A 72,089-nucleotide genomic window follows, 5' to 3' on the forward strand; every position below is an offset into this window, starting at 1 on the left:
TTTGCTTCACGTATTGTTTCTGACAGTGCAAATTAGAAAGTTTTAAGCAATTTCCTCCCCCCCCCATCCCCAGGGAGCATCAATTTGACCTACATCAGATGAAAACTCAGAAATGAGAGAAATAATTTGACCTTACGGAAAGAAGATGGCCGCATTTGACTTTGCAACTTGGCACTTACTTGTCATTTATTTATTTGCCACATCAGCATTCTGCAGCTTTCCCCCAAAATGGCTCCTACCAGAGGTTGTTGGGGGCTACCATTCCCATCACCTCATGCCATTTATTAATTTGATTTATATTCTATCCTTCCCCCTGAAGGAGCCCAAGGCAGCAGACACAGCAATGATAAAACATCAACAGAGGGGTGCAAATCTACTAGCCATGAAAGCTATGCTCTACATCCACAGTCAGAGACAGTTGTCTCCTGAATACCAGTCACTGGAAACCACAGCAGGGACAAATGCTTTGTTGCTCAGGTCCTGCGTGTCGGTTTCACAAAGGCAACTGGTTGGCTGTTGTAAGAACAGGGTGGTGAATGAGATGGACCATTGGCATGATCCAGCAGGCTCTTCACACTGAGAGCCAGTGTGGTGTAGTGGTTGAGAGCGGTAGTCTTGTAATCTGGGGAACCGGGTTCGCGTCTCCGCTCCTCCACATGCAGCTGCTGGGTGACCTTGGGCCAGTCACACTTCCTTGAAGTCTCTCAGCCCCACTCACCTCACAGAGTATTTGTTGTGGGGGAGGAAGGGAAAGTAGAATGTTAGCCGCTTTGAGACTCCTTAAAGGGAGTGAAAGGCGGGATATCAAATCCAAACGCCGCTTCTTCTTCTTCTTCTTCTTCTTCTTCTTCTTCTTCTTCTTCTTCTGTTTACGTTTTCACATTAATGGTCCAATGTTGGGTTTTCTTGGCATGGAATGCCACCACACACCTTGACCCTCACCCACTTTAATAGATAGCTTGCTCACCACAGTAACAGCAGGGGTAAAAGGAAATCTATCCAGAATGGACATGCCGAGTTAATGCGTGGCATTAAATGAAACCCGTTGCTCAAAAGACAGGCTTGCCTCGCATGACGCCAGAGAACTTCTCGAAAGTCGCTTGCTTTTGAGACGACCTAATAAGACTAAGTAGCCTGCAGCAGGAGCATCTGTGGATGCTGAAAGGCCTCATCAGGGAGGCTGGACAGCAGAGAATTGCTGCAATCCATCTTTGTAATGAAAAACGAAATGCAGCACCCTTTCTGGACCGAGCTCTGTTAAACATGCTGTGCTAGGAGCTCGTGAAAGATTGCAGTGGTGGAAAGGCAGAGATAATACACAGAAGCCAGATATGAAAGGGGCTAAAGACGAACCCAGTGATTGATACCTCAACACACTTGAGTCTTTGGAGAAGACAGCACTGTTAATAGTTGAATCTGAAGATTGGTTCACATATGTCTCAGGGCACTGAAATGCCAGAGCTACCCCTCAGGTCTACTCATTTACTGTGTTGTAGAACATTTCCAGAAACCCACAAGACGGTTATTTTCCATTTTGTATGCAAAAGCGTTTCATATGGACAGCAGCTTGGGATCACCAAGACTGACCTCCAGTGGAATATGAGGTTGAGACCTGCAACATATTCCTCAATACAATTGGTGGCATTGTTTAAAGATCAGTCAGCCATCTGGGCTGCTCAACCTTCAGAAGCACGATGTGGCAACGAGACTGGGGGACGAGTGTTTCCTCAAAAGGGAAATTTCTCAAGCCAAGAGGAATTTAAGGGCCAAAAGTATGTGTGATGCAGGAGATACATGCCCCCTGCCAATTTTGATCAGGAAAATGGCCTGTAGATAAAAAGTTGCACACACATTCACACAGCCCTGCTGCCCAATTCCGGTGTTCCAACAAAATTCAGAGTGCCCTGCTATGCAGCACAGAGACAAAAGCAACACGCCAGTAAGATAGGGCTGGGGTGTGCTGGCCTGGGACTCAGGCTCGGAACCAGAGGAGACTCAGTCTGCACCGGATCCTTTGCCTCAGGCATCATCTGAACCAAGTCTGGGGCCAGATCCTGAAGAGACCCAGTCTGCACAGGTTCCCCTGCAACAAACATCAGCTGGGCCAAGTCAGGAGCCTGAGCCTGCCCTGGTTCCAGATGCGGGGATTACCTTGTTGCCTTCCTGGGCCATCACTTACAGCTGCTCCACTACCAGTTTGGTCAGGGGAGGCTGAGGTGGCCCCTGGATCTAGTAACCCACCGATGTCTCCCGAGCTGCAGAGACTAAGGTGTGAGAGAAGGAGAGACCTGAGTACTTGCAGGAGGAGTGCTCGCCTTCAGGTGAAACAGGGAGGTGAGTTGCTGGGGACCAGCAGGACCGGCCGCTACCCCGACAAAAATAAAAGGCTGTAGGACACCCCCCCCCAGGTTGCAGGAGCAACATTGCTGTATGCTAGATTCTGCCTGAGATCCTGTACCTGTCCTTGCCTGGTTTCCTGCCTCATGTCCTGCCTTGGCCCTGTCGGACTGACTCCAAGCGGAACCGTCGGATCCTGGACCAGTCCTGGACTGCGTTTCATGGGTTACCCCTGGGTCCAGCACATGGGGAGGCTCCAGGTACTGTTAGATTCCAACTCCTAAGTATGTAAGCAGAGCCCTGCTGGATCAGGCCAAGGACTCATCCCAACCATCACTCTGTTTTCACAGCAGCCAGCCAGATACCCACAGGAAACCCAGAAACAGAACCTGAACACAACATCAACCATATGTCAGGAGTGCTCTGATGGTGTTTCCTGCTTGGCAGGGGGTTGGACTCGATGGCCCTTGTGGTCTCTTCCAACTCTATGATTCTATGATTCTATGACATCAGTCTCCCCACTTGTGAAAACCAGCAGGGGTGCCAACTTGAAGAAAATAAAGGGGGGTGCGCAGACAAGGACAGTGATACGGGAGAGAGGTTGGGGCAGGGAGGAAGAAGGGACAGAAATGAAAGTTGAAAGAAAATGGTGAAGCTCTGGACAATGTCCCTCTCCCCCACCCTCCTCCTCCCGTTTCTTAGGGCATGTATCATGTGGTTGAAATTGCGAGTCTGGGAGGGATTTAACTTGAGAGGAGCCTGCAGCTGGGACTGCAAAGGGAGCTTCTCTTCTGGTTGGAAGAACGTGTGGCAGACTGTGCAACACAGAGACTTAGCAGAAGCAGCTGCAGAACACAACTCTCAAATTCCTCTTCTTGTTTCGAACGTTGAGGTGCTGCGATTTCCTCTGCTCACTCTGCCCACCCCTCCACCCCCACACATATACCCCTTCAAGGTTTTTGTTCTCCCCCCCCCCCTTCTCCATCTCTCCTCCTGTGATGTGCTTGTGTGTGTTAAAGAGCAAGGTAGCAGCTGTCTTATAACAGAGCAGAATGTAGCCAGCTCCAAAAGCAGAACTAAGGAAACTTCCCATTTTGCATTTGAATATTTTCTTTATTTTACTCTCTCTCCCGACCCAAAAAGCATAATACAGCTGTGGAACTATTGAGTGTTCTGCATTTCTTTATTCATTTATTATTATTTATTTCTATCCATTGTTTCGGGGAGGGGAGAAGCCTAATCCCCACCCATGCTGCCTTAAAGCCATTGCTTCAAGTTACTGAAAACTTAACACATGATCAAGGTGTTGTTGTTTCTCCACATTCACAATTTAACTTGAGCTTGCCTTTTCTATTTTCCTGATATGCTTAATAGAGAACAATGCATTGCTGTCTACCAGCATAATGCAGAGTAGCTACATCGTTGCAGTTCTCTGCGTACATCTGTTCCGAATAGACGTTAAGCGACGTTTCCTGGGATTTATCCTTTTCACTTCCTTCCTCCATTCCGGCAAACCCAAACATTGTAATACAACCTTGCTCCATATTTCACCGAGCAATACTGAAATATGCTCCCAGTATTGCGGAACCATCTGGGCTGTTGGGATTGCAACGGCTAATTACAAATCTTTGGGATATTTAACATTTTGGCAGCCTGTTTCCTTCCCAAGGGCACTCGATGTTGGACTGAGCACTTATGAAAGGTGAGGCTGTAGGCTCCAAGAATGACTACATCTGTACATCTCGTCCTTCCTCCAAGAGACTCAGGGTGTGCCATCCATAGGGATAAAGTCCAGTTTATCCCGAGAACCCTGTAAAGTAGGTTAGATTAACTGAATGACCCAAGGTCACCCAGTGAGCTTCATGGGCAAGCAGGAATTTCAATTAAAGCTGGGCTGCTCTCCCGCTCCCTGTGAAATCAGGAATAGATTTTCTGCTGCTTTCTTGTGAGGGTTGTGGGGAGATAAAAAGTTCCCAGTTGGTTGGGGGAAGGAGACATCCCATACTTCACTTTTGTGTTATGGTGGCTGAGGGTTTTATATTCCCCATCAAAAGCGTGCCACATCCCATTGCCCCCAAGGCAACCAGGAAGCATTGCAAGGTGCTCTGTTTCCTGCCAACCACATGGTTCTGAGTGGCACACGGCTTTAAATAAAAAAGAGAAAGAAATCAGGGGGATTTATTTTCCTCTTGCAAGTGGTCAAAAAAGAGCTGGCTGGATTTGTTAGCCCAGTTCTGATTTGAACAGAAGCCACCCAAACCAATTCCATAATTCTCCAATGGTCCAACGCATCAATCAGGGCTCACCATTGATGTCGTATTTACTGCAAGCGATATGAAAGATGGAAGGAAGATAGGGGGTGCAAGACGCTTCCTTACCATGGTTGGATTATTACCTTGTGAAGACTGGATTAGCAGTGCCCTGGAAAAGGCTGCATTCCCCCTACAGAGGCAAGTGAAGAGTTTGGGTGTGTTTCTTGATCCAGCTCTGTCGCTGGAGGCCCAAGAAGAAGAAGTTTGGATTTGATATCCCGCTTTATCACTACCCGAAGGAGTCTCAAAGCGGCTAACATTCTCCTTTCCCTTCCTCCCCCACAACAAACACTCTGTGAGGTAAGTGGGGCTGAGAGACTTCAGAGAAGTGTGACTGGCCCAAGGTCACCCAGCAGCTGCAGGTGGAGGAGCGAGGACGCAAACCCGGTTCACCAGATTTGGAGTCTACCGCTCTTAACCACTACACCACACAGGCTCTGGAAGCCTCAGTGACTAGAAGCACCTTCTACCTGCTGCGATTGGTGCAACGGCTACAGCCATTCCTAGACCAAGAGAGCCTAACCGCAATTCAGGCACTGGTGACTTTAAGATTAGATAACTGCAACACACGGTGTGTGGGGCTTTCCCTCCACAGGATCTAGAAACTGTGGTTAGTGCTGAGTGCTGCTGCACTGTTGATGACAGCAGTGAGACCTTGTTAGCATGTAACACCTTTGCTCAGTTTCCACTGGTTGTCCATTTGCCAAGTTCAAGGTTATATTAGCATAGAAAGCCCTTAACAGCCTGAGACTCATTGACATGCAGGATCGCCTTAAACCACATATACCCTGCCAACCACCGGAGTCTCCAGAACTAGCAGTGCTACAGGTTCCTCATAAATCAATCTTTTAGTGTGGCAGCACCTACGGTTTGGAACTCTCTGTGTATTGATATCAGGCAGGCACTTTCACTATACTCTTTTTTGGTACCTGCTTAAAGCATTTTTGTTTAGGCAAGCTTACCTAGACATGGAGAAGTTACATGTGTTTTATCGCTTTTTAGCTTCTCTAAATTTCAATCATATTTTGAATGCTTCTACGTACTCGATTTAAGTGTTTGTAGGTAATTGTAATGTTTCATTTTGTATTTTTGTAAACCACTCATAGTTTCTCTTATGATCAAGTGGTACATAAATTTTGCTCCATAAAAATGCTATCTGCTACACTGATTTACCTACACTGAACAAATACAAGATGAAAAACAGGTGATACGGACTTCCCACTTTTATTCCGTGCAGCTGCTGAATGTTATTTTAAATGAAGACATTTTTCTAATGTACCTCTTGTATTTTGATTTCTGTTTGTAATATCCTACCATGTTTGTTGTTATCTTGATTTCTGTTTGCACATTTTTTGTATGTGTGTGTGTAAACTGCTTAGGAGATTTTGCCAAAATGTTAATCACTGTATGCTTTATCCAAATAACGCAACTTCTAAGGCTAGACCTGAAGACCCAGTAGATTTGGATGGGGCTCCCTCTTGTGGACAAGAATCTGGGTATTCTTCAAAGTGTTCCTATATTTCCAACTGATTTTGTTTTTATTTTAATTGTGTTGCCAATATATGATTTATTGCTCAGTCATTGTAAAATGCAGACCACACACGTGGTGAAATCCTTCAGCGTATATTCCTATTTAGTGAAGGAGGCTGTGAAAATACAAGCCTCTTTGGGTTTGAGATCAGACTCTACAGAAGAGGAAAGCTTACCTCCGAACCTTCAGAAAAAGTGACAATTTTTAAAGCAGTACCGTAGACATATACAGGTTTTAAAGCAGCATTTATTTTTCCAATTTGAAACATTAGGCTTTGTGGTAGTCAGCCACCATATGCCAGCTTTTCGCTGTAACATCAAGGCAATTCTTGTTAAGAATTCTTGTTAAGAATCATGAGAGGTCCAAACATTCAGCAAACATTAACCTGTTGAGAACATTCACAAACCAAGCAACTTTAAAATCTACCATTTAATAAATTAACAAGAAACAAATATTGTGATTATGCTACATTTAGTACACAATGCAAAAATAGAAATTATCTGCCCTAGCACAAAAAGGGAGAGAAATCTTTGGAGTAGATGCAGCCAATCAGTCATGACCTTACATCTTCATTGCTTATGGTCAAAGCCCATCAAGAAGGAAATGCTATAAGGAACATCTTTATCTGCACTTTTGAATTTGGTCTGAATTGAGTTCCAGCTGACAAAAAACCCTGTCTCTGTCTCCACAATCACTTTCCTTACTTTGCACCCATGTCTAGCTGGTGAACCTCATAGCTCTACCATATCCTGCAAGCCTGAAATTTGCCACCATAGATTAGCAGTCAGTACAAGCATTACGTGTCTCAAGGACAGTTCACGGTGATTTCTCTGGTCACCAATAAAGTTGCAATTGGACTCATGCAAAGTTATTGTTTGTATGAGCTATTTTCTCTTTGCAGGACACATATTTAACTTGACCCATATGGAGGTTGTGATTCCCACAAATGGTGCATGGCTGAAAGCTTGGCAACTTCAAGTGCTCTCAAACTGACTTGTGCAAATTGGCTCTTAGGATCGTGAGGGTGGGGATAAACATTCTCCCTTGATTTTTCATCCATATTACTTTTACAGATTCTTTCCCATTTCCATTTACCAAAAGAGGCAGACAAGCTTAGAAGAGAAGCTCAAAGAGGCGAGGCAAGTTGTAGGGTTATCAAACCTTCGAACAGTGACAAGCACCATCGACATATTTGCTACACTGCCATTAGCAGAGGTAGTTTAAAATAAGGCACTTCATAAGGAAGCCAGCTAGCAGCTGGCATTTTATTAAAAACAGATATATGAATTAAGACTTTAGAAGAGGAGGAGTGAAACCTTTCATTTCCTGGAAGGAGACATTTAAATCCATTGAGTCCCTTATTCCATCACCTCAAATAAAGTACGAAAGAGGCAAAAGGATCTTTCAGTTCACAGCACTTCATAACAGCCAGATACACCAGGCACTTCTGAAAAGAAATGGACTTTATAGCTTTAGAAACAGTTGAAAACAGCAGTTTTCTGAGGTCTCTGTTGCACATTTCTTAAAATGAGGCTAAACAGTCACAATTCCCACCAATGAAACGACAAGGACTCTGCTCCAGTTCCATTTATACTTTGTAAAAGAAAAGGGGGTGAGGGGACAGAGGGAGACTTTCAGAAACTAATTCTCTCTGCCAAGAGAGAAAACTGAATTCTGAGAAAACCCTAATTAGGATGACACAAACGCATTTCAACTTTAGAAGAAAGTTGAATTCGTTCCCCAAAGCTGCAGGGGAAACGAAACAAAAATTTCGTACCAATGTCAATTACAAAATGACAAAGGGGTTGAAACTGGCTCAAGTTAAAAGGAGTCAAGAATTGGCTTGTTGAAATATGACGGGCGTCTCAGTTGGCCTGAACATGAAAGTTGTCGAATTGTGTAAATTGATAAGTGTGAGTCCCAATAGCTGCCCATCCATTTCCAGGATCCGTTATGGTGACGTTCGCCCAGAGAGGATTGCCATTTAACATGCCAGATGCATTGGTGCCCTGTCAAAAGTAAGGGGAGAACATTAATGTACAGGGTCTGATGTGGATTTCAGTAAACTGGTCAAGAACGAGGGCTGCAAAGCTATCTGAAAACTGCTTTGCAAGGTGAGTTGAAGTGAAAGACATCCAAGTGTGTTTCCCAATGCCCATTCAGTTTTAGTTAAGCTGAGGCATTTGCTCCCACAATCAGTAGTGACGGTCACCAACTTGGATGGCTTGAGAAAGAGGACCAGACAAATTCATTGAGGATATGGCTATCAATGGCTACTACCCATGGTGGATATGTTCTGCCTTTCATTGTTTTTGCTGCAAGAGACTAGCGTGGCTGCACCTCTGGAAAATCCTATGTACTGATAGCAAAGCAGGTTTTCCAAGTGTGGATCCTTATATAGCCAAAACACTATCATCTACATACAAGATGAGAGATGCCCCAGGGTACACTAAGGTTTCTGCGGAGGGAGCGGGGGTGGAGGAAAACAGTCCAGGGAAGACAAAGCCTGCTTAGTGGCTATGGAATGGAATACCCTGAAAAGAGGTTTGGCTGGCTGAAACCCTGAACTAAAACACTCCACACTGCAGCATTTTCATTGTAGGTTCCACCTGTTATGACGGACAAGTGGTATTAGCAGGTCATCAATATTCATCAGGGCTAATACTTCTCATAGCAAATTAAATCATAGCTATTTTAGGCTTATAAGCTATTTTAGGTTTATAGCTATTTTAGAACCCTAAAGAGTTTAAATGCCACCCCTTGCTATCAGTCAAAATGAATCTTATTTTATGCTCCAGCTTCGGTGCTTACCGTAAGAATCAGAGTGAGGGTGTGCCATGCCTTGGCTCGCACACCAGACAGTCCTTTCATCAAGACTTCTTCCCCACCTGCATGAAGAAAAAGAAGAAGAAAAAGCTGCTTCAGAACCTTTTCTTTATTTGGGACATGCCCTAAAATCATACATTACAGTGGTACCTTTAGTTACGAACTTAATTCGTTCCAGAGGTCCGTTCTTAACCTGAAACTGTTCTTATTCTGAAGCACCACTTTCGCTAATGGGGCCTCTTGCTGCTGCTGCGCCGCCGGTACACGATTTCCGTTCTCATCCCGGGCCAAAGTTCTCAACTCGAGGTAACTCTTCCAGGTTAGGGGAGTTTGTAACCTGAAACGTTTGTAACCTAAGGTGTTTGTAACTCGAAGTACCACTGTATTGGAACTCTATTGCAAATAAAATTGGAAGCATGACAACAAATGATTTTCCTTTAGGCCCAGTGCTTATTCTGTCCTGTTATATTAGATATAATAGTCTACCTGAAGATTAAGTAATTATTGTTCATTACTCGAAACGGTAGCTCATTTAGATTGCTGTTAAATGGGAAGGAGGGGAGATTAATTCTCCTTCTTCCATCAGGGAATGGCTATCGACTGCATGGGACAAAGTGATGAATTGTCACCCTCGGGAGGTTGTGGACTCTCCTTCCTTGGAGGTTTCCAATCAGAAGTTGGATGGTTCTGTCATGGATGCTTTAGCTGATATTCCTGCATTGCAGGGGGTTGGACTAGATGACCCTTGGGGTCCCTTCCAGCTCTAAAACTCTTAAGATTGCATGACTAATTTAGTAAGCAGTGGGAAAACAGAATTCAATGTTTTTAGCATATTGCCACAGCGTTTGCAATCACAAGAACTCCTGGCCATTACACAAAAATGGCTCTTCCTTAGAGCAGCTACATTATTTGCCATTCCGAACAGGCACACTATTTGAGGGCCTATGCATATGCCTCAGAGGCCTTCCAGATTTCAAACCTCTAGAGCCTAGATCTAAGATTGTGGTGTTTGCTTGTTTGTTTTTAAAAAACCAACACCTTTGTACAAAGGCCTTGTAGGCCATGGACTCTAAAGTCATCCATTTGATCAAGCAAAAGGTGACTTGATATTTTACTCACAGCAGCGCACCCAACAGACTGTCACAGCGTGGTGGCCTGAAATTTGCGTCGACACTGTGCCCTTTCCTCTGCCATGCATAAAGCACCAGCCATCAGTTGCTTCAGGTGTCTTTAAGGACATATTTTTGCCCAGGTGCTCCCTAACCCCTAAGGCTACACCTTATTTATTACTGAATTTCTGTTTTTTACCCACTTTTATAATGCTATTCCACTGTTTTTTTTTATTTTTGCATATGTTTTTACTGTTTGAAGGTTGGTATTTTTGTATATTGTTTGAGAGATTCAGCAGGTTTATAAATGTTTTAAAGCAATAATAATAATAATATTTGTTCAAGGATCAGCAATTTCACACCTGAGTTCTTAAGAAAAAAATGGGAGGCAGATGCCTTTCTGACCTGGTGATTTTACCAGATTGGACCCTGTTCTTACCAAGTTCCTGGTTTGTTTGTTTTTTGATAGTGTGTTATTATTATTTTTGTCTGTTTCGTATGTCTGTTTTGTATAGGGATTTTTTTCAAAAAATATTAAACCACTTAGAAACACTTTCAATATTCTAAAGCAGCTGGCCCTCCTTCTACACTTGAGCATATAACACTGCAAATAAGAACCATTCAGAACAGTTTTTGGTTGAAAAAGTTTCGCTTTGATTGCTCTGTGCCAATTATAATTATTATCTGATAAGCTAGCAAGGCACCTTGGTTTGAAATCAAAATCAAATGAGGGGTGGGGGAGGACACCCAACAGAAAACAGCAATTACAAGTAAGGGAACTATTGCATAATGGATTTGCCGTGCAAGCCTCAAACCCTTAGAAATGCCATTCTGCATTACCTACTGCTGCAACTATTTAATTAAGCATGCAAAATCCATTTTAAAGGATACTCACCGAGATCACCTGTAACTCGGTATGTACCGTCAGGAAATACCCAGAAGAAAATGCCTTTAGCAGCTTTGGTGTATATCCCACCTTTGTCCACTCTTCCTGCAATGAATGCACCTCCATCATTTGATTCTATGTAAATGTCGCAAGTTATCGTTAGGTTTACCCTGCAAAAAGACAAATGCAGTTCTCAGCGCTGGAAAAGTGTCAGTTTTGGCATTAGTCTTCCAAAAACAAGAAAAATTCCAACCACTTCTAAGTGTAAACATATTTAAGGACATGTATGCACAAATCTCTGTCAGGGAAAAAGGCAGAGTATCAATAAATAAACATATTGTAATAATTATAATACAGTTCTTCCTGGACTTGTTTTGTGTTTAGACACTGCAGCTGGTGGGAGAGGTGGAATCTGGATTAGTACTGTGGCACAACAGAGGTTGACTAGCCCTGCCCCCCGCACACACACACACACACACACACACAATCATTTTCCAAGAGCTGCATAGATGCAACTGCTTAAGGTGAACAGCAACCACACCCAAGGAGGCACCCAGTACAACTGTCCATTCCTCTGCTATACCAGCTGTGCCATCCCTGCCAGAAGCGATATGCACCATTGTGTTTCTTTGCTAGCCTGGTATAACTCCATGGGAGCAGGAGCAGCAAAACGACTGTGCAGAGCCAGTGTGGTGTAGTGGTTAAGAGCAGTGGACTTGTAATCTGGTGAACCGGGTTCAATTCCCTGCTCCTCCACATGCAGCTGCTGGGTGACCTTGGGCTAGTCACACTTCTCTGAAGTCTCTCAGCCTCACTCACCTCACAGAGTGTTTGTTGTGGGGGAGGAAGGGAAAGGAGAATGTTAGCCGCTTTGAGACTCCCTAGGGTAGTGATAAAGCAGGATATCAAATCCAAACTCTAAATAACAGAATCCCAGGGAGTGGAGGAAGAAGATAGGAAAGGAACAGAGGCACCTAGCCAACTGCTTTTTGTTTTTATAGGTAAGCCACCCTCAAATGGAGTTGTAGCCAGTGCTTTTCCCCCCGTGGAAAAATAGGTGCTGGTACTCACCACAAAGCTGCTACAATAAGTGCCACACTTTTTCACCAAGGGGGGGTGCCAGTACTGCATACCCCTGAGTACCCCCTGAAAAAGACCTGTTGTATCCAATTACAGTATTATGCGAGCAAAATGATTTTCACTTGTAAAACTGAACACCCACTTCCTCTACTCCTCCTCACCTACTAAATCTATTCCAGAGGGTTAGGGAAACCCAAGAGCAATTTTTTTTAGGGTGGGGGGCAAACGGGGAGGAAAGAGAACGGTAAGTTCTGTTGTGTGAGCAGTAGTTATTCCAATCGTGCAGTGACGTCACTGAACACAACCCAGCATCTTTATTATAGAGCAAAAAACCAAATTGATAAGAAAAACTAAACTGCAGGGACTGCAGCACGTTTATAACCGCAGAGCTCCAATACTTAAGAGATAAAAAGAGTAGCAAGTAATACTCAGAACCATAGTTGATTCACAATCCTGTAACACTCCGATTTCCAAACACACAATCTAAGGCAGTTTTCTTTTTACGTTCAACCATGCATGCTCATACAATCACTCTCTGCAACACCTTGATTTCCATCAGCTTCTTTTCACGTAGTTATGCTAAGACAACAGCAGGTGGCAGCCTTGAATCACATTAAATACTGTACGTCGCCATGCAGCACCTGGTTTATGCAACCACAAAAACCCAGCAAAGAAAGACATTTTGTAATTCATGGATGAGGGTGCCCTTTTGCATTCACTGATGTTCAAATCTGCATACCGCAGCTAACAAAATCAGTGCAATTACTGGATTCCACTGCAACTTTGCACCAAGCTGGAAATTCAGCGGGTTGCACTGCATTTAATTACATACCATTTATAGTTGCCAATAATGCTGATAGGATGCTCTGATTCGGTAACCCAGGTTATGGGCCTCTGCGTCACCACCTGTCGGAGGGTGAAGACGTGCTCCCCAGGATCAGAAGCGTTTACAAAGTACTCAAACACCCCAGTTTGATCGGCAAAGTTTGGGGCCTCACTGAAAGGCGGGTTGCCTGTTGGGAGAACAGAAAGCTCGTTATTTCACTCGCCTGCACTACGAAAGAAGAAGTGACAGCTTCTCTCAGCACCACTGCAACACCAGGGACGCAGCAGGCAGAACCTGACACAGAGCTGACATCCCCCCAATTTGGTAACAAACTGAGTGTTTCATTAGAGTCATCCAAGTTGAAGAGGACACCTGAAAGCCTCTCAGGAATTGAAGCCCATGGAGGATCCTCAATCCTAACCTGCAAGCCGTTCCGGCACTGGATGCAAATCTCAACACAGATGGCTGTTTTTGGCCTTGCAGCTAGGGAAAATTCTACAGCCTGGGAGCCACATCCTTTTTCTGGTCTACCTTCCAAGGGTCACTTGGCAGCGGCATGCGGGGCCACACATGGAAACGTTACCTTTGCAAAGTAGGCTACCATCTACACACACTCACACTTTCCTCTCCATCCTCAACCCTGTCAAGCAAGAGGCTTTATCAGACACATCACAGCCAGGCAGAAATGCTCAGGGTCCGAATAGAGCCAGGGAGGTGTGTGTCTGTGGAGAATCGAGAGGGCCAGACAGAGGAGCCAGGGCTGTGGGTTGCAATTTTCCCCCAGACCTGAGGTTCTAACACCCCGCCTTTGGGGATCAGAAGTCTTTCCTGAAGCTGAAGCGCCACAAAAAGAAACCTGAATGTCCACTGAGTATACAGTATGCTGGATACTCCCCTGGTCAAACATTTGTTTTAAAGCAGGCTTCTAATCACATATGCTTGAGAATTAATACTACTGATAAGGATCCTGTCCTAGCCCAGGGCCACCAGATAATGTCCTATCTCATCTCCAAAACCCAAAAAAAATGACTTCCAAGTGTTACTTACGGATATTGAAATCATCCTTGTAATCGGAAGGAAATGGCTGGGATGCAGGAGGATCCGGGAAAGGCTTCTCAAAGCCTGCTGTCAAGGTTGTCAAAGTATAGACCTCATCCAGACCCAGATTTAGTGTCAACACGCCTTCGGAAACCTGCGTGGAGAAAGGGTGCACAAGAAACTTTGGAAAAGCGACTTGAAATTTATAGCATGTTATTCTTTGAAAGAGAACTATTTGAAAATGATTCATAGATGGCATTTAACTCCAAGTAGGCTGGCCAAGATGGGACGCAGGTGGCACAGTGGGTTAAACAACAGAGCCTGGGGCTTGCTGATCAGAAGGTCGGCGGTTCGCATCCCCGCGACGGGGTGAGCTCCCATTGCTTAGTCCCAGCTCCTGCCAACCTAGCAGTTCGAAAGCACGTCAAAGTGCAAGTAGATAAATAGGTACCGCTCCAGCAGGAAGGTAAATGGTGTTTCCGTGATGCTCTGGTTCACCAGAAGTGGCTTAGTCATGCTGGCCACATGACCCGGAAGCTGTACACCGGCTCCCTCGGCCAATAAAACGAGATGAGTGCCACAACCCCAGAGTTGGTCACAACTGGACCTAATGGTCAGGGCTCCCTTTACCTTTACCTAAGCTGGCCAAGATTTACAAGACAGAATCAGATAGGTACTGGAAGTGTAAAGAGGTGAAGGGAACATTCTTTCACATGTGGTAGACATGTAAAAAGGTAAAAGAATTTTGGGAAAATATTTATATTGAACTGAAAAAAATGTTTAAAATTACTTTCCCCCGCCAATTGGTGTTAAAGAAAGACAGAACTTTCTTTATGTATGCTACAACAGCAGCAAGAATACTCATCGCGAAGTATTGGAAGACACAAGAACCACCCACGCTGGAAGAATGGCAGATGAAGGTGATAGACTATATGGAATTAGCGGAAATGACCGGCAGAATCCGAGACCAGGGAGGAGAGCTGGTGGAAGAAGATTGGAAGAAATTTAAAGACTATTTACAGAAATATTGCAAAATTAGTGAATGTTAGAATGATATTGGATTGAGGTTAAGGGGGTTTTAGCAATAATGTTATGAAAGACTATGCAAAAATGGAATGTTAACAGGTGGAAAGTTAAAGCTAAAATATATTAAGATCAAGATTAAGATAAAGGTAAAGAGGGAAAGGATTTGCTGAATAAATAAATTGAATTGGAATACAAAGAGGGGAGGTGTGGGGAGGTCCGAGAAACAAGCAAATGCAAGATATGTTATGAAAGACTGAACTGTTTTTAATTGCTTTTTACTTTTTGTATTTGTATTTTTTTCTTTTTTCTTTTTGTGAAAATCTTAATAAAATATTATTATTTAAAAATAAAAATTACTTCCCCCCCCCCAAAAAAAGAGTCCTTTCTGCTGGGGATAACCCAGACTGAAATCCTCAGGTATCAGAAAAGGTTATTTATGTATGCAACAACTGCGGCCCACGTTTTTTGTTAGCTCCAAAATGGAAAGTGAGCGAGGTCCCATCTAAAGGGGATTGGCAACTTAAGTTGACAGAATATGCACAGCTTGCAGATTTGGCATATAGAATAAGAGAGCAAGAACATCATACATTAAAAGAAGATTGGAAAATGTTTATTGAGTATATGGAAAATAACTGTGTACAGCTCAAAATGCCAGCAAAGTAATATTGATGGACGTAATAGTGGAAAACCGATCGGAATGGTTATTGTAAAATATGCAGGGATGTAAGATAGGCAAAATGAATCATGGAAAGAGAAGAAGTCACTGGATGAAAATTTAATAAAAATGAGAGAGAGAGAGAGAGAGAGAGAGAGAGAGAGAGAGAGAGAGAGAGATGATGCACAAGTGGCTGACTAGAGGCAGGAAAGACAGGTGAAATCTTTCATCTTGGGTACAAGCCTAGGACCGGCGAGGTAACAAAATGGTCCTGCTTCAGATTATCACTACCAGGTTGACTAAGCTTTAGCCACAACCTCTGGATGTGACATTTTACTGCAACAATACAAGGCATTATAGGTAAGTACGGTGAGGCATTACATTTCAGGCCTGGGACAGTAGTGAGTTTATGCAGTAAACAGAATCAATATTTAGCATGTTGAGGACTCATCAGGCCTTTATTTATAGGCCTGGAGAAAAGATCACAAGCAACGTGGTTTTGTTTTCTTCTTGAAGACTGCAGTATTTTGCTATAAATTAATCAATTAATTTTATAAGATTTATATACCGCTTGATGGTAATAAAGCCTCAAAGCGGTTTACAAAAGAATAAAACAATAAAATTATTGGGGGGGGGCAGTTGAAAACAACCATTTAAAACATTAAAAAAAAAAAATACAGTCATTGATAAAAGACATGTCAACATTCTACATGTCTGGATAGGCAAGAATCAGTGCCAGTTCAGCAGATCAAAGCAATCGAGCTGACATTTATGGGGTAAGGTGATCTCGTAAATAAATTAAGGCACACTTACATTTATGGGTCCAAGAGACTGGAACAATGTGGAGTTGGGAGAATTAAATTCAAGTTTAGAATACCACATGTGAAGAGATTTCAGCTTGCTCTGAGGAAGGGGGAGAAAACTTTCATGAGTCTTCTTATAAACCCTGTAGGTTTCTGAATGTGTTGGAAAGTGCAATATACAAAGGTGACACTGGATGGCAACAGTGAGCTATGCCAAATTCAATGTATTTTTCAAAACATTTTTTTAAAAAAAGCATTTTCACAATGGATTTTATACGTGTGTAGCTTCCAGCTTAATCAGGAATGGGGTAAATGTGGCCCTCCAGATTTTGTTGAACTACAACTCTAATCATCCAAATCACTGGCCATGCTGGATTAGGTTTATGGGAGCTACAGTCAAAGAGGTTCCCAATGCCAGAGCAAAGTAGAAGTCTTCCTCCTGGCAGATGTAAGGCCCGCATAAAGATCATGGGCTGGTGTCAATAACCAAACACAATGGATCTAGAATACCTAGCTGCCTACTGTTTTAATATTAATTTATTCATATACAACTGCTGTGTGGGCAACTCAATAGGAATGCATAGATTGTAAGTCTGTGGCGGCAAAGTCCCCCCTTTTTAAAACAATTTTTTATTAAACGTCTCAAGATAATTTAACAATAAAATATATACAAACAATATCATATATTAAAAACAATTTCAAATCTGGTATGAGTCAAATCTCTGCTGAAAAAGAAAGGTCTTCAGCTGCTGCCAAAAAGGCAATAGAGACAGCAGCTGTCCAACATTCAGTGGAAGGGTAGGTGCCATAACACACACAAAAAAAATTCATCATACAGAACAGACCTACTAATGAGTGGTCCAAAGCTGTGATCGGCTGAGTATAAAATAAGTAGGATTATTTATATATGGTGTCTAGCTACACAGACACTTCAAAATAACAAATATGTATCACACAAACAATTATTCCAAGATTCTGTTTTCTTCATATGTCCTACTGCACGTATATTGCACATTAGTGGCAGCACAAAGAAGTGAGAGGCAGCAAATTAAGTGTATGACATTTACTTACAAAGGATCCTTTGAGATGGAAAGTTGCTTTCTGTGGTGACACAAAGTAGGGATATAGTGGTGGCCTGATGCACTTGGAGTGGTCGTGAGTCTGAAAATGAACAGCAAGGAACTCACATCAACCACCATCTCAACTCAAGACAATGTATTATCTGAAACTAATACTCAAAAGAATCACATAGTCATACCTCGGGTTAAAGTTGCTTCAGGTTGAGCGTTTTCAGGTTACGCTTCGCCACTCGCGCATGCACAGACGCTCAGAATGACGTCACGCGCATGCGCAGAAGCAGCGAATCGCGACCCACGCAGACGCAGAGACGCGGGTTGCATTCTGCTCTGGATGTAAACGGGACTCCAGAATGGATCCTGTTCGCATCCAGAGGTACCACTGTATCAACAATACAGTGTTACCTCCATGTGTTGCTTAGGAGCTATGTGCTGACTCTGGCTGAATTCCAGGTCCTGAACGGGGCCAATTTGGGTCTACCCAAAATTGAGCCAAAATGGGTTAAGGCAACCCTGGGGCTGTTAAAAGGGGAGCAATAGGGAGGTCAAAGGGGGACAGGAAGTTGCCTGCATGTGTCTTCTTCTCCCCACCCCATCCCACATTCCAACCCCAAGCTTAATTAAGGTTTTAAACCCCAATTAAAGACTGTGCAAGGACCCCAATTCAGTCCAGGACCTGAATCCACATCAAATCAACCCTGGATCAGAACAGGACTACTCTGAAGGACCAGACTGGGAACTGTGCACAGTTTGTTGCCCACAGCAACAAAGTGCTAAGTTGTGTTTCTTTCTTTTTTTGGAGTGGGGGTTGATCCTAGGAATTAGGCTAACATTCATCGATGCCCTAAGTCAATCGGGAAGCTCCTTGCATGCAACTTCCATTGAGAAGTCTCAAACCTTGGCACAAACATGACCTAACTTTGCATTGCTAGCAACTGAAGCAGGTCATAGATCACACTGAACAAACTCCATTCAAGATCATGCAATAACAAGCCAGCAGCAGCTGCAGAAAAATAAACTTTTGTAAGCACCTTGTTTTGTGGTCCTCACATTCCTTGTTAAGTGCCATGAACCTCAATAGTGCTATGACTGTCATCCTTTGAACGACTGTGTCACCAGTGTTCAAAGCACTTCAGGTATGTCATTCCAGGAACCCTTACAACAGGGATGGGAGAAAGAAATAGGCCCTCCCAGTGCGGTTGAACCACAACCCCCATCAGCCCCCCCCCCCACCATCATGGATGATGGCCAGGGATGATGGGAGTTGTGGTTCAACAACATCTGGAGGGCTGCAGGTTCACCAATTTTACCTTGCCTTTGTTGAGCGCAGTGAAGGGTTAACCTTCTGTGCCTCGGAGCTGAGGGGAAGGGCTTACCAGGAACGTAAGCCAGGATGTGACGTGAGCAGCCTAAATCGCTGTCTGTGTTCAGTGGGAACCGAAAGCAGTTAGTTGAACTGCGCAGCTCCGGACAAAGGGAGCAGAGAAAATGCAGTTGCATTCAGATGGGTTCTGATCTGTGTAAATATGTGTTTTTCGGAACAATAAAGAACTTAAACAGAAGCTGACGCCTCGGAATTCTTCCCTTATCACACGCACGCTGCACAATTCTGCTGATGATTTTACGACCTACAGAGGCCCGCACAGAGGGAGTGTGCTGGACGCCATAAACCAATAAATCTGTCCGAATAGATTTATTGGAAAGAGGTCGAGTTTAATTACACAACAGCCTTTCCACAATTCTATAAAATAGGTCACTACAAACGGCTCCTGTAATGCAGGCGTGGGGGCAGAGATTATGAGACAGAAGGTTATATAAGGCCAGCTTCTGAATTCATAGAGGAGGTGAGATTTATAGATGGCCCTTCCCAATCACAGTTCCATCTAACGGACCATGGCAGACCAGCATACAGCACAGGTACCTTTAAAACACCATTGTTTTAAATAGCTGGAATACAGTTCTGAGCTAGGTAGACATTGGCAGAGTGCGTTAAGAGAGCATTACCATGGTTTCAATGATGATTGTGAGATTGCCTTGCCTATCAGTCAGAGCCACGTAGCTGCCACCTTTTTCCAGATGCCCATCGGCTTGCAGGTAGTACCAGCCTGGTTGTGTGAAATGGGTAGTGTGTGCTGTGTCAAAACAGAAAAGGAGAGAAGAAAGTTGTTGTTTTTTTCTTTCGATTGATAACTTTACTACAGTTTTATCTTTTTTGTAAACTGCATTGAGGGTTTTTGCTTTTACAGAACTGAAATCAGTGGGGGGAAAAGAAAATAATGAAAAAAGTAGACAGTCCCCCACCCCCTCAAAACATCCCCCAATTCCAAAACTAAGATAAAAAACAGGAGGGTCAGAGGCCCAAGGAAGGTACCATAGATGTATCTGAGGGCACTGTGGTGCTCATGGACACCATATTGTGGACTCCAGCTCTACACACACAGGTTGATGCAGAGAGGTGAGGACTGGCCCTAACATTAGGCAGAGTGATGCAGCCATCTCTGGCAGCCAATTTAGGGTGACATGAAATCGTTGCAGGAAATATCTGTGTATTTTTTGTTGATTTTTTTACAAGACAGGAGAGGAACTTGCAGTATTTTCTGCCCCAGATACCAAAATAACTTTGTTGGCCTTGGGTTCTATGTACTTTAGGGATAGAAAATGCATCATTTGCTGCTGCACCACAGAAAGCAAAATGTCTAGAGCTGGCCCTATGTACATATATATATATATATATACATACACAAACACACACAGAGAGAATTTGCTTAGTTCTTCCCCCCTGGGGGAAACATGGAATCTTACTAAAATTTGCAATCCTAACTCCACTTACCTGGGAGTAAACCTTGTTAAATTAAATAGGGCTTCTGAGCCACAGTTAGGGCTACTCTGTAAATACATGTGCATGTATGTGTGTATAGCATGAATACGTGGCATTTTTTATCATGCTGATCGTGCCTTGAGCTGGCCCTTATTGCGCCCAAACAAGTTAATTTCCAAATACGCCACAACCTTTCCCTTCCAGCTCTTAGTTAACTTGCCAAGAACATCACAATAAATTTGAAAAATTGCATCACAGAGCAGCAATTCAAAATACATTTGCAGTGCAATCCCATGCATATCTATGCAGAAGTTAGCCCTGCTGGGTTAAATAGTTTGTAGGCCCAATGAAGTGTGCTGCAGCCTTAATAACTTAGAAAAGCCACAATTGAAAAACATACATCTCATTTCAAAAAGCTCTGTCTAAAAAAATACCTGTTATCCATATGGGGGGGTTCACAGTGTAATGCCCGCTCCATGGTTCCTGCGCTGTCATTAAACCACACCGGCCGAAGGGTAAATCTTCATAGTAACTAGCCACCAAATTCCAAGCAATAGTGCTGTGTGATATAGAGATAAAGAAGACAGGAATTAATAAAGAGAATCATGTAAAGAATTGGTCTAGCATGCTATGGTTAGACCAATAAATATACCGGGAATATATCTGTCTATGAGAAAGGGCTGTAGCTCAACGTATGTCATCAGTATATTGCTGACAACGTACAGTGGTGCCTCGCAAGATGAAAAGAATTCGTTCCGTGAGTCTCTTCGTCTAGCAGTTTTTTCGTCTTGCGAAGCAAGCCCATTAGCGGATTAGCAGATTAGCGGATTAGCGCTATTAGCGGCTATTAGCGGCTATTAAAGCCTTAAGGGATTAGCGGATTAGCTGCTAAAAGGCTATTAGCAGCTTAGTGCCTTAGAAAAAGGGGGTGGGGAGCAGAAAAAAAACCCCAGGAATCGCAAGACATTTTCGTCTTGCGAAGCAAGCCCATAGCAAATTCGTCCTGCGAAGCACCTCCAAAACAGAAAACCCTTTCGTCTAGCGGGTTTTCCATCTTGCGAGCCATTCGTCTTGCGGGGCACCACTGTACTCCAAAATTCCAGGTTACTTGTTAAACAGCAAGGAGGATCAAATTGAACCCCCACAGTGAAGACTCTACAAGGCCGAACAGCACTCCCCAAGCATCACCCTCTGGAAATGACCATCCAAGCAGGACCCGACCAACTGCAAAGTGGGTGCCACCCACCCCCAACTCAGACAGCCGCTCCAGAAGGATACTATGGTTGATGGAACTGAAAGCCGCTGAGAGACTGAGGAGAATTAACAGGGACATATTTCCCCTCCGTCTTTCTCCCAACAAGAGGTCATCATGCAGATCATCAACAACAACTGGAGGTAACATGTGAAGAGGGAAATTAAGACTTATCTGGGCCACAATATCAAGTGTTTGAGCCTACTTCTTCTGTTGTGGATAAAAGTGAACCAGACTGTCAAGAAATACAAGTTTCAAGTCCACGGGGATTTCATTAGCTGAAAAATGCAAACCTGGCAACCAGCATTTCCAATTACTGGTAATTAGACAAGGTTTTATTCTACCTTGCTAGATAGATAGAGACAGACAGGCAGACACACACACACACACACACACATCTATAATTCTTTGAAAGTCAAGACGTACGATGTCATTTTCCCATTCACAAAATTTTGGTTCAGGATTCGAGCCCAGCAACCTGCCCCCACTTCATCATTGAAAGTGCTATAGTCTTCTGAAGCCCAGAGTTTCTTCTTTGTGTGCAACGCACTAGACACCGTTTTCGTTCCTGGGTAATGAGCCCTGGATATTGAAAAACAAAAAGCAAGGACAAAGTGCATTTTAACTCAAAGCAAGGACTCTAAATACACTTGATTGCAGTAAGTTTAAACTCTAGAAAACTGTAGTTTCTTTTCTTTCTTTCTTTTGCAGTAGTTCTTCTTATCAGTCCTTTCCTCCATGGAGGAGAGATTAGGATCCAAACACCTCTAGAATACATTTAACAAATCACTGATCACCCAGTGAAACTGGGTGTCTTTTTCCTGTGTGTTTGCATCTGCCATCTCTTAACCTGCTGCCTTGCAGACATTGTGAAATCCAGCTCCTATCTGTGCCATTTAGAATGCCCAACAGTCAGGGGTGATGGAAACTGCAGTCCATGATGTCTGTAAGGCACAGGGTTGGTGAAGGCCAGGCTGCATCATCCATTTGGATGCAATGCACAGTTAAGTCCATGACCCGGAAGAACAAAATACTTGAACCTGAAAGTGTCAGGGATTTATTAATTTCTGCCAAAGACTGCCATTTAACTATTCTGAATACTGAATTTTAAACTGCTGTAACCAGCTCTGGGACCTGCTGGTGAAGGGTGGCTAATAGACTGAATAATAATAATTTACATCTCAAAACTTGAAAGGGAAAAAAATAAATACTTAGCATCTACATAGCACTCTGGACACTCAAAAGAGCTTTGTATACTTTCTCATCCATCTTTGCAAAAACCCTGCAAAATAAGTCATTATCACTGTCTCCATTCTCTCTCTCTCGGCCTCTGGTGGGCTCACAGCAGAGGCAGAATTTAAACTGCATGGGTTTACTAACTCTCAGCCACCATTCTTGACCCAAAGTCAAAGATATTAAGGACTATAGTGCCACATAGCAGGGATTGGGGTTCTTGTTTCTCAAAACAGGAACCCTGCTTCACTCTGGGCATGCCAAGTTGATTTTGAAACATGGAAGTACTGAAACATGCAGCTACCCCTAAGAACTTTCTATCTTCTGAAATCTTGAACTAGAGTTATATTATCATTTTAACCTAAATCACACCAATTTACCTCCCACAACACACACAAACGATTCAGATCTTAAATGAATATAGTCCATCTCCACAATCACCAGTTTCAAAAAGATACACAAGGCAAATTTTACTCACTGAAGAGCTAATGTCACCACATGGATTGGTCAGGCTGATCAAATCAGATCTACATGGCAACCATTCACTCTACCAAAAGGGAACAACCAGAACTAAGGAGACCTACCCCTATGAATTACAGTCAATTGCATGAAAGTAGAGCCTGACAGGTCTCCCTACTGTCCAAAGAAAACAGCTTTGGGAGGATGTGATTTTGAGCAAAGACTTTCTTCACCAGAGTACCAAATGTATATCTAGACTTACAAGCATATTTGGAATCTTGGAAGGAGGGGGAACAGCTTGGGGAAGTGGGTGGCATGATTTGAAGAAATGAGGCACTTCTCTGCTCAAATTCTCCTCTCCCCTTTTCCCAGAGCAAAGGAAAAAGGAGAGGGTTGTCATGTTCCAATTACATCAACATGTGTGTATAGTTCAGTATCCCTGAAAGTATCCTATGGAGGTCAGTCCATCAGTCCATCAGAGGTCAGTCCATCTTTGCAACAATGGGTCATCCTCCCAGATCCATGTGTATGGCAGGGGTAGCCAACATGCTGCCCTGCAGATGCTATTGAGACTACAGCTCCCATGAGCCATGACCACCGCCAAGTTGGCTGAGGCTGGTGAGAGTTGCATTCCAACATCTGATGGGCACAATGCATGCTCCCCTTGGCATACAGGATTGCTGCTAAAGAGGCACGTGGCCAAAATTTTGTAACTGCTATGCTGATATTCCAGAAAGTTTTTCCAAAGTTGCTGTTTCCCATTATTTGCCAGAATTTTTCAGAAGGGATTATGGGTGGAAAAAATCAGCTTTGAAGAGATGTCCTACCCAATGATATTGACTGCTTCACGTAGCTCAGAGTCAACCAGCATGTAAAAGGAAATTGGCTCCCAGAGGTTATCGCTGGCTACGATCCTCACCCGCTGCAGCTCTTGTTTATCCAAAGTGTATCTTAAAAGCTTGGAAAATAAAGAGATGAAAAGGTAGTATTCCCACACACAGCGTTTTCCAAAAATCAAGGCTGCCGTGCTTCTTTTGGTACACAGCAGGCATATTATGTGCTTCACTCTGGTGAAGGCTAGAGTATTAAACAGGAATTGAAAGTCTGCTCTCAGATTTGATCTTGGGAAGCCAGAGAAAGGACCCTGCTCTCATTCACATCCATTGATAGACATAATCAACAAAGTCAACCGTCTCTCTGTGCAATAGCCCTGACACAGGATATGAGCAGCTTCCAAAGTGTAAGCTTGAATGTGTGTGCCAATGTTACTTTAAGCTGGGTTTTAAGAAGAATCAGCAAGCAGTGGGAGAAGGCACAAATTACAGCTTTATTATTCTGCGCCAAGATTTTATCACCTGTACCTCACCTCACTGAGAGACATCTGCACATATGGTAGAGTTTCAAAAACTGCAGACAAGAACTTCACCAAAGATGGATTGAATTGGTATAAACAGACTGTAAAATATCACTATTAAACAAAGCTCACGGGAGACCTTTATGTACAGCCCAGGTGACCAACATGGTAAAGGTAAAGGACCCCTGGATGGTTAAGTCCAGTCAAAGGTGACTATGAGGTGGCTATGGGGTATTCCCCTTCAGGCCAAGGGAGCCGGCGTTTGTTCACAGACAGCTTTCCGAGTCATGTGGCCAGCATGACTAAACCGCTTCTGGTGCAACGGAACAGTGATGGAAGCCAGAGTGCATGGGAACGCTGTTTACCTTCCCGCTGCAGCGGTACCTACTAGTAGCCACAGCTACTGGTGTGCTTTTGAACTGCTAGGTTGGCAGAAGCTGTGACAGAGCAATGGGAGCTCACCCCATCGCGGGGATTTGAACCGCTGATCAGCAAGCCCAAGAGGCTCAGTGACTAACTACGACATCCCGTGAACACATGCAAGGGGAAACAAAGTGGCAATGTTATTCTGCTGCAGCAAAGACACTGATACCTCTTTCAAAAGATTTGCAGCTTAAAACAACAACACCACCTGCAATAGACCCATAAACCTCATTGAAACAAAAGGTCTTCAAAAATAACTTAGCTGTTATACAAAAGAGCTACTATGGTTGCTGGCATCTGTCTGTCTTGAAAAGACAATGGAGTGCACCTCCAGGAGTGAAGTCAACCGCTGCATTAGCAGAACCAAAGTGACTTCCTGGGATGCAAGCCTGGGCAGTGTGCATGCAGTGCACCTGGGCTACCCATATCGGTCTCACTGATATGGTCCAAAGGAAAGCAGAGTTGAGGGAAGGAGGCATACAAGGCACCTTCCAACCATCTTAAGAGCATTCATCGTTATCTAGTTCCTTCCACAAATACAACTAGTTTTCTGCAAAAGTAGGATTAGTACATATTTGGATGGCACCTCATAGAAGTTCCTAAATATTAGATTACTCCCAATATTGTAAATGGAACCAACCTCCAGTTGGACCAAGACAAAGAATTCAAATTCATACCTAACTTTGTCAGGGGTCAATACATTTTGGCTGGCCTTACCAGCGGAGCTAAGCATTTGTTGTTGGCAGGACCCCACTCCTCCAAAGGACAGGGTCCAACAGCTTCTCTGAAATGCGGCACATGGTCAGAAGTCAGAACGAAATCTGCTCCTCTGAACTTTTTTGTTTGGAGTAAGGGGGAGAAGTGGGAACATGAAAACAAGTTCCACTTCCAAAAGTTTAGAGCTGGGGTTATGCAAAGTATTGCTCTTCCTCTGCACCTCGCTGGTACTCTAACCAAGCAACTACCAAAGGGTGCAGAGGCTGGGCAAGCCAGGACACCTCCATCTCTTCCTTCCAAATTGGGAAGAAACTTTATTTTTATTTCTTGCAAGCAGTAAAGTTTTGGAGTAGAGAAAAGATCAGTAGGGATGTCTCCTGGACACACAGGGCCAATTCAACACCTACTGCACACACAAACGTTTATGCTAAAAGTGACTATCACAAGCAGAATTTCTACAATTCAAGTTGCTAACCTCCTGAACAAACTCTATGGAGCCCAGCCAGAGCCCTCTATGCTTAAGCCAGTTACTGCAATGGCTTTGGGGACAAAAGCAAATTCTCTCCCGACTAAAGCCCAAACTCATTTTCAATTCTCATTCATTCATTCACAACTCATTCATTCACTCCATGGTGAACTTGCGGCAAGACACAGACTTGGCTCCCAAGGCAACATCACTGCGGTGGCAAACAGAGGACATTTCTATTTTCAAACACCACTAACGTTCCACTAGGTTGTCTCTCTGAACAGCAACAGAAGAATCTGAAGGGAGGGGGAAAGGCTCAGTGGCTAGAGCACCCGATGGTCCCAGGATGAATCCTCAGCATCTCCAGGTAAGGCTAGGAGGGAAGATGCCTGAAACTGTGCAGAGCTGCTGTCAGTCAGCATAGACAACACTCAGCTAGATGGACCAATGGTCTGACTCATTATAAGGCAGCTTCCTACACTATGTAAATAACAGGGAAGTCAAGAATGTATTTTTTCAACCAGCTTGCCCACTGTCATATACTTATGTTACGGCTTAACCATCCCCCCGCCCCTTGCTCCTCATCACAATCCAGATCACGGCTCCCCACTGACGCCTTTTGTAAAGGAAAGATACTGGGAGTTTTCAGAGTTTGTCTCAATGTAAAACAAAACGCAGGTGGAGTTTACTGAGCCAGACCGTGAAACTACAGGCAAGACACTAAAATCAGGTGCATTTAAGAATCCTGATTTCCTCGTACAATTAACAGCAAAGGTCCTAGGAGTAGGCATGTCATTTTTAAAAATGGTTATAGTATCAGTTTACCTATCGTGAACAAGCTTCAATATGCAACCTGTTCAATAACAAGGTTAGGAGGACTTTGCATGAGACTAGTTTTTGGAAGCCTATCTGCATAGCTACGAGGTTACTCTGAGGCCTAAGTGAGCATTTTCAGAAAAGCAAGACATGATCCATGGCAATCTTTTCCACCACCCAGTAGCAGGCTGAGGGTTGAGGCTGCGCTGCTCACCTGACCTCCCTCCAGCTGAGTTGCTGTTGCATACTGGAATGGAGAGGCAGAGGAAAGATCATTGAATTGCAAACATGTGAGCAACAGCACTAGCCTGGTTCCGCCACCACATTTGCACCACACCAACCTCAACACCACAACTCCCCTTCTTCTCCCTTTAGGCAGCTGTGACTCAGCTAGAACAAAGTCAGGTGAGCAGCATCATTCCACACACAGTGCCTGCCACTAATCACATCCTAGTATAAGCCTTGAGGTGCTCTTGCCTATGATACCTGACTACTATTTTTCAATCAGAAAAGTTATTCCATGGCAAGTTATCATTTTGAAAATCCTTAAGTTCTTCTGAGGGCTGACTGTGTGTGTGTACCTAACTAGATTATTAATCCTATTGAATGAATCCACAATTGGGTCAAATGAGACTACCAGCTGAATTGCTTTTAAATTAGTCAGCAGAGAGTTAATTGTTGCTGTGGCAATTTAGTAACATTAGACAACTCTGCAGAACAGGTAATATGAAAACCAATGGCCCTGATTAGTGCCCCAAATTTGTTGTGAACCTCCCTGAGATCTACAGATGAAGGATGGTATATTTAATATTATTATTATTATTATTACCCTCATCATCTTCAAAATTCAGGTGCATGAAGACACCATTAGGAGGAGCCAGCCTCTTCCGAACTACTATAAATATCCCCTAATTAAAATAACTCTTTTGTTTGGCTAAAAGGGGTAGCTTTTGCTTACTGGTTAATTAGCCTTCACAAAACAGATTTATGATCCAGCCCTATGTAGCCTCACTTAGTTCAATGATGCTTGCCCCCTAGTGAGTGCGTTCAGAATAGTGCTTGCCCCCTACTTAAGGGGTACATCAGAAGAGGAACTTTTATTTGTCTAATTTCCTCCCAAGAGATATACATGGCTTTTAAAAATGCAAAAGTAAGAGCTGCCGCAAAATATTGTTGTGTATTCCAGCCAGTATTCCATGGGTACAGAGCATGCTCAGTGGTCACTGTGCAGGGGTGGGGGGGGGGCAGGGAGGCAGGGGCGATCGCGGCTGTGCCAATCACACACACACCCCAGCCGGGCCGCAATGCCCTGGGCACAATTGCCCTACCCCCGGGTGCACAGCATGTGCGCTGCTCTGGGTGCCCGAGCAGCTAGCTCCGCCACTGCCACTGTGCTGCTTTGTGGGGTTATCCCCCGCATATTCCTTAAGGTTCTTGCTTACTACTTCGGCAGATTATAGTGTTCCTCCACAAACCTGCTGATACCTCCCTCTTAAGCGTGGGTTGGGTTGTTTAGGCTACCTAACAATTGTGTTCATACCCGAATATCAGAAACAGAGGGAATGATGGCGCTTCCATAAGCTTATTTTACAAACGTAGCAAATATCACAAACCCAAGGGCGACAGTGTCTGAACATGTGTCGATATACTGGGCGATCCTTTTTTAAAACGAGGATTTCCATGTTGGAAAGGAATCTTAAGCGTAGACTGTCACTAGTAATGTCCAAATGGCCATAAATTTTCTGTATATGACATGAATTTGAATATTAAACAGGTGTTGTCTTTTTCAGCACCTACTGAAGACCTTCCTCTTTCAAAATGCCTTTGAGTTCAGCTTTGAATGGGAGTTCTTTAAAGGTGTTTTTAAAGTGTTTCACGGCATGTTGTTTGCTAGGTTCCTAGGTTTCTTCAGGAGGAAGGGCTGGGTACAAATTTGATTAATAAATAAATGTAGGAAATGGATACCCTGCTCCTCCTCCCATAGAGCATCTAGAAGAATTTCACAGCTAAGAAATATGGAACACATATGGAACAAGGGAAAGTCACACATTAAAAGGACATCTACAAACGAAATTAAAAATCAGGAAATCTGCAAAAGAGAGTAACAATACAGCAACAATACAGTAAAGCAGTAAAATATTACTGCTTTAAATATTAAAACCATGTTGAAAGTGAAGTTTTCAGCTCAGAGAAAAGAAAGGTCAGAGAGGGAGCCTGAAGGATTTCTACAATGAGAGTATTCCAAAACCACACTACCACCACTGAAAAGACTGTAGAAGATATATAAAAAAGGATGCAGACACCAAAATAAGCAGCAGCAGAGAGACACTAGACAGGTTGCACTAAATGCACAACGTCAAGCACAGGAGCAGAGGTGGCAAAAGGGGCAGCATAGCCCCATGCAGTAAGGACTTTATGCTCAAGTATGAGATGCAGAAATGGCCAAGCTTGGATCTCAGTTCATATGGAACTGTGATCAAAGGCACAAAGGAATCACCATCACCAGATAGGTGGGGTATAAATAATAAAATTATTATTATTTTTACCCAAGGCTTCCACACTTACCCTACTATCTCAACCGAGTCATTAAGATAGGGATCGACTAGCATTTCATTTGCAATGTCCCATTCACCATCCGCAGCAATGATGCCAACCTTCCTTAAACCCACTCTGTCCATGGTTTTGCGGAGTACCTTGATAACAGATAGCATTACTTGACAGATGACACAGCTTTCATCAATGGAGAGAGTGTGACATTATCTTAACAGATCAAATTAAAGTGTGAGGGCTGTGAAATGATGGAAGAGCTGGGCTTCTACACACACAGTTAATCTGCCCGAGTGTCACAGCTCCCAAATGGAATCCTGAATACCCTTACCTAAGAGCTTTCTCTCTTCCTGGCCCCTTTCTGATATGTACATGAAATGTACTTTCAACATTTATTGTGCTCCAAAGCTCCCAGTTCCCCAAGTTATTCATGTATTACCGGTTCTTAATCCTGGAACCTGTTGTTAAAACAAGGGCTGCAACTTGAAGGGAGTGCCTTGGCAGGTGTACAGATTCACTTTTTTAGCCACCTACCAGGCACAGCTAACTCCCGTACATCTAGTGACACACCTGTCACCTCCAACACACTGTTCTGGATGTTCTCCCAAGCCAATTTCAGGACATGCACAGAGAGCAGGGAAACCCCATTGAACAAATAGACAGGACTCATTTGTTGAATCTCACCCATTAAGGCACCTCATCATCCAATTTAAATAATGTAAGAATTCTAAAATAAAATAACTGAATTGTTAATGACCGAGAAAGCAGAAACGCTGGAGATTTGAAAATCCTTGGCAGCTCTCCATTCTTATCATTAAACAGGCATGACACGCTGAACTCAGAAGTGAATTAAGTGTTTGAGAACTCCATCCTACATTCACTTAGCAGCCAGCTTAATAATAATAATAATAATAATAATAATAATAATAATAATAATAATAATTTATTATTTATACCCCGCCCATCTGGCTGGGTTACCCCAGCTACTCTGGGCGGCTTCCAAAATAATATTAAAATACTGTGATACATCAAACATTAAAAGCTTCTCTAAACAGGACTGCCTTCAGATGTCTTCTAAAAGTCTGGTAGTTGTTGTTCTCTTTGACATCTGGTGGGAGGGCGTTCCACAGGGAGGGCACCACTACCAAGAAGGCCCTCTGCCTGGTTCCCTGTAACTTGGCTTCTCGCAGTGAGGGAACCGCCAGAAGGCCCTCGGTGCTGGACCTCAGTGTCCGGGTAGAACGATGGGGGTGGAGACGCTCCTTCAGGTATACTGGACCGAGGCCGTTTAGGGCTTTAAAGGTCAGCACCAACACTTTGAATTGTGCTCGGAAACCATGTTTTAAAACAGGGGTGCGAAACCTCCAACCCACAGACCTGATTAGGTCCACCAGGTCTCCCCATTTGGCCACATCTACCTGCCCCACAGATGAAAGGAAACACCTTGCTCAGCTGAAATAGGTTTGCAGGGGCTGCCAATAAGTGGTGTCTGCAAAACCATCTACAAAGCGCTCCGTCATGGGGTCTTGCAGAATGCTTTGCAATAGACTTCACAAGACCAGACAATCAGTCAATTGTCAGGTCTTGAGTAGTGCTTTGAAAGGTACTTCGTGGGCTGTGAATTTGCCTGCATTGTATGATTCCAAATGGTGCAGAGTGGAAGGGGTAACTGACATCATTGTGATGTCAGGTGACTGAGAGGTGAGCAGCCCCCCCCCCACCTGCCAAATTTGGTCTTCACAAGGGGAGGGGAGGGAGAAGATGATCTGGCCTGAATCAGTAAAAAAATCCATTTTTAAATCCCTATTATTTCCTTCATTGTTAATCTTGCAATCTCCCCTTTTTATGCAATGCAGAAGTCATTCATACAACATAAACCACTCTACACATACAGAAAAGATGATAATCTTCAAGAAATATTTCTGTCTCATACAGATAAGACTTCTCATGAATTATGTCCATTATCCTACATTTAATAAAGCAGACTAATAATACTGCCACATCTTAGTAACTGACTGTAATTGAACTTTAACTAAAGTGCATCCCATGAATGTTTTTAAAAAGAGGGTAAGTTGATAACATCAGAAAGAGAAAACATTTTTCATTGCTATAAGACTGTCATCCTATATACTTCCCAGGGAATAAGCTCCACTGAAGTCAATGGAACTTATTTTTGAGTAGACATGGGGTTGTCTTGGAGGGCACTATGTCGGATATAAAACAAGGATGGGCAGCCAGTGGCCCTCCAGATACTCTTGGACTCCAGCTCCCATCAGCCCCAGCTAGCACGGGCATTGGGTCATGGTCAGAACTGATGGGATTTATAGTCCACAATGTCTGGAGAGTAAGTGGTTCCTCCCACCATTCAGTTCTTGGCCTATTAGTGCTGCTGACAAACCTTACTTCACAGAACTGGAGGAATATTCACTAAAAGATACATCTGTAGCAGTGAGACAAGTTAGCTTAAGAGACACATCTGTAAATGACAAATTAAACCATGCTAGTTTTCCTAGCGCAGTTGAGGTCGGGCATGTGTGCATTCAGTGACTTACAGCTTTCACTGCAGTCCCTTTCTACCAGATATCCACACAAAATATACACTTTTAACATATCCTTTCTACATTATAACAGTAGTAGCATTTCATGTCTTCAAAAATGGGGTTCATTTAAATTTGTCGTGCATAGCAAGACACTCTTAGTCAATAAACACTATGCATTGTATGCAATGGCTGAGCAAGTAGAAGGTTTAAACCATGGTTTCATGGCTTGTTTCCACGAAACCATGGCTTGTTTCCCAGTTCAGGGGGAATGGGAGACTATGGTTAACTGAAGACTATGGTTAACAATAATATCAGCCAGACACTGAAGAAAAAATAAAACCAACACTGAGAATCTAGAGACCCTCTAGTCCAGTGTTCCCCAAGAGGACATCCTCTCGATGTATTGGAGTACAATTCCCATCAGCTCCAATCAACATGACCCGCAGCCAGGGATTATGGGAATTGTAGTCCAAAGCATTTGAGAGGCATCAGCTGGGCACGTTTGGATTGCAGCTATTTTCTATGCATCTTTATCCATTAAAACTGCCTTAGGAAGCTTTGCCACTCATTAGCAACAGAACAAAAACAAAAAAGGCTAGAACTGTAGGTAAGCTGATAAAGGTAAGCTTCAGTGCAGACATTCTGCCCTCTTCTGCGCACATAGACGCACACACAGACACACCAGCTGTGCTGTTCTGATGTGTCCAAGCAAAATTGGGAGAGGATGCATAGGGAGAGATCCTGTTGCTAGAAGTTCGATGTTATACATGCTAAGAATGCATTATTTAAAAAATGGATGTCAATTGATCAGTTGACCTACCTTGATATATTTGCTGCTAAAAGACCGTTCATTCCAGATCTAAAAATACCAAAATAAAAAAAACAGAAGTGATACAAAGGTAAGAGAAGACACACTCAAATCCAATTCCTGGCATGCCCTGCCTGAGCTTGCTGACCTTAAGCGTGAAGGGCAAAAGGCGCTACACATGAACCAGGTTAAGGTTTTGCTCCCAGTACTTATGAAGCCTCTGGTTTCTCTAGGTATGATATACTGCAGAAGAAATTGTCCAGACTTAAGGATCTGCACTGGAAGCTACGCTCTCTGTCCTGGCCCAACATGTGGTAATAATGCACACAGATACGAAAGGCAGGCAGTGGTGGATGGCCTAAAGGAAGATCTGCAATCTCTACTAGTAAATCTCCGGGTGATTAAAAGTAGATGAGCAACAAATTCTGACTACCAACTGTTCAACAACAACAACAACAGAAATGAGGAAAGCAGGAGGAGGACTGAAAATTGGGGTGGGGTGGAGGGAAGGAACATAAGTTCAATGTAGTTCTGGTAGTAAAAACAAATGCCTGGGGCTCAGAATTGTTTAATTGCAGCACCTTCTCCAAGTGTTACAGGTAGGAAAAAGGATGGGTGTGTTTGTGTATAAATGTGTACACAAAGGAAATGTATGTCTTTTGTACCAGGCTCTGACTGGTGGATCTTGAGGTTCTAGGACAAAAAAACAAGGCAAATCCCATAAGCCTAAAGTGTGCACACCAATGTTTCCTAATCATTACAGTATTTTAATAATTGAGGGGAGGGGTGTGAAGTAACCCAGTGGATTTTTTTCAGGAAAATGGTCGAAGCAGAATTGTATTAGATGACTTTGGAATCTCTAACATGAATCATGTTCAAAAGTATTTAAAGAGGAATTCCTTTACTAACCCCGATGTAGTCAATGTCCAAATCATGAAATCTTTTAGCGCCTATAATCCAGGACACAATATAATAAGCAGTGACATCCGGATAATCATAGGGCCAGTTCTCACCCCTCCCAACCCATCCTGGAAAAGCCCAGGGCAACCCTGTAAAGAGAAGGGGAAAAACAAGCATAAAATTAATACAACGGAAAAGCTTAGCACACAGCCCCTATTCTCAAAATAGGACCGTTCAAACATCAACCTATCCTGCAGGAGAGGCATTGTGGGTGTGCTCACACTACAGAACAATCCACACATTTCTTTGCTCTTGATACCAGTGAGGCACCACTCAGTTCTGGTTTTTAGAAATTATACAGAAAGCTTCCTACTTCTTTGGCCATGGGAGTATAATACCTACCATCTTGAAGAGGCACTTCCCCCCTAAATTTTCAATTTCAGAGCTTGCTGTCATTATTTATTATTTTACAGTGGTACCTCGTGTTAAGTACTTAATTCGTTGCAGAGGTCTGTTCTTAACTTGAAACTGTTCTTAACCTAAAGCACCACTTTAGCTAATGGGGCCTCCTGCTGTTGCTGCGCCGCCGGAGCACAATTTCTGTTCTCATCCTGAAGCAAAGTTCTTAACACGAGGTACTATTTCTGGGTTAGTGGAGTCTGTAACCTGAAGCGTATGTAACCTGAAACGTCTGTAACCAGAGGTACCACTGTATTTCCTTTATGAATAGCTCCCCATGAACCACCCCCAAGCAATTAACGATCGATGACTGCATTAATAAAAACATTCAAAACAGAGAAAGATTGGGACAAAGATCTCTGAAGGAGCATCTCCACCCCCAACGTTCAGCCCAGACACAGAGGTCCAGCGCCGAGGGCCTTCTGGCAGTTCCCTCATTCAAGAAGTGATGTTACAGGGAACCAGGCAGAGGGTCTTCTCAGTAGTGGCGCCCGCTCTGTGGAACGCCCTCCCAGAAGATGTCAAGGAAATAAGCAACTATCCAACTTTTCAAAGGCAGCCCTGTTCAGGGAAGTTTTTAATGTTTGAAGTTTTATTCTGTATTTAATGTTCTGTCGAAAGCTGCCCAGAGTGGCTGGGGAAACCCAGCCAGATGCGTGGGGTAGAAATTAATAATAATAATAATTTTTGTTATTATTATCATCATCATCATCTCCACTTAGAATGCTTGCAGGAAAAGGGAGGTCTTCAACAGGTGCCAAAAAGACAGCAGCGTCTGCTTGATATATAGCTGGTGGGAGTTCCAAAGGGTAGATGCCTCCAAACAAAAGGCATTAGTCCAGCATTGTACAGCAGGCGCTGCAACAGTCCAACAGCTTGACCTCACCCCCAAAAGGCGCACTCCTCCATTGTCTCACAAAGCCCACGGATGCAAACAACAGTACAAAATGGGTGTAAAGGGGTGAAATTATCGGCTAGGTATCCGTGTCCCAATCTATGTAAGGCTTTGTACACCAGTACCAGCCCCCTGAGTTTAGCCTGCTGTCTGGCTGGCAACCAAGGAGATTAAAAAGCAAGTTACATTTATGGGGATGCTAATGCCAAGCCCAGTCTAACAATCATGGCTAGAAGCAGGTAGGGATCCCGTTTGCATCCAGAGGTACCACTGTATCTGCACTATTGTTAATAACTATTGGCTCTTAGGGCATGTCCACATGAGAGATGAGGTAGAGGGGAGAAGAGAAGCACACATGCCCAGGTAACTAACCAAACCATGGTTTGGCGATCAGGCAGCAGTAAACATCAATTTTCTTTCGTTGGTACGTTTTGATTCAGTATTTCCATGGTACCCCACAAATATAACTATAAATTCTCTTTTCATTCTCTCCAGAAATGTGTGCCGACAAACAATACCCCCTGCTACTGGGCCTTCCCTCTCTTCCTCCGGCAAAGCTGTGGGCTTAAGTGCCTGCAGAGAAACGGTGCAACCAACAAACACTCAAAGGCTCAGCCAGTCCAAACTGCACTCTTTTTGCTATCAGGCCCTCCTTTACTGTATGCCACAGAACAGTGCTTTTCACCCAGTGGTACACCTCATGGAGTTATCAGAAGGAACAATTACAGTCAGGTGACCAGCACTGCTTCGGGCTGGTCCTGGGCTTCCTTCATATTCTGAGTGTGCACATTCTCAGAACCAATGTATTTTCCATGAAACATCTACAGAGTGGGAAAAACAAATCAAGCACTCAGGAAATGACATGTTGATTGTGTGGGCAAAGAAATGCCAAAACAGGAAGGTGAGGCAGCATGCCGTTGCAACGGGCATTCCTAAAAGAGGAAGATACTGCAATGCATGGGAAATATGTGTTGCCTAACTCTGTCATGGGAAGGCATTTATGACATTATGAGTAGAAGGCTATCAAAAGAGGCAAACAACAGCTCCAGGCATCTAGTCTTCCTCATTTGTTGTCAGCCTTCCAGGTTATGCTGATTTTCTTTGGGACACCCTACAAGAATTTATTCAATAAGGTTTCCTTATCAATTGCAATGGTAATTTTGGTATCAAAGCATGTGGTATATTGGAGTTTTTATATGAAAATCATAATGTTCTCTTAACCCTATGCTTCCATCACAATACATCCCCAAATCTTCCGTTTCAAATTTAAGAGCATTTTATTATACGTTTATATAACAGAAATGATCTGGAAATGGTGCAGGGGATTCAAACTACAAAATCCCTTAAGTGTGTGTTAATCATGGGGTGCTGACCGAAACCAAATTTTTAGTGAAGGGGGTATTTGGGGAGAAGCAAAATGTTTACAGTTTAATCATTATGTAAAAGGCTTCTTTCTTTTTTAAAGGAATTAATAAATAAAGCCTGACAGGTCAAAATCGCTCCATCTGCCCACCAACTCATTCCTTTATAAGCAGTAACAACAGCAGAGGATGCCTTCTTTTCTCTCCACCCCCCCCCCCCCCGCCACCACCTACGGTTTTTTTCTTGGTAGCAGCTCATAGCTAGTGAGTAAAGAGAATAACCACCAGCCTGGGTTTGAATGACATGCAAAGCCAAACACTAGCTAACTTCAGGACAGCATAGGCCTGAAAAGCATCATCTCCCCTCTGAGAGCTTGCAAATTCATATGGTCCTGGTAAGCCACAGTTTGGGCTTGCAAAGTTGTGCAAACCCAGCCTCTCTCACACACACAACACACACACTCCAAGCTGAGTAAATCAATATTATTTAAAGCATGCTGCACGTTACATTGGAACAGAATGGTTTAAAATGAATCACAAAGGTACTCTCAAATTACAGGGTAAGAAGGACAAAACGTCACACCTTACAGGTCTGCAGGTCTTACCAATCAATTTAATATTAGGGTTTCTCTTTTTAGCTTCTTTCATCAGCCACCATTCATAGCCCCGGAAATAATTTTCATCATCTTCATAGTGCATGTGGGATGGTTCAGTTCCATCTACAGAAGGAAAACAAAATTGTAGCTCAGCAATGTGTTACACATCCTTTGCTGCATCAATCTAATACATTTCTCAACACGTGTAAACTGTATGTATATCATGAAACTGGACATGCAATGTTATTCTTACACCAATTTTAGCACCCTAGATAGCATCAAGGGAAGAAGGAGATTAACAACGAATGCAGTTCTCTGTACTTATACACCTACATTGAGAAACCTGATCTTCTATAGACATTCCAATGCCTATCCTGTAATCACAGGTTGTAAGAACTTACTGAGTGGAAAGCTATACTTTAAGTCAGGTTACTCTGGGGCTTATCTGCTGGAGAATCACAAGCACATGAAACAGGATGGCAAAAAATACTAAAATCTGAAATGTAGATGAAATGTGGTGCCCAGATGGCGCCATGTTATGTTGCGGGGTTCTTCATAAATCATAGAAACAATTTTTGATAAAGTCCAAAGATATAATAAGCTGACGTTTGGCATTCACCCACTCATGACTCTGCATTGAAATAATGCTAATGAAAAACAATGCTAATTAAATGTTCTAAGTATAAATCAGCCGTACCATCCAGCTTATGCAGTGCTTTGCCAGCCCAGAATATGCATGCCTCATTTACAAGGCGAACTGGAATATGGAACAATAATAACACCATTCTAACTATCCAGTATCCCTGCCAAGAAAACTCCATGGACAAAAACAACAACTATTCTTAATAGCTACATCTGTCAACCTCAATATCCTCCAGCTACATATATAGCAATAATAATATTATTAAGACCATATCTATGCCACCTAATATATAAAATACCTCTGAGCAGTATACAGCAAATAAAAAAACCAAAATATGCAATAAAACCATAAATACAACTCAATAAAACACTGATCTTTGTTGATACCAGTACAGTAACTGGGAGGTGAAGGTATCCCTTTCTTTTAACACACCTCCCCACACAACACCTCTCAGCTTCCCACCTCTTCTCTAGGAACAAACAAATAAACTCACAGGTCACCTCAGCATCTCCCATCACAATGAAGGTCCCCTGAACATGCTGATCTCACCCTTGTCTCTCATTGTAGGTGTGGGTCACCTTTGGCCCTCTAGATGCTGCTGAACTACAATTCCCACCACCCCTGGCCATTGGCCATGCTTCCAGAGGCTGATAGGCATTGTGGTTTAACAACCCATTTAATAGCACCTTGATAAGCTTACGTGGAAATAAGTGCTAATGAAATCAATGGATTTACGGCAAAGTAAAGATGCTTATAGCAAGAGGACATCCCATTTTCAGGAGATATTCGCAAACTTAATATGGAACCCACTACACAACAGTTCCCTCTACCCTGCAAAAACAAAAAGGCATACACACAACAATCTTAATAATCTGAATGATAATAATAATAATGTGCCACCCATCTGACTGGGTCGCCCCAGCCACTAGGGGTGGCTCCTAACAAAATATTAAAAATGCAATAAAGCATCAACCATTAAAAATTTCCCTGCCTTCAGATGTCTTCTAAAAGTCAAATAGTTATTTATCTGTTTGACATCTGATGGGAGGGTGTTCCAAAGGGTGGGCGCCACTACCAAGAGGGCCCTCTGCCTGCTTGTTCATGTGAATCCACACACTCTCACACACCCCAAACAAACAGGTACACAGATCAGCTGGGGGGGTACTACACACACCCTGCTTATCAAATTATCAACATAACTCTGGGGAAGGGCAATTATATCCCCATCAAGGGGCTTGAGAAAAATCTCCACTATTGAGTATTTTGTTCCAACCATAACAGAATCAGTTTTCCAGTACCTAGTAAAGAGGCACAATCAGTATATCATGCAAAGCTCGTGGTGAGCAACTTGGTTGACAATGTTTAGAACTAACTAACCCATAATTACAGCATTATTACAATGCTTTGTGGTTAAATCTCTTTCCTCAACAGCTCATACCTGTGGACTGTGCATCTCCGCCAATCTCTACTTTGAGGATTTGTAAAGCAGCAGCAAAATTTGGCTTCAGGGGAAAAAGAAGAGGAAGCAGTGTTAACATTTATGCTATTCATGGATCACAGTGCATCATGTAAATAGGAAATAATTTGCAGTCAAGACTATGGTACTGACTTATCACCTACTATGATGCTCAACAATCATTATCTCTTTGATTGAAAACAGAGATTGTGTTTGCACATGATATGCCAAAACAGTGGCTGTGCAAGCATACACTGCACATAAATCAGGCTTCAGAGCCTTTGAGACGCTGGCAGTCAATATCCCACAGAGGACCAGTTCTGCAGTGCTAATGGAACTAGTCGCCCAGCAACACCAGCACTAGGGAAAGGGATTTTAATGCATCTTTACAAAGCAGCTTGGTACAGAAGCCTATTATTCCTTCACCTTTCATCAGCCTTTCCCCTGTCTGTGTGCTGCAAAAATGAGCCCTGTGGCTCTTCTGCAATTGTTTTACAGGGACACGTACAGTTGTATCCCAGTAAGAGAAAAGAACATGGCAGTGATATTGGCTGTATGTACTGTACCTTCCTACAATTAAGTGGAACGGGAAACAGACTATGAAACACACAGTACTTTCTCCAGGCTGAAAGGAACCCGACAACGCTACCCTGAGCCCTTGCCAGGATCATTGCATTGCTTATTAACAAAAGCAGAAGAATACTTTTGTTGCTCATTTTATCTCATTCCATCTTTCTTTATATTTATGTATATATTTTCTATTGTTATGCAAAATTTTGCATATTGCAAGGAAGTTTCTTCTGCAAGGTCAATTATTTTGCAGCTTATTAGATTCCCTCAAAGAACAGTAATCCCAATTACAAAAAATAATTGCCTTCAATATGTTAAAAAAAAATATTCACAGAAGCACAAACATAGAATCGTAGAACGGTAGAGTTGAAAGGAATCTCAAGGGTCCTGTAGTCCAATCCCCTGCAACGCTGCTTCATGCTTTGCAGGGCTGAGACCTGGCTCCAGTTAAATCCTGTTAGCCCTCAAAGAAGCCAGCCAGCACCAGTAATGGATCAATAAGCAAAAAAATAATAATAGCCATATCCCATGGATTTGAAACTTGCCGGCTGTCTTCACATAGTAAACAGTGTCACGTAGTAACTCCAAAAAGGTCTTAACCTCTTGGAAGAGATTCAAATGCCAGAGTCTGATCACTATGCTCTGAAAGCCAAAATTGACTTCCCGCTCCTCCCCTGCTCAGGTGGCGAACCTATATGGGCTCGTCCGCGAAAACTGATGGATCCTGATAGATTCCGACAAGCCTTGCGGGACCCTGCTCCTCCTGGCGACTCATTAGATGACCTTGCTGAGGACTGGAATAAGCGGCTCTTGGCAGCCATTGATGAGATCGCGCCTAAGCGCCCTCTGTGACCCCGTCGAAACCGGGCCCCTTGGTTTACTGAGGAGCTCCGGAAAATGAAGCGGGATCTCAGACGGCTAGAGCGAGTATGGCAACGGACTCATAACGGAGCCTCAAGAACATCTTATAGGACGCTTATGAAAGCCTATGAGATGGCTATGAAAGCTGCTAAGAAATCTTACTTTGCAGCTTCCATTGCATCCACTAGCTCTCGCCCGGCACAACTTTTTAGAATAATTAGATCAATAACATCCTTAGGAGGACAACCAAATTTAAGCACAAATTCGACCCACAGCTGTGAGGCATTTGCGAGCTTTTTTGCGGAGAAAGTCCTGTTGCTGTGCCGTGACCTCCCTGCCAATTTAGATACAGTGACTGAACTGGAGGCCCCTCGACTGACTTCAGGTCCAGTGTTGGACCATTTTGATTGAATACTCCCTGCTGATGTGGATATATTCCTCCAAGTTGGTAGGCCCACCACCTGCCTCCTTGATCTGTGCCCATCTTGGCTGATTAGGGAATGTCCAGATGTTGCGCGGACCCCCCTGGTTGAAATTATCAATTTGTCCCTTGACACGGGGACATTCCCAGGGGAACTGAAGGAAGCAGTGGTGTGTCCACTCTTAAAGAAAACTTCATTAGATCCCTTAGACCTATCCAATTACCGCCTAGTATTATCAATTCCAATAAACACGACAGTAAGCGGCGGGGGGGGGGGAGTGAGAATAAGAAAAACATCCTAGCTCAAATTCTTACATCTTATTTGCCAGATGTATAAAGCAAACATCAAGCATACACCATGGCAAAAAAAATGCAAGTTGATATTAATGCACTGATAAGGTTTGGGTCATGATATCAAGCACTGCATACAGGTTTTATAAAAATATAAGTACAGTAAAGAATACCTGTCAGCACATTAACAGATGGAGCAGCTCCTGAAGGCAGTCCAGAATGTAGCTGCCAGAGCACTAAGTGCCACGTCAATTATGAAACATCCTTCCTCACAAGTATGGCTGAGATCCGCCTTACTTTCTTTTTAGTGCCAACTAAAGACATTTGTTCCAACGACTTGGAGAGGTTGAGAAAGTCAGTTGACACCCAGGACAGAAACACCTATATGGAATTTCGATGATGCATTTTATGTGCTCTGGTTTGACTATTTTTATGTGATGTTTTATAATGCAACACACCCTAGGATAGCTAACAAGGCTGGACGGCTAAAACATTTCTTAAAAGAAATAAAAAAGGTCAAAAAGAGGTTGATTCAATGACTGCCCTATGTCAAAGTCTACAAGAACAGCAATGTCGCACTTACCTTAAAAAGATAATCCAAAATCTGAGAGCGATAAGGTTCTGGGTAATTCACCAAAAGCCGGGAAGTAGCCTAGAAGAGAAAAAAAGAAAAATTCTGGAGTTACTGTTTATATCTCTATACTGTAAAATGTAAAAATCATACGCTCCATAATCTGACAGGTGATTGTTGCACACACACACACTTGGGCTTGCACCCCGAACCGGAAGCCAGTTTCACCAACCCCCTAAGTACACCTCTGTTAATTAATTATTAAATTTATATACCGCCCATCACCCGAGGATCACAAAGCGGTTCATAATATAAAACCATAAACCAAAAATGTGTAATATAGCAACGGACTGGAACAATAACCCTCCCGAATAAACATCAGGAAGAACTTCCTGACCAGAAGAGCTGTTGGACTGCGGAACCGTCTCCCTCCTTGCACGGAGGGTGTTTTTGTTTGAATTAGCTTTTATTGGAGGGTGGGGTTGTGTTACAAAGCAAACAGATACACAGGGAACGGTTTTAAGCAGAGATTGGGTGGGCCAGCTGCCCTGGATGCTTTATAGCTGAGATTCCTGCACTGCAAGGGGCAGCCCTGCTTAGGGAAGCTTTTAATGTTTAATAGATTGTATTGTATTTGTATTTTATTAATAATATTGTATTTTAATACAGTGGTACCTCGGGTTAAATACTTAATTCATTCCGGAGGTCCGTACTTAACCTGAAACTGTTTTTAACCTGAAGCACCACTTTAGCTAATGGGGCCTCCTGCTGCTGCCGTGCCGCCAGAGCACAATTTCTGTTCTCATCCTGAAGCAAAGTTCTTAACCTGAAGCACTATTTCTGGGTTAGCGGAGTCTGTAACCTGAAGCGTATGTAACCCGAGGTACCACTATATTCTGTAGGAAGCCGTCCAGAGTGGCTGGGGAAACCCAGCCAGCTGGACGGGGTATACCTAAATAATGATAAAATTATTATTATTATTATTATTATATTGTGCTGGATGACCCTTGGGGGTCCCTTCCAACTCTGCAGTTCTATGTTGTTGTTTAGTCGTTCAGTCGTGTCCGACTCTTCGTGACCCCATGGACCAGAGCACGCCAGGCACTCCTGTCTTCCACTGCCACCCGCAGTTTGGTCAGATTCATGTTTGTAGCTTCGAGAACACTGTCTAACCATCTCGTCCTCTGTCGTCCTCTTCTCCTTGTGCCCTCCATCTTTCCCAACATCAGGGTCTTTTCCAGTGAGTCTTCTCTTCTCATGAGGTGGCCAAAGTATTGGAGCCTCAGCTTCACGATATGTCCTTCCAGTGAGCACTCAGGGCTGATTTCCTTAAGAATGGATGCATTTGATCTTCTTGCAGTCCATGGGACTCTCAAGAGTTTCCTCCAGCACCATAATTCAAAAGCGTCAATTCTTCGGCGCTCAGCCTTCTTTATGGTCCAGCTCTCACTTCCATACATCACTACTGGGAAATCCATAGCTTTAACTATACGGACCTTTGTTGGCAAGGTGATGTCTCTACTTTTTAAAATGCTGTCTAGGTTTGTCATTGCTTTCCTCCCAAGAAGCAGGCGTCTCTTAATTTCGAGGGATCTGCAGTTCTATACGATCCCTCAACACACACACACACACAAGCATTTCCCGCGCGTGGACCCTCATGAACCGGGGTGAGGCGCCTACAGACACCTCCCCACCTACCCCCGGGCGGCCGCCCAACCTACCCCGCCTCCGCTGAGGGCGCCGATGCCGTCGAACTCCGAGGCGAGCCCCAGCGCGTCGTCCAGCCGGTAAACGCCGCTGGCCGAGGCCAGGCTGCAGCCCAGCAGCGCGAAGCCCCACAGCCGCCAGGTCATCCTCGCACGCTGCGCTGAGCCGGGGACAGGGCGGAACGGGACGAGCCTCACCGGGTGAATGTATGAATGAGGCTGCCGCGCTTCCAGCCTCGGCACGAAGGAGCAGCCGCGTCGCCTCAGCGCTGCTCTGCCGCCTCCCGGCTCCTGTCATAAATCCTGTCAGCCACGGCGCGAGGCCTCCACTCCCCCACACCCGAGCACGGTCACGTGGCGCGAGGTCACCTGACTTCGGCTGCGTCGCCGTTAATGTAGTTCTGCGGAAAGGGAAGGGAGGCTTTTCGCGCATACCGCGGAATCCCATTCTCGGCCGCCGCGGCTGCCCCCCGTCACCTCCGATGACGTTCCCGCCGCGTCATTGCAGTCACGTGACGAGGACTGTCTCGTCGATGCTGGGTGGCTTTTGAAGTTTTTTTTTGGGGGGGGGGTTGCTGCAAGGAGGAGGCTTGAGCGCTGTAGGCTCTTTTTTGGCTGCCTAGCAGCCCACGGAGTTTTATCTTTGCTTACCCTCGTGTAGTGTTCGCCCTTCCTCAAAGAAGCTGTCAGCTTCCACCTACCTCGCAGGGTTGTTGTGAGGACGAGATGGGGAGTTGGGGCAGTGAATTCTAAAATTGTGGAGTTGCAAGGGGCCCTAGTCCCTGCAATGCCGGGATCTCAACACGTGACGCCCCTCATCCCGTTTGAAACTACATCAGTGTAAATGGCAATAAAATGAATGACTGAAATGCAAATAAGAAGCTCTGGGTTCTTTTCTTTTCTGCACGCGCGCACACACCTACCACCACTGGCCTCCAGTCTTCTCCCAACAATTCTGTGAGGTGGGATTGGGATAACTGAGAAAGGACTTGAGCTTCGTGGCCTGTGTGATTTCAGGTCAGGTCTCCCTAGCCCTAGTCCTGGTAACGTTAAAAGAAGGCTTGAGTTCAGTGGGGCTTGCTCTCTAAGGAAGTGTGCATAGGATTATAGCTTGATCCTGTGCACATTTACTTGGAAGTAAGCCTGTTTTCTCTTTTAGGGAGATGATGGGAATCCCCCCTCTCAAAAAATATTAGTGTGAACAAGTGTATACTACTGTTCTAAAGGTCTCAACCCCTCCCACTGGTCTATAAACTGGGAAAACCAAAGAATTTTAGTTTTACCTTCAGAAAGTGTCAGGAAATATAAAATATGTATACTATATAGATAAAATAAGTATATATACTGTAATATAACTGCAAGTATGTGGCAATCATTTTTAATGATTTCTTTGCAATGTTACACACATTTTATTTACCATGCAAACTAAATCATGTGAATTTAACCCAAATATATTTTGAATTCCCAAGTCATGTTACAACCTCTTAGTACCCCACATGTTCAGAATTTGAGAATTGAAAAATTCAACACACCCACCAAGCATCTTGCACTAGAGATCCCCAAAACATGGAGCCAGCACAGAAAAGTAGAACCATATTCATTGTGAGCTTAAACATCAAGATTTGGTTAATCTGATGCAACCTGGTTTCTTCTCATTAGCTATGTGAGTACACAAACACGTACTCCATAAGCCAACCAGGTTTCTCCATGGCGTGGGAATTTGCAACAATCTTAATGTACTATATTCACATTATTTATTTGTTATGGTATAAATGTATTGACTCTGCTCTGAGTTCACCACTACAGTGTTTGTTGATTCATTCATTGTTTTGTATTCAGGCAAAAATCAATTCAAACATAACAGATCAAGGCTTGATGGTTTGTTTTTGTTTTATTTTTATGCAATGCTTCTGCTAATTGATGTACATTCCAGCTGTTGAATGTTGAAGCCTAAGCTCATTATTTTAAATTACAGGTGTGTACAGTCAGCTAAGTGTCATTGTGATACTACATATATAGTATAAATACTTAGGATTGCACACAGTCATGAATCATGGAGTCATGAATCATACGTGGCTTGCAACGTATATGCCAATCAAAAGTTGAGTATCTCTTGGGAAAGTGAGACTGGGAACTATTGTGTTTGAATCATCGCAGGGTGATCAATTTATTGGTATGCATTACTCTGTGAATTTTGCACAAGAAGAAGAAGAGTTTGGATTTGCTATCCCGCCTTTCACTCCCCTTCAGGAGTCTCAAAGCGGCTAACAATCTCCTTTCCCTTCCTCCCCCACAACAAACACTCTGTGAGGTGAGTGGGGCTGAGAGACTTCAGAGAAGGGTGACTGGCCCAAGGTCACCCAGCAGCTGCATGTGGAGGAGCAGAGACGCGAACCCGGTTCCCCAGATTACGAGACTACCGCTCTTAACCACTACACCACACTGGCTCTCTGGGATAGCCAACATGGTGTTCTCCAGAAGATCGGAAATTTGATTCAGTTTGCATTTTAATGTGAATCTACCTAATTTGTACTTTCCAAAATGTGCAAACTGAAACCGAGCCATCCTTCAAGATTCACACTTCTCTGAATTTTGCAGTGCAGTTTTCCAGCCAAGTAATATGCACAAAAATGAATAAGCAAATGTAAAGAGTGCATAAAAATGCATATATTTCTGAAAATTGGCAAGGGGAGTGGAATAGCTCTTGGAAAGGGCCATAGCTCAGTGGCAGAGCATCTGCCTTTCATGTAGAAGATCCCAGGTTCAATCCCTGGTGTCTCCAGGTAGGGCTGGAAGAGATCCATTCCTGTAACCCTGGAGATCCGTTGGCAGTCAGTGTAGACAATAGTGAGCTAGATGTAGCAATGGGTCTGAGTCTGTATACAGCAGCTTCCTATGTCCCTATGAAAGTAACATAGAAAAATGCATCCAAGTAAGAAAAATATAAACATCAGAGAAGATATGCTTTGTGAAAACATGTGTATTAGGCCAACACACATAGAAAATGCGTAAATTAGGAGAGAGAGAAAGACCCTGAATTGGGTGTGGAAATGTGGAGAGCTAAGCTTAAGAGGAGAAAAATGAGAAATAGAGAGAAACCAAAATTGAGAGCTTTGGCCATCTCCCTGCCCTGCACTTTGTTCTGTTCTTTCGTCCCTCCTAGTCTCTGTCTCCAAGCCTGTCTTTGTAAGATTGGTAATCCTTTTTGGTCTCCATCCCAGTATCAATACTTTTGCCCAGAGGCTGTGCTCGCTTTTCAATGCTTTTCCTTATCCTCATTAGACAGATTCATTGATTAGACAGATAAAGGTATTGACTAATGTACAAATCAAGCTTCCGCTTTTACCAAGGCAAATGGGTCGATGAGTTTACCTGAAGTCATACATTGACAATGTGTCAAAACTGGGTAGATAATTGCTTCTAATCTACTACAGCAAATGGTTTATGCCTTGTATCTTGCAAATCAAGGATGAGTCAGGCAAGCCTAAGTAGCAGAATCATGGAATGAGTTCAGTGGAATCTAAGGGTCATCTAGTCCAACCCCCTGCAATGCAGGAATCTCAACTAAAGCATTCGTATCAGATGACCATCCAACCTCTGCTTTAAAACCTCCAATAAAGGAAAAATTGGGAGGGGTGCAGCAAATGGAACAGAAACCCTCCCCTGCAATATCCTGTGCCACTGAAAGACCTTTTTGATTCAGAGTTTCATTTCTCATTTCCAAAGCCAGATGTAATGGAAAATATGGTAAATTACAGCTTCTGCTTTCATGCAACATGAAATGTTGGGAGGAATTTGAAATGAGACACTTCTGCCCAAATCCACAAACCAAGATGCTGTTAAAGAGGCAGAAGATGCAATTATCTTAATCAGATTGTCAACTCAAAGTTTCTTTCCTTGTGCAAGGAAACTATCTCCCTCTCTCTTTCTTCCTATGCACCCCCTAAATTTGCCCTCCAGAGCACATTTGGAGATGGTGTGGGGCAGAGGAGAGGAGGGAAATTCCCTTGCACTATCACAAAAAAATGTAGGTGAATGCCACCTATTGATTCTAATGGTATTAAACACACCCAGGTCTGTCTTGGATTGTGGTCAAGGAGGATATGTTCATTTGTCAGCAAGCTATGAAATAATCTCTTCTGAGAAACAGATTTGCTTTGTGAAAACATGTGAAACTCAACAGATTTGTTAAAAAATTGAGAGTTAACTTATTGTCAAGTGAAAATCAGTGGCAATAAAGGAGCTTCATATATGTATATAAATCTATGATAAATCTCATTGCAGAGCCTAAGCTGTGCAATGTTTACCCCCTAAGTAAGTGAAACCTAGAATATTGTTGAGGTGTCATTTTGGACTCACAGCTATCTATGGAGGCACAGGTCAATTCTGTATCCAGGGCAGCTGTCTACCAGCTCCATCTGGTACGCAGGCTGAGAGCATACCTTCCCGCAGACTATCTCACCAGAGTGGTGCATGCTCTAGTTATCTCCCGCTTGGACTACTGCAATGCGCTCTATGTGGGGCTACCTTTGAAGGTGACCCGGAAACTACAACTAATCCAGAATGCGGCAGCTAGACTGGTGACTGGGGGTAGCTGCCAAGACCACATAACACTGGTCTTGAAAGACCGACATTGGCTCCCAGTACGTTTCCGAGCGCAATTCTAAGTGTTGCTGTTGACCTTTAAAGCTCTAAACGGCCTCGGCCTAGTATATCTGAAGGAGGGTCTCCATCCCCATCGTTCTGCCCGGACACTGACGTCCAGCGCCGAGCCCTTTCTGGCGGTTCCCTCACTGCGAGAAGCAAAGCTACAGGGAACCAGGCAGAAAGCCTTCTCAGTAGTGGCACCCGCCCTGTGGAACGCCCTCCCATCAGATGTCAAAGACATAAACAACTACCTGACATTTAGAAGACATCTGAAGGCAGCCCTGTTCAGGGAAGTTTTTAATGTGTGACATTTTAATGTATTTTTAATCTTTGTTGGAAGCCGCCCAGAGTGGCTGGGAAACCCAGCCAGATGGGCGGAGTACAAATAATAAATTATTCTTATTATTATATTACACATCGCAGTCTTCAAGGAGTGACTCCAGGAGTACCTGTGCTTTCCCAGGGTTTGGTTTCCTTGGAATGATGATCAGTGGAAACTGTGGTGTCTTTACTTCCCCATTAGGCTTCCAAGGAAGCACAAACACATGTCTCTGTTTCTCCAGATTACAGCATCAGTCCAAACTCTCTCACACAGAGATATCCCCTTGGTCTCTTATGGTTTTCCTAAGATGACGGAGGTGAGGAAATATGTGTCCTCTTCCTGGACAGGACCATCACTTAGTTGTCACTATGGCAACGTAACTCACTCTTTGAGATGTTGGTGAGAGCACCTAAGAGAGAGACTGCTCTGGCTGGTTCAGCAGATTTTCTCTTGCAGATTTTTATCTCTCACAGAGAACATCACAGGCCTTGAAGAGACCCCCCACAAATATCATCCAGACTGACTCTCCAACCCTATAGTAATCCTTTTAGTGTTCCCTCTTCGGTAAGGTAAAGACTTGGTGAGTCTCATGGCCCCTTTCCCTGTACAAATAGTATTAGTGTGAAAAGATTTACCGTATTTTTCGCCCTATAGGATGCACTTTTTCCCCTCCAAAAATGAAGTGGAAATGTGTGCGTCCTATGGGGCGAATGCAGGCTTCGCGGACCTCTCCGTAAGCAGCGGGAGCGCTCCCGCTGCTGGCGGAGAGTTGCCTGCATGCTGAAGCCTGCGCGCGCTGAGCTCAGCGCGTCCAGGCTTCGCGGACCTCTCCGTAAGCAGCGGGAGCGCTCCCGCTGCTGGCGGAGAGTTGCCTGCATGCTGAAGCCTGCGCGCGCTGAGCTCAGCGCGTCCAGGCTTCGCGGACCTCTCCGCAAGCAGCGGGAGCCAGCACTGGGCTCCCACGGCTTGCAGAGAGCTGCCTGTTTGGGGGCTGGGGTCGGGGGAAGCTCGGGCTTCCCCAACCCCGCGCCTGGGGGGGGGGAAATAATTTTTTCCCTTTATTTCCCCCCCAAAAAACTAGGTGCGCCTTATGGGACAGTGCGTCCTATAGGGCGAAAAATACGGTAAGCTCCAGATCATGTGGGAAGAAAAGAAACCATGGTTTCCTCCCATCACCACCAGCAACTGCAAAGTTGTTTCCTCTTTTTCCTAACCTCTCAAAGCAGATTCTAGTAATTTCCTGTCTCTGCATGAGAAATGGTTCTCATCAGAGCACATTGTCTTCTGAGGGGGGTGAAGTGTCTAAAGTAACAAAAACAAAGCAGCAGAGCAGGTCACAACTGAAGTAAGGTAAGTCCTAATTCTTACAAAATACTAGCAGAGTCTCTTATATTGGTACGAAATATGGTCTGCTGAGTGGTTTTGACTAGAAATACAGGTTTCAGGGTAGGTATAAAGGCTGAAACTACGAGATCTGTTTGAGATCATCAAACAGCAGTGCCAGCTTGGACCTTTGACAGTGCGTGCCCAGGACTGTGGATGTCATGCAGCGTTCATGGCCCTGGCACTGAAATTTATGGGTGCCCGGAACTTTCATGGGGATTTTGTGGGTGTTTGGGCACCCAGCGCCCCAGGGATTTGGCATCTATGTCATCAAACAAAGGGTGACACAAGAGGTTCCCTCTTGACAGACAACGACATAAACTGTTTTACAATACATTGACCTGTAACTTCTAAAAACTATATACAAACAAAGAAACAGATCAGTAATGTTTTTCTGGCCCAGGCTTTGGAGCATTGTATGGATAGATTGGCCGGCGGCCGGCAGTGAATGCAACACAAGGTGCACCCTTGGCTTTCTTTTCTCCCCCCCCCCCCATGCCCTGTGTTGATGTGGGTGGGTGAACACCTGCTCCACGGTCCTTTTTACAATCAAGAAGTATATAGATTTTATAAAATAAAAAATAAATAAATTGTTGGATCCCTCCACTAAACTGTTTCGGAAGCCAGTGGAGGGCAGCTAGCATCTAAGGGGGTGATTAATAAAGAACAGATTTGTAAAAGGTTGCGGCCATGTGATCCAATTGTCCAAATGCCAGTGTGGTGTAGTGGTTAAGAGCGGTAGTCTCATAATCTGGGGAACCGGGTTCGCTTCCCCGCTCTTCCACATGCAGCTGCTGGGTGACCTTGGGCCAGTCACACTTCTCTGAAGTCTCTCAGCCCCACTCACCTCACAGGGTGTTTGTTGTGGGGGAGGAAGGGAAAGGAGAATGTTAGCCGCTTTGAGACTCCTTCGGGTAGTGATAAAGCGGGATATGAAATACAAACTCTTCTTTTTCTTTTCCCCCTCTTTCTGGAATCTGTCCCTGGTAAATCTCCGTCCTCTCTTTCAGAAAACTCCTTTGTCCTTAGTGTGTGCATGCAAGCGTCCTTTCACACACAAGTGCAACAAGAGTTCATCAGGTCTCCATCGTCCCCCTTATCTCTGAGTGCATGCAAATACCACTGCATTGGCAGAGAGATAGAGAGAGCGCTTCTATAGATAGGAAATGTTGCTGAATGTTCTCTGAGTTCCAAGTATTCTGCAATGGACTGATGGCCATCAACACGGACAGCTTTCAAAGAAGATAGCTCAGTCAGTAGAGCATGAGACTCTTAATCTCATGCAATGTGCAGTAGAGGGGGATAAATTAAAACACCATGGGAAATGGGGTGGGAAGTCAAGCAAAGACAAAATTGTTATTTATTGAAGTATATATGTTAATTGTTTGAAAATTCAATTAAAAATTGTTATAAAAAGAGACCCTTAATCTCAGCGTTGTGGGTTTGAGCCCCACGTTGGACAAAAAATTCCTGCATTGCAGGGGGTTGGACTAGATGACCCTTATGGTCCTTTCCACCTCTACAATTCTGAGTACATGAGTTTATGGATTTGACAAATTCATGGAGGATAAGGCTATCATTGATGGGCATATTCATCCTCCTTCGAATACCAGCTGATGGGAATGACAAGTGAGTAAAGTCTTGTTGCACTCAGGCCCTGCTTTCAGGGCTCCCATAAGCATTGGATTTGCCACTGTGAGAAAAGGATGTTGAACTTGATGGGCCATTGGCCTGAACAAGGAGGCTCTCCTTGTGTACTTTGGCAAACGTACCCCTATTCTGAGCTCAGTTTTATGACTGAAGTCTTAAACACACTTAGTGGGATTTTCTTCTAAGTACACCTGTTTAGAATCCAGTGGCATAGCACAGGGGTGGTTGCCCCAGGTGCAAAATTGTTAAGGGCACAAAAATTTCAACACCTGGCAGTGGCGTAGCGTGGGTTGTTAGCACCCGGGGCAAGGCAAGTAATTTGCGCCCCCTAACCCGTGGATTTGCGCCCCCTAACCCTAACCCCCAGATGTTGCGCCCGGTGTGGCCGGCCTCCCCTGCACCCCCCACGCTACGCCACTGACACCTGGTGCCACCTCAATACAGCTGTGGGTTTCCGTTGCTGGGCTCCATTGAAAATGGCTTCTCCATGTGAACCAGGAAGTGACCTTTCCAGACAACAGAATGACTCTTCTTTTCTTATTTCTGTGGCTGTGATCTCCTGGGTGATGCGGACGCCGTTAGGCAGTTGAATGTGCACAAGTACTTGATCTGTTTCCCTCCCACCCCTCCACGCGGTCCTGGGCACTGGCAGCCCACGTTACACCACTGTTAGAGTTGCTCTCTGTAATGGCCAGTTAACTAATACCCCCTGCTTCAGAAACCTGCAGTAATATTTGTGTGTGTGTGTCCTGGAAAACAACTTGACAAAGCGGGTTCTCCTTCATGGAGAGCACGTGTTACGGTGGGGGCCACCAGGACACTCCAAAGTTGGGGGCGGGCTAATTGTTCATTGGCCACTGATGCGATTGGGGCTTCCCTTGTTGTTGGGAAGAAGTTAATGTTGCCATTTGTTGATTGACAGCCAGAAATGCTAAAACTCTTTGCACACGGCTAGGGCTTCCTCTTTTCGCCCGTGCATCGGATTGCCTGTCCCTCCCTCCCTAGAATTAGGGTTGTTCGCTTTGACCTTGCTATGCCTGTCATGGGGTCGTCTGCTCTTGGGGCAGGGGCCTGGTAGGAATTTTGTCCATCTGGCTGATTGGCTGGGGCCATTTGGTTTTTGCCTACTGCGTAGCAAATCATCACAACTTGTAAGGTTGCGGTTAGGCATTGGTTTATGGTTTGGTTGGTTGAGGGGAAGTGGTTGAGTGCCTGCCCTTGGTAGGTTGAGTGCCTGCCCCTCTAATGCTGCTGCTGCAAGGGATTCCGTTAAAGGAATTGGGGGCTAACTATTGCTTGTCCACTCTGTCAAGGGGGCTCGGGCCATAGCAATGAGCTCCTGGTTGCATTTGGGGTGAGGGCAGGTTCCCTGCTCCGCGTAACCCCCAAGTGTATTCCCCTATTCTGACTTTCGCATCGTGCGGAATGTCAGTCTGTCCCCCATGGTGGGGGCAGATAGTCGCAACCAATGCCTAAGCAACCACTCACAAATTTGTATTTCAATAAAGTTGTGGCCAAAATTATGCCAAAAACCTTAAACAAAAAATTCTGTGTGATGTGTGAGTTATTGGGGTGGCCCTGGGGACCTCGACATGCAAGTGCAATTATTATGAACCAGTTTAAACCTCCAGGGTTGTATCCTGTGCTAGTCCTGCTCAGAACAGACCCGCTGAAGTTAATGGACCTGAATAACTAAAGTTTGTGCCTTTCCATGGGTCTACTCTGAGTAGGACTAGCAATTTCAAAGCTGCTTCCAAACAAAAGTATTTCTGCACTCGGAGAAATGCGAAGTTATCAGCAGGAACCCAGACAAATGCTTCTTGCTGGCTGCTCCCAGACTTTGGAACTCCCTTCCTGAAAAAGTTAGACCGGCTCCCTCCTTTCTGTACTTCTGTCCTTTTCTATTTCAAAAGGCCTTTGTGAACTGACTGTTTTAAAGGAAAAGGCTGGTGCTGTGGGGTTTTTTTATTGTTATTGTCTTTGTTTTTAATGGATCTTTGTATATTGTTTTAATTCTATTAGTGTTTAATTACATTTTAATGATAGTCTTTTCTATGTTTTTAGCTTGTTCTGTTTCATCTGTGTAAGCCGCCTTGAGTCTCAGGCTGGGGAAAAGGCAGGATATAAATAAATATAATAGTCATAATTCTCTTCCTACAGATATTTTTCCCCAAACACAAATCCATACAGATTAGCTTGGAAAGTGACCTTCCTCCCCCACCCACCCTCCTGCTACTACATTTATTTTAGCAAGTGTGCAGTGTGGATTCTTGAAGGTCAAAGCACTTATTGGCTAGGGTCTACAACGCTCATCAAATGACATATATCCACTCCCATTAATGTCTCACATTACTAGTGTATAGTGTGCACCATTGCTCCAGCCCTGCATCTCTCACACACAGCCTTCTTTGGCTTAGCATGTCGTGCAAACCTTAGATTGTGGTTTAGCACTCTCCAGTCTAGAGATGGGCAAATCTGTCAGTTTCAGTGTCTCTCAGTTCCTCATTCCACCCCCCACGTAAATTTAGTTCTCTGCATTTCTATCCTCATGAAAATTCAGCAGCATTTTAGTAAGAATTTCTCCTAATACAAATTTTTGCTTGCAATTTTGCCTAATAAACACATTTCTGCAAAGTGTTTTCCTGTTCTATAATTCATTTCTGTATGATGTTTTCAGGCATATATGCATGTTTATGCACACTTTACTCTAGTCAATGTATTTCATTTAGTAAACATTACTTGGCTGGAAAACTGCATTGTAAAATACAGAGAAGTGTGAATTTTGAAGGATGGCTGTGTTTTGCCCATGTCCCTATTTCGGAAGCGTGAATTAGGTTGGTTCACCAGCAAATGCAAATTTCTCCCCCAGCCCAATTCCAAACAATCAGTGGCTCGTGGTTTGCCCAGATCTAAGGTATGAGCTTATCTGGGCAAACCACATATGAACTTGGGTTTGGACAAAATGCTAGGCCAAACTATGGCTTTACCTCAGTGCAACACAGCTGCAGAATGACTAGAGTAGAGTGCCCTCACTCACTCATTCATACTAAGCCATGTTGTTTCATATTCTGGACTTCTTCTTTGTAGTGTATTTTTGGTGAACTCTTGAATGAATGTCATCTGAATGGAATGTTGTGTTATATAGGAAGACAGAAACTTGCCTTATACTGAAATATAGTGTCCAGATCAAGGGAAATAATAGTCCCACTCTATTCTGCCTTGGTCAGACCACACCTGGAATACTGTGTCCAAGTCTGGGCACCACAATTTAGGAAGGATGTTGACAAGCTAGAATGTGTGCCGAGGAGGGCAACCAAGATGATCAAGGGTCTGGAAATCAAGCTTTATGGTTGAAGGAGCTGGGTATGTTTAGCCTGGAAAAGAGGAGATATGATGTTCATCTTCAAATATCTGAAGAGCTGCCACATGGAAGAGGAAACAAGCTTGTTTTCTCCTGCTCTGAAGGGTAAGTCTTAAACCAATGGCTTCAAGTTACAAGAAAGGAGATTCCAACTAAACATCAGGAGAAACTTTCTGACAGTAAGAGCTGTTCGACATGGAAACAATCTCCCTTAGGAGGTTACGGACTCTCCTTCCTTGGAGGTTTTTAGCAGAGGTTAGATGGCCATCTGTCATGGATGTTTCACTTGAGATTCCTGCATTGCAGGGGTTGGACTTGGGTCCCTTCCAACTCTATAATTCTATGATTCCACAGTAAAGACCAATGCAAAGAATTTATCTACCTTCTTTGTGACCTCTCTGTCCTCCCTCAGGTATTTTAATCCCCCCACATTTTTTCTTTGTCTAGACCTTCTTCCGTCTCATTGGCTGGATTCCTGCTAATGGTACCTTTAAATAAATGTTTGCTTTTATGCTTTTCGGAATTTGCTTCACACATTCTTCCTTTGCTTATCTTATCAGAGTTCACTACAGTTTGTGGTCTTTTTATTTTTCTTCTTTCAGCAAGTGATCCTGCAATTTAACTACATTGGCTCCCTTTTTGTACTTCTTTGTAGCTATTCTAATCTGTGCTGTGTTATTTTCTCCCTCAGAGATTGCTCTGGACATGAGCCATTCCTTCTAGATGGTCCTTCATTGCTCAGCTTTCCTTCCTTTCAGAATTTTAAAAGAGTGAAAGAGACCCTAAAGCCGCCCAAAATGACAGATGAACAGCAGTACCTTTAATCATCTCCATCCTTTTACTACTGTTTTTTGCTTTGAGCGTCATTGACAATTGTCTCGATCAGAGTAACTAAATAAACCATCTAATTGCATCTTTTCTTTCTCTCCTTTGCAGCAAAGAAACAAAAACAAAACGCAGTGAATTGCATTTTGACAATCTGGACCATAAGAACCTATTATCTGCTCTTCTGTGACCCAAAATTGGGTTGAGACAACTAGTAATTTTTGGCATCATATCCCTTCCATCTGGAGTGAACTGGTCTTAATGGAAAGAATGGCCTGTAATAAATCATTATGCAATGCAAGAACTTGTCTTGTAACTTACGAACTAGATCAACATTTGTTTCCTGTTCTCTACAGCATTTTGATTATTATCAGTATTCCTGCCAACTCTGCATCCCTTTATATATCCTACAGCCAAATAAAGCAAAAAAATGAGTTGGGCATCTATCTTTTAAGTTTAGCTTTAGCTGACCTGCTTTACACTTTGACCCTGCCTCTATGGATTTATTATGCTCAGAATGAGGATAACTGGGACCTTTCCCAGCAACTTTGCACTTTTTCTGTTTTCCTTAAGTACTTGAATTATTACACCAGCTCAGCATTTCTCACCTGCATTTCCATTGATAGATACTTAGCTGTAGTCTACCCATTGAGGTTCCATCATTTGCGTACAAGAAGATTTGCCTTGCTTGCCTCTATCTTTGTCTGGGCCTTCGAAATCATGTCCAACTATCAGGTTTTAAAGAACGAAGACATATTTATATTTAATGAAACTTTTGTATCCACAAACCACAACCGCCATACATTTTGTTATGATACATACCCTCTAGTAAACTGGCAAGCCCAATTGAACTTTTACCGTGTGGTTGTGGGGTATGCAATCCCACTGGCCATCATGGTCTTCTGCTATCAGAAAATATACCGAGCCGTGAAGCACAATCAAGCAACCCAAAACAGGGACAAGAGGAAAATCAACCACTTATTGTTGAGCATCGTCGTCACTTTCTTTTTGTGCTTTACTCCATATCATGTTGTTTTGTTCATTCGCAGTATCGTTGAGCCATGTGAGTGTGACTGTGGCTGTGGCTGTGAGGCTGCCCAGAAGATGTTTATACCTTACAGGATTACAACTGCACTGACGAGTTTGAACTGTATAGCTGACCCAATTCTCTACTGCTTCGTGAGTGAAACTGGAAGAATGGATATTTGGAACATGCTCAAGTGCGGCTCTTCTGAGAGCCAAAGAGATGCACAACTCTCACAAAAGGTTGCCATTTCCAGTAGTTCACAGGACAAAGCCATGATGGTTCTGAAATCAGAAACTGTGCTATAGAGCAGAGATACAGGAATGGGTGTGTGTGTGCTGTGGCCCTCTGTAAGTTGTTGGACTTCAAGACTCATTGGCCGCTGGCTGTGTGAGTGAAAAGGACCAGCCTTTTTGTGCCTGAAGAAAAGAACAAGATGGTGTCCTCATCCCAAACCAGAAGCTTACTGGACTTCCAGCTGAATCTTACTTCATCACTGACGTTGGGTCACTGTCTTCCACCACACCTAAGCGCAGGAGTATGCATAACTCTGTTCTCCAACATCTTTGTACCACTCCCCATCCCCCCAGTATCTAAGGCAGCTGCTTTACCTTGGCAAAGGATACTTGGAGTGGGAGTTTGAAATGAATGAAGCTGTAAAGTTTAACTTCTCTCTCCCACTGCCCCCTTCACCATCAAATTCAGTTTGCCATATTTCCACATTGGCGTGATTGTTTTTTTAAAAAGGTCTGGGTGAAAGTTTAATTTATTAGAAAATAAAATGTATTCTGTGCACAGGAATGCTGTTCTAGATCATTCTGTTGCTTTCTGTTTTAGTTAGAAACTGCTCTTCCTTGTACAGTGGACGCTCGGGTTGTGAACATGATCCATGTGGGATGCACATTCGCAACCCACAGCGTTCGCAACCCGTAGCAACGCGTTTGCGCACACGCAGGTTGCAATTTGGCATTTCTGCGCATGCGCAAAGTGCGATTTAGCGCTTCTGTGCATGCGCGACTACCGAAACCCAGAAGTAACCCATTCCGGTACTTCCTGGTTTCTGCGGGTCCGTAACCCCCAAAAAATGCAACCTGAAGCATCTGTAACCCGAGGTATGACTGTACGGTCAAAACATCACACGCCCAGAAAACAGAACCATAAGTGGAAAAGGAAACCTTAAGGGAGGATAAATTAGGGAAAATAGAAGCTTAAACTGAACTCTGCTGCTCATAGGCCAAGATGTTGAGAGGGGGCTAGAAATAATGGTATCATTCACTTGATGCAGTAAGCCATAGTTAATGATTTACCATGTACAGTGGTGCCTCGCAAGACGAAATTAATTCGTTCCGCGAGTCTCTTCGTCTAGCGGTTTTTTTGTCTTGCGAAGCAACCCTGTTAGCGGCTTAGCGGATTAGCACTATTAGCGGTTTAGCGGCTATTAGCGGCTATTAAAGGCTTAGCGGATTAGCGGATTAGCTGCTAAAAGGCTATTAGCGGTTTAGCGGCTTAGATAAAGGGGGTGGGGAGCGGAAAAAAATCTCAAGACTCGCAAGACATTTTCGTCTTGCAAAGCAAGCCCATAGGGAAATTCGTCCTGCGAAGCGCATCGAAAAACGGAAAACCCTTTCGTCTAGCGGGTTTTCCGTCTTGCGAGGCATTCGTCTTGCGGGGCACCACTGTACATGCCACTCTCAACCACTGATTTCAACACACCAGTGCTCTTCCCTATTAGTGCACAAGAGAAAGAAACCACCGTTGATAGCTTGGCATGGCCAAATTCCTGGCTGCCAGGTGGATGGGAATGATGTCATGAGGACAATGCCAGACACATTGAGGCACAAGCAGCTTCAAATCCACATTATGAGGATAAGCCCTTTGTCTCCGAAACAAACTGTCTTGTGCTACTTCTGAAACAGCATGGGGGACCGCAGATGTACAGCTCATAATTTCCTGTGCACTTTATCTAGATGCACCCTGGTGTTATTTTCCTTGATTTTACGTCAGGGCTTTTATCAAGTCATCTTAGCCAATATGTTGCTAGCTAGAAGAACATGCAACGCAGGAAATGGAAAAATAGTAACCTGATACTATGAAGGGTGTAGCTACTAACTTTGGTGCAGCCTGCAGCTACCTAGGAAATTCATGAAGCATCCTGTTCTTTGTTATGTATGCAAAATATTGTGAAATCTACATCAATCAGATCTAATAATAGAAGTCTGTTTTGGAGGTTCAAGTTGCTCCAGCTAGGCCGCTTACTTAAGAAATGATATACATGTAACAGAATTGCTAAGAGTGACAGAGTCTGTCATGTGGATTACCAAGATAATGCATGTGAATTTTTGAATAAGTCTAAGGTTGCAATCCTCTACCACTTACCAGGGTGTGGCCCACATTGAACTCAGAGGAGTTGCAAGGATTAGGAGGCACCCTCAGAATCCAGCCTGCTTCCCTTACTTCAGGAATAGCGGTGGCTTTTCATTACGAGGTCTTCCTGGGAGGTTCCCCTTCAAACAAAAAAACTACTCACTTCCTGCCCAGTCTCCTTGTTAATAAAAACAAAACTTCCTTACCAGGGAACTGCCATCAGCTCAGAGGCGAGAGATGGAAGGGCAGTTGTGTTATACGGAGCCTCCGAAAATATTGCGAAGCAGTTCCTCTTCCAGCGAGGAGGAAAGCCCCACCTCCAGTGGAGAAGAGGGGCAAGGACCAGAGGATGCTGGGGAGAGCCTTAACACCAAGCCTGAGCAAACCGGAGAGGCAGGAAGCACGCCCTTGCCAGCACCCATTCTGCACAGTAGTCTTTGGCGCAGGGAGGGGCAGAAAAGGATGGGGGTGACGCAACTTTTATGCTGGGGGAGGTACAAAAACCGACCACTCCCGGATTCTGCTAGCGATTGAGCCAGACATGAACTTACGACGCTCTTCACTGTAAATAGTTTGCACCCAGAATAAAGCCTGTAAAAGACAGGTCAGAGTCTAGCCTGGTTACTCTCAAGCAACCACAACAGCATCTGACACTCTTGATACTTTCTTATCCCTACTGCACCTTTCTCTAGGCACAGGTTCTATCATATTCCCTGGGTTGGAGGCTTCTGCTCAAACCTCCCCTCCCAAAAGGCCTTACTGTTGCAATCTTATCTCTGCAGTTTATGTCTCTCTTTTGGTTCTGGGTCTCTCATTCTGGGACGCGGGTGGCACTGTGGTTTAAAGCCTCAGCGCCTAGGACTTGCCGATTGAAAGGTCGGCGGTTCGAATCCCCGTGGCAGGGTGCGCTCCCGTCGCTCGGTCCCAGCGCCTGCCAACCTAGCAGTTCGAAAGCACCCTTGGGTGCAAGTAGATAAATAGGGACCCCCTACTAGCGGGAAGGTAAACGGCGTTCCGTGTGCTGCGCTGGCTCGCCAGATGCAGCTTGTCACGCTGGCCACGTGACCCGGAAGTGTCTGCGAACAGCGCTGGCTCCCGGCCTATAGAGTGAGATGAGCGCACAACCCTAGAGTTTGTCAAGACTGGCCCGTACGGGCAGGGGTACCTTTACCTTTACCTTTACCTTTACTCTCATTCACAGCTGGTGCCTCACTGAGACAGAACCTTTTTTCCCCCCCCCCCCACCCAGCAGCTCTCAGCTCTCAGCCTCTCTCCCCTTTAATATTGGCAGTCTGAGTAAAAAAAAAAATCCCCCTAGCACCTCTTCTGGCACACTCATCTCTGTAGCTTCTCCATCTCCCTCACATGAATTTTCTTCTGAGTAGACAGAATCATATACGAGCATCAATGGTTATCAAGTCTAACCTCCTGCCAATGTTGGGAATGCACTGTTACAGCACCCCTGATAGGTAGGCATCTGGCTTCAGGTTCAAAACATCTAACAAAAGAGATCCCGCCACTTTCTGAGTCAATTTGTTCTACAGCTCACACTCTTGAGAAGTTCTTCCTGATTTTTAGACCAAATCCCATTTCTTGTAATTTGGTCTTGTTAATTTGGGTCCTTACTTCTGGAGCAATGGAAAACAATTTTTCTCCATCATCCATGTGACGATTCCCTCAGGTGTTTGATTTATTAGTGCAACTCACACTTGGCACAATAATTGGAAGTTGCCCTTGTTTGTGAACACCCTCGTGCTTAACAAAAAGAGTGGGTGGTTAGAGCTGTTGTTTTTCAGTAGATGGCAGTGCAGTTCTGCGTAGTAAAGTGAGATATAGAATATACTACTCAGGAAAATACATCATCATTAAGCAATTCCTGCCTTAAAGTCCCAAGTCTTCATTTAGGGAAGAGTTTGGGAATATGTTGCCTTAACCCAGCTAATACACAAACAATATGCGTGCACAGCTGTGAACTGAAACAACTTCTCGGTTCCTCTATTATTCTTATGGTTTATTATATTTGTTAGTTGCTTTTCTCAAAGAGTGACCCAAAGTGACTTACATTAAAAGCAATTAAGAACAATCGAGTAAAAAACCCCTAAACACAGCTATACAGATAAAAGGCAGGACTTCTAGATCCCACCCAAGTAAAAAAAGTCACACTACAACACGCTTCAAATTAATGACCCAAAGCTTGGAAACTGGAAAAGTGCTATTTCAAGAAGTTCCTGTATTTTTCGCTCTATAAGACGCACCAGACCACAAGACGCACCTAGTTTTTGGAGGAGGAAAACAAGAAAAAAAAATTCTGAATCTCAGAAGCCAGAACAGCAAGAGGGATCGCTGCGCAGTGAAAGTTCTGGCTTCTGGGATAGCTGTACAGCCTGCATTCGCTCCATAAGACGCACACACATTTCCCCTTGCTTTTTAGGAGGGAAAAAGTGAGTCTTATAGAGCAAAAAATACGGTAATTGCTCTAACACAGTGCTCATACACCACCCCTCAAAATCAACTATTACAAGGTATCAATGAAAGCTGTAAGCCAGAGATGGAAAACCAGTGGACCTCCTGATGTTATTGGACTCTGACCTGCATAGCCCCAAGCAACATGGCCAGCAATCAGGGATGATGGGATTTATAGCCCACCAACATCTGAAGGGCCACAGATGCCTCATCTTGCTGGAACCCTTTATAATCTGTTCTACTCCTGAAGACACAGAACACGTAAAATGTGTGGGATTCACCTGCGAGGGGGGGACTCCTGGACTGCCCTATCAATGTCTGAGGATCATTCGCCCTTAATATTTCAGCAGACCAAGCTACTTTTAAGACCGCAGGCCTTAAAAGACCCCTGCTTTCCAGTAAATTGACGCTCTTAACAGGTTGGATTAGCTTTTCCACTGAAGATTTATTCCTGTCTATTAACTTGTGCTGGCACCAGCACTTTATTGCCAATTTCATGTTGCAACTACCACAGTAGGGAGTTTATACTTCCCCAGAGGTAGCTCAGTGCAAAAAGAGACAGTTGTGCTGGAAGATAAAGCTGTCATTCGCAGCATCCCTCAGGAATAAGCAACATAGAAGATGATGCTGAGGTCTCCAAGATTCGGATAACTCTTCCTATCTTTCCACACAGAGATAATTATCACAGAATGGTTATCCTGTGTGCATTTATTTGGGAGTCATTCCCATGTAACTCAGTGAGGCCTTCCAAGCAACTCTGCTTAGAATGAGGCTTTAGGGCTTTCCTGATCAAAGGAAGCATTTTTATTTCTATTCTAACTTCTTGTGGGATGGTGGGAACCTTGGGTGTACACACCCCATATGTTTAAAGCACTGGAGTTTACCCCTCACAGAGCTACAAATCCCAGCACACTGTACACAACCCATGAAATAAAATGTGGAGAACGAGAAATGAGTGAAAGTGGGAAGTAATTACAGTGTGTAGGCAAAAAAAGGAAAAGGAAAAAAGTCATTACCATAGCTCTGTTAAGATGCACTTTCTCTGCTGGGAATGATCAGTATAATAAAAACACAGTAAATGGATTGGGCATTGCAAGCTGATCATTCGCATGTTTACTCAAAAATGAATTCCACTGAGGTCAATGGAAGCAAATGTTCATAGGATGGATGATTTGGTTTGGTTTTAGAAAATTACAACTTGTCTTTCATTCAAGATTTGCACAGAGGGGAATAAAATAAAAGAGAAATAAAAGACAGCTATCAGCAACATACAAGTAACAAAACAGACAACAGGGACAAAATCAAAACCACAAGTCATAAAAACAGCAAATAACCATTTTTATAAATCCTTAAAGAAAATAGGGCATTTGTAAACAGCAATGTGTGTGTGTGTCTAGGACTTGCCGATCAGAAGGTCGGCGGTTCAAATCCCTGCGACGGGGTGAGCTCCCATTGCTTGGTCCCTACTCCTGCCAACCTAGCAGTTCGAAAGCACATCAAAGTGCAAGTAGATAGATAGGTACTGCTCCGGCAGGAAGGTAAACGGCGTTTCCGTGCACTGCTCTGGTTCGCCAGAAGTGGCTTAGTCATGCTGGCCACATGACCCGGAAGCTGTACGCTGGCTCCCTTGGCCAATAAAGCGAGATGAGCACCGCAACCCCAGAGCCCGTCACGACTGGACCTAATGGTCAGGGGTCCCTTTACCTTTTTATATATATATTCACACATGTTAAGTCTTTACAACTGGCCTGTAAGGTAAGATGATATTTCCTGTATTTAAGATTTGAGGCTTAGGTTGAGAGAGAATAGTGGCTTGCCTAAATACACCTTAGATTGTGGCTAAGCTGGTATTTGAACTCAGACCTCACAGCCCAATGCAGGACATGGATCCATAGTAGTAAGCCCACTGAGTTCAATGGGGCTTACTTACAGGTAAGTGTGCACAGGGTTGCAGTCTTATTTACTATGTTTTGCTAGAGGCCATATCGAAATGCATTTAAAGAGCAAAGCCCCAAGCATGCCTACTCAAAAGTAAGTCCTATAGTTTTCAATATGGTTTACTTACAGGAAAGCGGCCACTGCATTATACTCATATGCCTGGTATGTTTTCAATGTCTAGGATTACAAATTCTCTACTGCGTTTCTACACAGAGAAAAGCTGCACTGCTTGAACTGATAATTATATACTTCAATTTTTAACTTAAAAAACAGTCTTATCTAAACCTCATATCAAAGTTATTTTTTGAAGGTCCCACTTTCAAGGAGCTCTCGCTTGTTAGAAGCATGGAGGCTAATTGCAAACACATAAAATTAATACCTTTCACAGCGCCATGGCAGTTTCCCCATAGTAAACAAAAGGATGCTTTAATTTATTCAGTATAACATTAATTGGACTCGCATTGCTAGACCGAGTGGTCACAAGATTTTATTTTCTTCCTCAAAGGCATGGCAGTGAATATTAAGCAGATGCCTACGTGGACTCTTTTGCTTGTTGATGTTGTAAATTGTCCTTCTTGTCAAGCCTCATAATTGCACCATCATTTGAGGAATCACACCCTGAAAGGCCTTTTAAATGAATTAATATATGAAGGTGGTTCTAGTCCCTTGGAAACACTTACAAAACAGGGAGATCAGATAATGGCTCATCAACAGCACAGTCCAAACGCTTGGCTGCTCAGAAGGCAGCCCTGCTGAGTTCAGTGGAGTTTACTGTCAAGCAAGTGCAAATAGGGTTTCAGCCAAAGACTTCAAAGTCACACGCGGGGAATTATAAGAAGAGGAGAGCCTTGCATTAGAAGTCTTGAAGGGATGAAGGGGGATTTATCTGTTGATCTAAATCAGGGTAGCCAGCGTGGTGATGGGAGCTTTAGTTCAGGAGGCATCATTTTGAGAATATTATCTGGATGTCAATCCATGCTGAACTTGATGTCATAGTTGGTTCAGGCTGGTTGGAGGACCCTGGAGCAGCATAGAATTACAGGTTGTGCGGTCGGCTTCAGTCGCAGCCTGAGGAGATCGACAGGACAGCTGTGGCAGTGAAGCTGAATACATTCCCTCTCTATTCCTGCTCATCATGGCTGGTAAAATCTAGTAGAAGGGGGTTGACTGGATGGATCCCATACATCATTAATGCCTCAGTACAGGAGGGAGTGATGCCCACCTCCATGAAAGAGGTGGGGTGTGGGAGGCGCTGTGGTCTAAACCACTGAGCCTTTTGGGCTTGCCAATCAGAAGGTTGGCAGTTCGAATCCCCACAACGGTGGTGAGCTCCCATTGCTCTGTCCCAGTTCCTGCCAACCTAGCAGTTCGAAAGCATGCCAGTCCAAGTAGATAAATATGTACTGCTGTGGCGGGAAGGCAAACTGTGTTTCTGTGTGCTCTGGTTTCCATCATGGTGTTCTGTTGTGCCAGAAGTGGTTTAGTCAAGCTGACCATATGACCCAGAAAGCTGAAAGCAAGATGAGCGCCACAACCCCATAGTCGCCTTCGACTGGACTTAACCGTCCAGCGGCCCTTTACCTTCACCTTTTACCTGGTATGACCAATCTTGAACAGGCTCTCCCTGCATCCAGAGATTTTATAAAGCCACCATCCAGTCTCTAATATTCCCTTTCTGAGCTAAGTGACAAAGTGGTAGCAACAGGACGCAGGCCAGCTGTCTGTGGGCAATCAAATCTATCCCATTTCCCCCCTCATATTCCAGGTAAAATATCAGTATTACTTCCAAAGTATATCAGAAACATCACAGAAGTTCTGGTTTGACTCCAGCAGGGCATACAAATTCATTGATATGATCAACTCATTTGTATATAGATTTTTAATTATAAATCTTGGGGAACAAGTCGCTAATAAAAAGACTACCAAAAAACTTAATTTGCTAGTCACTACAAACCCATTTTGAGATGCCATTATAACGGCATCATGCTGCCTTTTGTGTGTTAAGGCTGAACATCAGTCTTACTGCTAATGCTCCCTAGCAGGCTGTGTTGCCACCTAACACTGCATGTGGTGCTATGTGAAAAATTAAATACCGTACATCTCTTCTTCTTTGGTTTGCAGTAGTAGTTTTGTGAGCGCAGCCTTCACCGACCAGATATTTTGCACTATAATTCCCATCAGCCCCAGCCAGCATGACAAAGGTTTGGTTAGTGGCATCAACTCTTCAATGTTGTTCCTTCTGCTCAGAATAAGGCAGCTCCCCATGTTCCTAAAGGGATATTGTAAGTCCCATGGTGCCCTCAGGCCCAGATTGGGGTTAGTAGACTCTGATGGGAGAGGAGGAGGGAAGCGAGGGCAAATGGGAGTGGGAAGCTGGAACACCAGAGCAGAATCTAGTGAATGGACAACCTCCCCCCGAACCTTGCAGGCTTTGATGGTGAGGCAGGAGTCCCAAGGAGATAGCATTATCAGAGTCTGGGGAGGGAAATGATCTGCAGCCTTAGGTAGCTGAACAGGATTTGGGGTGAAGAGGACATGTGTTCAGCACTTGCTCCACAGACAAGTCAATGGCTCTGATCAACGGAAGAGATGTGCTACACCTTTTCAACTGTTCATATTCTGTGTGGAAACACCTATGGTGTACACTTGTGAAGGCTTCCATTCAGTCAGGAACCCCGATTGTGGAGGGTGGATGCCTGTGTGGAAATCCTCACTCACACATTGAACGTGTGAATGTGTTTAGTTCTTGGTCAGAATAGCACACCAACATTGGTGGTATTGCTGCCCTGTTTGGTTCCTCCACTCCCTGCTCACACATTTGGTTAGCATGGGACTCCCACCCCAAACAGGGAAGTACAACTATTAAAAAGGTGACACCTAAGTCCCTTTGCACCTGATTACCTTACATGCAAGGGAGCTTAGACAATCCTATATAGCAAATTACACTATGGTGCTCTGAGAACAGGGCCGGCCCTTACATTAGGCAGAAAGAAGCAACCAGGAAGCATGAAAAAGGCAGCAAACTTTCTTTTTAATGTATCATACTTTTACTCACAGAGAGAGGGGCTTGTGGGGTTATTTTTTACCCCTTAGGTATCAAAGTAACATGGCCACCTGTGGTTACTGTATGCCAACATAGGCAGAAGGAATGCATTTTCTGTTCTGCTTCAGGTGGCAAAATGTCTTGGGCCACCCTGACCATACTTAGTGAAATTATATTCCCCATGCAAATTATACCCTCCTGTTTTAAAAACAAACAGACCTTTCTGGATGTGAATCACGTAACTACCTCAAAACTTTAGCAGGCTGAATTCTTGGAGCCAAATTCTGACGCTTCTATCCTAAATACACAAAGGTGAATATGAAACCAATTGAAGTGGTTTTATGACTGGGGCCTACACCACATTTCAAATTCTAAGGTAATTAATCTTCCAAGAAACTCTGAACCATGTGTTGTTTTCATCCTTACACATTTTGCTTAGAAAAATGACACATCCGTACTGGAAAGTCAGATGTAACACAAATGTGTGCATAAAAGAGCTAACTTGCTTAGCATAAAACCCAAGAACCCTTTTTAATGATTGAAAAATGCAACATGCTTTTTTTTAGAAAGAAAGAAAGAAAGAAAGAAAGAAAGAAAGAAAGAAAGAAAGAAAGAAAGAAAGAAAGAACAATGTATTATTTTACCTCCAGTGTCTCTATTTTGTGAATGAATTCATAACTGTGAGTGCTGTCTCCAGGGAAACTCTCAACATGAATGGTAATACCCTGAAAATGAATGAAGATCAATTACCTTCCACTCCTTGCACATGTGCAGCACATGTAAATAAGGGCAATTGGGTCTAATGGAAATGTAGCAAGGAAGAGATTTTTCTGCACAAGCACATCCGTCATACTAATGGATACATTTCTGCCATGCCTCAGTAGGATGAACTTCAAGGAGAAACATGTTGGAAGAGGGAGATCAACTCTTAAATTCTTGCTCAGACATTGATGAGGAGGACCAACAGCTAGCACACTTGGGCCCCATCTGTGCAGTAGCACGTTTAAAGCAGTAGCACAACGCTTTAAACAGCCATGGCTCCCCCCAAATAATTCTCAAAACTGCAGTTTTTAAAAGTGTTTGGCAAGTTGTTAAGAGACCCCTATTCCCCGCACAGATGAACAATTCCAACAGTGGTTTAAGACTCAATCCCACTTCCCAGGAACTCTGGGAATTGTAGTTCTGTGAGGTGAATAGATTGTCTAGCAACACTCAGCATTCTTAACTACGGTTCCCAGGATTCTGTGAGGGAAGTCGTTGCTGTTACTGTTTTATCAGATGGGGCCTTAATTAGAAACCGACAATTAAATGAGTTCTTCACTTCTTAAGAAGGGCCATCGTGGATCAGGCCACAGATAGTCCTATTCTCCATGACTTTAAAGCATCAAAGTTGGTGGCTTTCACTACATTTTGCCCTTAATAGGATGCACAGAAATTTAGTAGAGAGAGTAGTTTCTGATTTAAAGGTTAAATTATGGGGAAAGCCTCCTCTCAGTTTCTCTATATCAGGCGTGGAAAAACAAAGTATTGGGTGGGGGGGCAAGGAGAGCAATTCTAAATAATGGCTACAAATCTGCTTTGACTGAAGCATCGATACCGGCAGCAAGAACATGTTCTGCTGCTATATTTATGGATCAGTATACAATTGTTTAGACAAAAATAAGTAAAACTGATGTTTTGAGTTCTAAGAAGCATAGGACTTGCTGTTCCAGATTAGTAGGAAATCTGTCTAGTCAAGCATTCTGTCTCCAGAAGCAAGGTGTTAAAATAATGTCTACCACGCGTTATTCAAGTCCAGCAGTAAAGGCCTCAGGGTCAGTAAAGCTCTGAATGTGGAGTTCTATCTATCCTTCTATCTATCTATCTATCTATCTATCTATCTAAACTCAAGATGTTGGTGGGCTGATGTAGGGTAGCTTAAGAATTCTTCAGTGAAGCCTCTTCTCCATATTCCACAGTCTAGAGAAGCTTGCAATGTGGTAACAAGGCAGAGAGCCTTCTCTGTGGTGGCACCCCTTCTTACAGGAACAACTGGTGTCACTGCTATAATCATACCAGCACCAGGTTAAGACTTGCTTGTTTGCCAAGGCATTTTAAGTTTTGTAAACAGGTTCAGCCTGCTCTGTTGTTTGAGTATGTATTGCTGTTTATTTTATTTGGTTTGTTGTTTTTATTTCATTTTATGTATCCAGCCCTGATATTGATATTGATGAAATGTGGGTTTATTTTAAATGAAACAAATAATTTGGAGTAACCCTCCTCTGTTCCTCTTTCCTCATTCATGTGTGGTATATGGATGATCACTATTCTCCGTGAGTGGCTAAGGCATTCTTGATTCCAATTTACTTTTAGTACCAGAGGAGGGATATTAATCTCAAAACCACTAGGAATATAAAATCTAGCAAATTCCTTTTCTGCCAGCTGTAGCCTATCACTGAATCTTAGACACTTCTCTCTCTCTTAAAAAATTGAACTTTAAATAAAATGACTGAACCCCTATTTCTCCCATCTCTGCTTCAGATTGATTTCCAGTCATACCAAGCAGAAATTCAATTGTTCCCTTGTAATCCCATTTTTCCTCTTATGCCAGCAAATCTTAGCCTTCCAGCCTATCCATTTTGCCTGAAAGGTCAATAACGGCCTCTATAGAAGGTGTGAAGTAGTGGTATGGCTTTTTGCAGTGCTCTTATTGCAGAATAAATGGCTTCTGGTATCTGTGATTAGTTCCACTGTCTATATCTTACAGTCATCTGCTTTATGGAAGGATACAGCCTTGCTGAGAATGACTCATAAATCTGATTTAGTGCCCCCTTGGATAACATAAGACAAAGAGCTGGGGAGGGAGGGGTGGAAAGTAGTTCAATATATGAATGAGTGTCTTGAGTTTCTTCTCAAGCACTTGCACGTGGTTCATGTCTCTAATATATATGCCAGAGGGAAGCACTGGGGTTTGTTTTATCCAGAAACAACAGAATGTGTGAGTTAATTGAGGAAAAGCTCTGTTTAGCATTCCATTCCATCCTTCTAGCAATACATGTTCCACTTGGATTCTAATACCCAAGCACAATGTACACTTGTATTGCTTCTAGCATAAAGAATGCAGCCAGCATGTATAATTTGCAGCTTTCTCCTTCAGAATATTTGTAAGCAGCTGGATAAGCCAGGATTGGTTCCTTCTGGTTCCCTCCTCTCCTAATTATTCCTCATCTGTGTTTACCAGTGCTTTAAAATGTCGTTATCTTCCTCTTCCTACCCACCCTCTCATTCTTCTCCTACTTACATAGTCTATATTTGGGGGGACACCTTAAGGGAGGGATGGGGAATATGTGGTCCTCCCATCAGCTCCAGCCAGAATGGCCAATAGTCTGGGATGATGGGGGATGAAGTCTGACAATATCTGCAGAGTTACATGTTCCCCATATCCTGCTGTAAGGGACATGCATGCACATCTACAATTCACAATGGCGGTTACCACAAATAAACAACCTGATATCAGATTAAAGTTCTATGAGCTAGTACACAATTTATGAACTGGAGCTAAAGCTAAAATAATAATTACAAGGGGGAAATATGTGTACATAGGATTTTCCATTTTCCCAACATTGCAGGAAAAGCCATCTGTGCAAGACTAATGATGTCTACTTAGAAGTAAGCCCCACAGGATTCACTGGGACTTTTCCCCAAGTAAGTATATACATAGGATTGCAACCCAAGCTTTGGGAAACGGCTGAAATAGTAAAACGGATTGAATTTGTGAATTTAAGAGATGGTAAATAAATAAAAAAATTCCAAAAATTGTTGCCAATTTGCTGAAAATTTATCTTGTCTTTGTGTTTGTTTTTTTCTTTAAAGCCATCAAAAAAAGTTAATTTGGCCATTCAGACAAGCTCCCACATTTTCTTTCTCTCCTAATTAACAGTTGGTAACGTTGCTGGTCTGCATTTCCCTCCCCCCACCCCACCCGGCAAACTAAATTCTTGCTGCCAACACCATATATGATGCCAATTCCTTATGTTCCTGTTTAACTAAACCATCTGTATAGTTTAACAGAAAAAATACTGGGTTCAGTGGTATCTTATACCCTAACATATTTGACATTTGAGTGCTGGTTGATTTCAAGAAATATTCTTTGACAATGCACATTTCCACCAGTTATGGCCCTATAGATTAATTCTCCTCCAGTGTCATAGTCCTAATTTGATTTGGACATGTGGCATGGGACACCCTGATCACACCCCTCCCATCTCATGCCTAGTTTGGCCCTAATATTAAAATGTCTGCACATTGTGTGCATATCCTGCCTTCAAAATTAACAAAATGTTTATATATGTTTCTACTCTTGCAAACATGGTGCATTTCTGAGACACCTCCCACTTCTTAGGCATATATTGCAATTACTATAAGAAATCACAATAGCTACCATTACAGAAATCAAGAGCTGAGAGGCTACTTTTGGAGGACGTCACCCCAAAAAAATCATAGCAATGTCTCCAAGTGAACTGCTAGTTACTCAAAATGTATTGGTATTTTTAATTAATTTATTCATTATTAGCCCCCTACACCCATTATCTTTGCATCATGGTACTGTTCCAAATCATATAAGGAAGACTTCAATGTAACACCCTTCTGATCATTGCATGAGCACAAGCATTTCAGCTTGCCAGAGATAATAATCCTCCCTCTCCATCTGCATGCTGTTCTGGGGGTTGTCCACCCCACCAAGCAAATTCAGGGGAGAGGGGAACACCCCATTGTGTAAGCAGAAGTCCTTACACAGGACCTCCACTATCGGGATTCATTAGCTGAATCCTGCCCACTGTTGCAGATATTAATACTGCACAGTTTGAAGTGACTGGAAGCCTGAGAACTGACTCCTTTTGGAAGAAATTATTGTCCAGGCCCATAGAAATATTATTCAAACTTTTACCAGCAGAACTTTTCAAAACCAAACAAAAGCATCAAATATGCACCCAAAATATTCATACAATGTCTTGTGCAGTCCAACACAGGCTCAGCATCTTAGAAAATATGATATAATCCAAACAGACCTAGAGCTGTGTTCCTCGAGAGCTTCAATTGCATCTTCTGTTCCCTGTGGCATTCAGAGAAAAACTTACAGCCACCATCCTTTCAACATGGCGAATTTGCAACTCAATACCTTTGTCACCTGATCTAAGGTTACAACAGTTTAGAGTAACAGAAAACAACCAACAATTAACCCACTTAGGAGCTTAGAGGCCCTTAGAAAAATGACTGTGAAGAAACCCCAATGTTAGCAATACACAGTTCGCCATTTTCCATTTCAAACCTTCATTAATACACGTACATTTTCCATTTCTGTGTCAATTAAATCAATTATACTTAACACCCACTGTGCCCTGCCATTGGCCCAGTGTGTGCT

General features: G+C 43.6%; 2 protein-coding genes across 5 annotated transcripts; one reads left to right on the forward strand and one right to left on the reverse strand.

The window, feature by feature from the left end:
- Positions 1-6,409: 6,409 nt before the first annotated feature.
- On the reverse strand, positions 6,410-44,452 carry GALC (galactosylceramidase). 3 transcript variants are annotated; one of them, XM_083448097.1, is made up of 17 exons: positions 43,684-44,452; positions 41,975-42,043; positions 39,231-39,294; positions 37,159-37,272; positions 33,848-33,987; positions 32,951-32,989; positions 24,095-24,225; positions 22,002-22,157; positions 20,758-20,882; positions 19,510-19,637; positions 17,501-17,590; positions 16,440-16,529; positions 13,955-14,099; positions 12,914-13,094; positions 11,011-11,171; positions 8,992-9,068; positions 6,410-8,189 (listed from the first exon to the last, which is right to left on the reverse strand). In XM_083448097.1, the coding sequence occupies exons 1-17, from the start codon at positions 43,813-43,815 to the stop codon at positions 8,046-8,048; spliced, it is 1,986 nt and encodes a 661-aa protein (XP_083304223.1). In that variant the 5' UTR covers positions 43,816-44,452; the 3' UTR covers positions 6,410-8,045. The 3 variants fall into 3 exon arrangements, with proteins under 3 accessions (XP_083304223.1, XP_083304224.1, XP_083304225.1); XM_083448098.1 differs by lacking the exon at positions 24,095-24,225 and adding an exon at positions 29,609-29,736 and having other exon boundaries at positions 43,684-44,147; XM_083448099.1 differs by having other exon boundaries at positions 44,038-44,143.
- A 5,413-nt stretch (positions 44,453-49,865) lies between these two features.
- GPR65 (G protein-coupled receptor 65) lies at positions 49,866-57,673 on the forward strand. 2 transcript variants are annotated; one of them, XM_083426803.1, is made up of 2 exons: positions 49,866-49,987; positions 55,968-57,673. In XM_083426803.1, the coding sequence occupies exon 2, from the start codon at positions 56,118-56,120 to the stop codon at positions 57,186-57,188; it is 1,071 nt and encodes a 356-aa protein (XP_083282929.1). In that variant the 5' UTR covers positions 49,866-49,987; positions 55,968-56,117; the 3' UTR covers positions 57,189-57,673. The 2 variants fall into 2 exon arrangements, with proteins under 2 accessions (XP_083282929.1, XP_083282930.1); XM_083426804.1 differs by having other exon boundaries at positions 49,883-49,982.
- The last annotated feature ends 14,416 nt before the right edge of the window (positions 57,674-72,089 follow it).

The sequence above is a fragment of the Podarcis tiliguerta genome (genome assembly GCF_965153285.1).
Source record: "Podarcis tiliguerta genome assembly, chromosome: 1".
NCBI lineage: Eukaryota > Metazoa > Chordata > Lepidosauria > Squamata > Lacertidae > Podarcis > Podarcis tiliguerta.

Coding starts and splice junctions, on each gene's coding strand:
- GALC (XM_083448097.1), bottom strand. CDS start 43,815: ATGACCTGGCGGCTGTGGGGCTTCGCGCTGCTGGGCTGCAGCCTGGCC. Junction 17,591..19,509: donor CAATCATCATTGAAACCATG/GTAATGCTCTCT, acceptor GTTCATTTTCAG/ACTCACGACCACTCCAAGTG. Junction 14,100..16,439: donor AGTCTCTTGGACCCATAAAT/GTAAGTGTGCCT, acceptor TTCTCCACGCAG/GTTTCCGAAGGCGTGTTGAC.
- GPR65 (XM_083426803.1), top strand. CDS start 56,118: ATGGAAAGAATGGCCTGTAATAAATCATTATGCAATGCAAGAACTTGT.